General features: G+C 39.8%; 1 protein-coding gene across 2 annotated transcripts; it reads left to right on the top strand.

Moving 5' to 3' along the window:
- On the top strand, positions 7,351–59,702 carry AGPAT5 (1-acylglycerol-3-phosphate O-acyltransferase 5). Of its 2 annotated transcripts, none has more exons than XM_013983990.2 (8): positions 7,351–7,581; positions 20,294–20,363; positions 26,599–26,714; positions 29,528–29,617; positions 39,500–39,590; positions 49,488–49,649; positions 55,806–55,929; positions 57,134–59,702. In XM_013983990.2, the coding sequence occupies exons 1-8, from the start codon at positions 7,534–7,536 to the stop codon at positions 57,357–57,359; spliced, it is 927 nt and encodes a 308-aa protein (XP_013839444.1). In that variant the 5' UTR covers positions 7,351–7,533; the 3' UTR covers positions 57,360–59,702. The 2 variants fall into 2 exon arrangements, with proteins under 2 accessions (XP_013839444.1, NP_001137173.1); NM_001143701.1 differs by lacking the exon at positions 7,351–7,581 and adding an exon at positions 7,725–7,947 and having other exon boundaries at positions 57,134–57,429.

Genomic DNA, 60,948 nt, shown 5'->3' on the forward strand with positions numbered 1-60,948 from the left:
TATGATGATGTGTTCCCAGAGGTCAGAATTTAATAGAATTAATGTTTATTGCTTCATCAAGAAAGCTATGTAAAACGAGTGTTTTCTGCCACGAGTCTGTGATAATGAACACGTAGCCACCAGGCACTCTGGTATACTACTACCTTGATGTTAAGGTGCTAGCAGGCTTACCCACCATGGTCATGGCAAAAGCGGGATTTAACAGAATTAATTTTTTTTATTGCTTTGTTAAGGATTCTAAGTGAAACAAGTGTTTTTCACCTTGAGTCCATGATGATGGGCATATGGCTACCATGTGCTGTCGTTTCACTGCCTTGATGCAAAGGCGCTGGCAGGCTTACCCACCATCGTCACGGCAAATTTAAAGCAAATAACATTTGAAATGAAACTATTTTTGACTTCAGACCACTCCAAAATGGTCTTGGGGAGCTTCAAAGGTCAAAGTCCACACTTTAAGCCACTGCCTTGAAAGGATCACAGCCTGACTGGGGAGAGCAGAGAATCAACTTCCCCCAGAGCACATGAACTATGTTGGGGAGGAAAGGCTATCAGGTGTAAATGGAAATCTTAGGGATGGGGGAGCGGCGGATGAAAAAATATCCACTAACACAAGCACACTAACTAGAAAGTTATTACAACCATAACCCCCAATTCAGATTTGAGACAGATATGAGGAAGAATTCCATATTTAGTTCAGTATTTAAAAGTGTTGTTTAAATCTCTTAGAACAAGACTACCTTCTTGGTTAAGTTTGACTAATAAACATTAAATAAAAAAATCCAAGCTTGAATGGGGGCTGACCAAACAGAGGTAAAGTACTGGGCCACAGTTCTAAGTTGTCAGTGAAGAGAAGGTATTCCTGTTCCAGATTCTTCCATTCTTTCACACCCAGTTTCCCTTGGCTTCTAGGGGCACTACGTTCAGATAGCACCATCCTGTTACCATATAGGGTAGTCAGTTTACACAGCAGCTGATTAGATTACAGCATTAATTACACGCCACACCCGAGTTCATGTGGGATCAACTAGGATGGCCTAGGGGCCTCAGACACCGTCAGACCTCAAAGCATTCAGCAGGCATGTTCTGCAGTTAACAAAATTTTAAGTTTGACACAATTAATGTTACTCAACTCTGCTCTGTTAGATTGCTCTGTGGAAATTCCAAAACCTCTTGAGAATTAATACTTTATTTTAGCATCATGCCAAGTAAAATTTAATGTGAAGATTATAAAATGGTTATCCTGTATTTTTTCTAGTATGCTCATTTTTACTTTTTTAGATTAACTTGTATGCTTCAATCCTCCTTTCTGGTTTTTTTGGTGTAAGTGGTCATGTTTGTTTACAACATTTTCCCCTAATACCCAGGTGTACCAACACTTTTTTTTTTTTTTTTAGATAAATTCCCTCTTTCCCCTCAGATTTTAAATGCCACTTTCATGAGACACAATACAAAATACACATACACAGTACCTGGGTTTCTGGACTCACTGAGCCATCTGCTTCCTTACTGGCAACACACTTTTACTATAGCTTTACCGTGTGTTGTGGTACCTTGGAAAAATCCCTCAGTGTTTTAGTTTCCTATTGTTGCCATACAAATTACCACATACTTAGGAACTTAAAAAATCAATATAGCTTACGGTTCAGAGGTCAGAAGTCCACAACGGGTCTCACTGGAGGAGCTAAGGTACCAAAAGCAGGGCTGTGTCTTTCTCCTGGGGCACTGGGGACAGTTGCACCCTCAACTTTGCTGGGCTCTCCTGCCTGCCCTGCTTCCTTGGCCCTGGCCCCTTCCTCCAGCTTGGAAGCAGGAGGGTGAGAGGAGCCTTCTTCAGGCACCACACTGTCCTCCTTCCCTGCTGCCTCTTCCACTTTTAAGGGCCCTGGCGACTACACTAGGCCTACCAGGACAAGCCAGGCTCTTGCTTTAAGGTGATCTGATTAGCAATCCCAATTCCACCTGTGCCCTGTATGCACCCTTGCCATGCAAATTAGTAATCATAGGTTCTAGAAATTATACGGAGGTCTTTGGATGACAGCATTCCATCTGCCATACTCAGGATTCCACCTTCTCAAACATTTTTTGAGTAGTTTTGCTACATGAATTTTAGAAGGTATTGGATGAGGTCCCACTGTACTCTCCCTCACTTCTCCCCCATCAAAAAACAAACATATTTAACGTTTGAGTATGTGTTAAAGTCAGCATGTGATGCTGAATATTTTATTCATCCTAATCATCAAGGATAAAGTTTCCATTTACTATTTGAGAGGAAGGACAATTACTTTCCTACAGAAAATATAAAATGGTTTTCATATCAAAAGAAAGGTATACTTTTATCACCAATCTACAATTGTTACCTGAGAATATTTTACTTTTGTGGTTAGGTCAGCTTGCATTTATATAGTCAACAAAAATTTTTTCTCATTATAAATAAATATTCATGTTCAAATCCCATTTTCTGCTTGTAACCATGTGTTCTTAAAGGGCTTTCCATCGGAGTTCCCGTCGTGGCGCAGTGGTTAACGAATCCGACTAGGAATCATGAGGTTGTGGGTTCGGTCCCTGCCCTTGCTCAGTGGGTTAATGATCCGGCGTTGCCGTGAGCTGTGGTGTAGGTTGCAGACGCGGCTCGGATCCCGAGTTGCTGTGGCTCTGGTGTAGGCCGGTGGCTACAGCTCCGATTAGACCCCTAGCCTGGGAACCTCCATATGCCACGGGAGCGGCCCAAAGAAATAGCAAAAAGACAAAAAAAAAAAGGGCTTTCCACTGCACCAGCTGAGGCAGGTCTATGCCCCACAGCACCTGTTTCCACCCCACCTTAGATTAAACCAAATTCTACCTGGTTACCCAAGCCTGAAGCTGGGAGGCATTCTTCACCCTGCCCTCCCCCACATTATCACCAAGGTCAAGTGACTCCCATGGATCTCACCTTCCAGCTATCTCCTGCCAAAGTCACCTCTTTTGCTTATTTTTCTCCTTTATTTATGTTCGTCTGTGTGTAAGTAAATCCCACTGCCCACCCCAGGCAGCAAAGGTCATGACCTCAGGGCCTTTACCTGTTCTTTATCTCTGACACCCAGCGTGAAGCAGATGGGATCTGTAACACTGGATACATATTTGCTGAATCCATACTTCTTTATAAAAACTTGCAACAATACAGGAAGTCCAGCTGACTTTTATCTGATTATACTTCCCCTTCCCTGAGAAAACCACTTATCAGTAGTTTCTAGATACTTACATTTAGAAATATACTGCCATGAGCTGTGGTGTAGGCCAGCAGCTGTAGCTCTGATTCAAGCCCTAGCCTGGGAACCTCCATGTGCTGCAGGTGCGGCCCTAAAAAGCAAAAAACAAAACAAACAAAAAAGAGAAATATATTGTCTTATTTACAGAAATGGGAAAATAGGGTATCTATTATCCAGCAACTTGCCTTTTCACGTAACGTGGAGATCTATGACAATACACATGGGTTTACGTGTTCCATTTTAACTGCCGCAAAGCACTTCACGTCTCAGCTTTGGGTACTTACGTATCCACTGTGCTACTGACATTCATTTAAGGAGATTTATTGATTCAAGGTACTGTCCATTTTTAGTCAATACTGCCCAATTCCCCCCCAAAAAGGCTGTCCATGCTAAGTCATTTCTTGTCCCAATATGATACATAGTCACTACCAAAGTCTAAACCACCACTATCTCTAGCTGGGGGTTTAGCAACAATCTCTAAAGTGCCTCCAACACACTCTTCACATTGCCTGAAATAATCTTTTTTTTTTTTTAAATCAAATTTAATCATGTCACTTCCCTCTGTAAAATATTTCAGTGGCTTATCAGGATCTTTGAGATAAAGTCTTCCCTTTCCTGACTCAACCCCCATTATCCCTGGCTCCTCCCTCAACCACTTACTTTCTCTACCAGTAACATTCAAGTTGGGCCATGGGTATCCCTGATAATAGGAATGAGATTTAAGGGACTCAATTGTCAGATGCTCAGCTTTCCTAAGTTTCTCAGGTCTGCCTGAGAAGACTCCTGGAGTCCAGACCTACCTTGCATTTCACAATGGCCCCGCCCACTGGCCCTCCCCAGTCTTACTAGCCATCTGCACAGAGGTGAGAAGGTGTGATAAACTCAGGGCACCAAAGGATAATCTGACAATTCCTCTTAATTAAAGAACCCATAAGACAGGTGTTTCCAATAAAACTTTACCTTTATTTACATCAATTATCAGCTTATGTGATATACATTCATTAAATTGTATATTGCTCACAATAGTCATAGCTCATTCCAGAAGAAATTTAACTCTTAGGACCTTGATGACAAAGTGTGATCAATATAAGACTTGGAAATATAAAATATATTCCATTAAGATAAACTATGTGGTGGAAAGGAATGAAAACATGTTTTCAAGGAGACAAAGGATCAATGTAAAATCCTAATTGATAAAAATCTTAAGTATTGTTTTTTTGGCTGTGCCCTGGCCAGGAAGTTCCTGGGCCAGGAATCAAACCCAAGCCACAACAGCAACCCAAGCCACTGCAGTGACAACGTTGGATCCTCAAATCACCGGACCAGAGGGGAACTCCAAATCCTAAGTATTTTTTTTAAATGGAGGATGGTGGTATTAAATTACTATGGTATAACCCGTAGAGACCATTTAAAAGACTTCTGTGAACACTTCATTTTAAAATTTTATCTACAACTATCAGAACTTATTTCTTTAGTAACTAATTAAACTTAGGATAAAAATAATTTAGGAATTCCTCTCCTGGCACAGTGGAAATGAATACAACTAGGAACCATGAGGTTGCGGATTCGGTCCCTGGCCTCGTTCAGTGGGTTAAGGATCCGGCATTGCCGTGAGCTGTGGTGTAGGTCGCAGATGCAGCTGGGATCTGGCATTGCTGTGACTGTGGCGTAGGCTGGCAGCAATAGCTCCCATTAGACCCCTAGCCTGGGAACCTCCATATGCTACAGGTGCAGTCCTCAAAGGATAATAATAATAATAATAACAATAATTTTAGGCATTAGCTTAAAAATGTGTGAAGGAACTCCCATATGTGGCCCTAAAAAGAAAAAAAAACAATTAAAATGTGTGAGGAAAATACACAACATACTTTTAGGAGGCATACGAGTAACAAAGACCATTGTGGCTCCTTACCTTGCTCCACACAGGTCTCTTAGCCCTGAGAGCCTGTGGGCTCCTAGCTTCCGTCTTTCAGATGCACTTGGAAGGCTTGTCCTTACCACCTCCAGCTCTAGCATACCTAATTCCACCCTCAAGTTTCATTTCAAATATCACCCTACCTTAGAAGCCTTCTATGTGCCCAGGCTAGATGAGCTCTCCTTAGTAGGTATGGAGTAACACCATGCAGTTCCCCTTTTCTTAAATCTCATCCCACAGCTAACTGTTGGCTGAATGCAATTGTCTTTTTACTGCTACATTCTGGTGCTACTGTTTGCAGACTAGGTTACGTGTGCACTTTGAAAGGAACTGTTTCAGTAGAGTGGTGGAAAAGGAAATAAGATGACAAGGGGCTCAAAATGTATGAGGTAAGGAAGTAGAGGCAGAGAGTGTGGGCTGATTATAGTTAAGAGGAGGGCAGGCAGAAAGGGTAAATCTGTGATTGCAGGTAGGGACAGAGCAAAGGGGTAACTTGTAGGTAGGGGCTGGGTTTGGATGTAAGCAGGAAACAAGAGTGGCTCAAGTTCTCAGTGTCTGCATGCCAGAACATGGCACAAAACTTCACAACCTTCAGTAACTCACAGAAGGCAACATATTACACATATCACACATTCACCAGCTTCATGTGTACAGGTCAAAACCGGAACACTCAATCAACTTTCTCTTCAAACATTTTTCTAACCATAGAGATGTCTGGTCTCAATGAAAGGAAGTGTGAGCAGCATGGGCTGTACATTCTGTCCACACCCAGGACTTTTCCCCTCCCAAATGAAATCAGTTCTCACAGCACAGGCATTCATTACTTTCTGCAGAAAGAGAGGAATCCCTGTTGAAAACCTTTCAATATGTGTCCAGTTGGCAATTTATCTGTTCAAATACTTGTTCCTTGAGCAATCTCTATTCGCTTGGTTTTGTTCCTCAAGGTCACCATTTACCAATCACATGACATCATGTCAATTATGTACAGATAGTCAAAAAAAGTAGCCACCATCCTAGCCCTGATTAGAATGTTCCACTAATATATATGCCTTCCTGCATAAAATTACACCACGGGCTTGCATTCAAAAAATTTTTTTTTTTTTTTTTTTTTTTTTTTTTTACTTAAACCATACTCACTGTAGCCAAAGTGCAGTAGGATTAAGAAGGCCTCTGGGTCTGCTGTTTTTGTTTGTTTTGTTTAATTAGAGTATAGTGGATTTTAAAAGTTTCTTCAATTTCTGTTGTGGATCTGTTTTTACATCAACAAAACAACTGCCCTGACTCCCTAGATTTTTGTTAAGGTCACAAAAGTAGGTCAGTTCTTTATGCCACATGTCCACACAAGCACTTTCAAGGACTACACAAAAAAATAAAGTTCCTCATAAACTATCAAAAAGAAGTCAAAGAGCCAGGCCCTGAGGACGTCAAGCAAGAGTGAACTTGGTAAGTTCTGATAAAACTGTGTAGAGTACCTTGTAAAAAGGATGCCCAGCTATGCGTAAACTTAGAGTGATGGAAGAATGGGGCCTGATTCGGAAGCACCCTAAGGGTGAGTGCAGGGATGGAGCGGGAGTCCTGTGCACCTGCTGCAGAGGAGGAAGCCTGGAAGGAGGTGTGGGGTGGAGTGAGGTAGAGAGGAAGACACCTTTAAAGAGAAGGTAAGCCTGGTCTGATGACCCAAGGCTGGCGCTCGGACAGCGCTTATGTCACTACTGAAAGGGCCCGGATCATGTCCCGTCAGCCTTCCCACAGCAGGCCTGACAGGAGACCTCTTAGCGCGGAAGTCAAGGTCTGCAGCACCGCGTGTCACCTATGTCGCTTTGAGGGCGCATTCCGGGGCCCAGGGACCCTCAGGTACGGAAGCAGGAGGTGGAGCGTTCCCTCAGGCCAACCAGCACCCAGAATTCGACCGGGGTAGGGGAGGGGGGCGCAGAGCCGCCCACTCCCCTCAACCAGCACCCACCTTCACCCTGCTCCGCCGGGCAGTTGCCACCTCCCATCCTGCCTCCGCAGCTAGGCCCTGCTTTCGGGGCATGCGCAGTAGCCAGAGCCGGGCAGTCCACGCTTTCGGGCGGCAGTTGCGCTTCAACCGTCAGCCACAATCGACCAATCCAGAGACGAGTTCTTGCCGCAGAGCCCTCCCCGCCCACGACAGGGGACTATGGTAACGGACAGCCAATCAGAAGGAACTTTGTTGGCGCGAAGCCCCGCCCCCGGCAGGGGCAGAGGGTGACGGGCGAGGGTCATGGGGTGTAAGTGATCCTGAGCAACCCTGTGCCCTAGGGCCGCGACATCCCCTTGTCCCGCGGCCGCTACCAACGCGCCGGGACCCTCACTCGCCCGCCCGTTCACCCTCTGGCGGCGGCACGGCCCATGCGGCTGGGGGCGGAGGCCGGATCCGGCGCGGGCTGGGTGTTTCAGGTGCGGCCGGCGGCCTGGGGAGGTGAGGGGGCGGTGGCTGGGCCGGGCCCGGCCCGGTGATTGGCCGCCGGCTGAGGGCAGCGGGGCGACCCGAGGCTGCCCGGCTGGGAGGAGCCCGCAGAGCATTCCGCACGCGGAGCTGGGAAGATGCTGCTGTCCCTGGTGCTCCACATGTACTCGATGCGCTGCGTGCTACCGGGCGCCGTGCTCCTGGGCACAGCCCCCACCTATGTGCTGGCCTGGGGGGCCTGGCGGCTGCTCTCCGCCTTCCTGCCTTCCCGCTTCTACCAGGCGGTGGACGACCGGCTCTACTGCATCTATCAGAGCATGGTGCTCTTCTTCTTCGAGAACTACACTGGGGTGCAGGTGAGGCACTGCCTGCCCTATGCGCCCTCCTTCCACACCTGCCGCCCCCTCCCTTGGTCTTGATTCCTTCGGGGGCTCAGGCGTATCTTCCAGCTTGGAACCACCCAGCGCTCCCAGTTCGTGTAGGATTGTTCCGCCTTGTCGGACAGGTCGGCCCCCGGAACACGTGCTATGACCCATCCTCCCTCCGTGGGGGAAATTTGATGTTCTTTCGCGTTTGGCCGGATGCTTCCTTGCAGGTACTCAGTAGGTAGTCTCAGTAGCTTTGTTTTGAGGCTACAATTGGAATGAGCCGTCCGCTCTTCCCCTCTTTTAACTATCTGTCTTGGTGCTTAGCGAAGTAGCTGCAGATGAACATTTAAGTAGGGCGAGCAGTAGTTGACAGTTTCTGGCATTTGGTCTAAGGCGTTTATGTTGGAACTCAAAAGTGCGCTTTTAAAAATTGGAGACCATCTCTTGAAACAGACTGATGTTACTATTTGAACAAGAAGTACAACTTTGTTTTGTATTCTTCCCCAGTGTAAGTGAAAGCTGGGCGAGGAAATTAATACATTTGTTACAGTAGAAGCCCTACGGTAGATAAAGTTCTTGCAAACTTTGACTAGGCTTAAATGTGTGGCTGATCTTTTGTATGATTAGTTTGTTTCTTTCTCTGTAGAGATTGGATTTGTAGACTAACTTTGTAAAACAAACAAAAGTAGAAGGCCCTTTTAACTTTAATTATTTGAAGTCTTTTACACAAAAATGTCAGTTGTGAATTTTCCTTTTATTTCTCAATTTGGAAAAAAAAAAAAGAGCTTGATTCTTGGTTATTCCTTATATCCAGTTAGTACTTATTTTTCCCTTTTCTTGGTGGGGGTGGGGTCGAGTGACTGGGATGGCATTGTTTTGTCTTTTTGTCACCCCCACCCCCACCCCGCCGGCCGCACCCCAGCAGCTGCTTTCACCCTGTTGTCCTCCAGCTCCTATTTTGAATTTGCAGTTGCTTTGCAGAATTAGATCCTGGATAACTCTGAATTTGCCCCAGTTGGAGGTTTGGGGGAAGAGAACTAGGGGAAGGCAGGGCCTCCATTTAAATCAGTATCTGTGTTTCCTAGGAAAGAAAGACCTCTCTTCCAGATAATGCTTTCCTGGTAAATTGACTTTTACAAAGAGCCTCCTTTAAAACTTTAATCAATTCAGACCAGTCATTTGCACACTCTGTTCTTACTTCATCCCTTTTGTCTAAATGTGGGTTTTTATCATACTAAGTATTTAATTTCACATCATACAACAGCTGACCTGGGCTAAGATACAGATTCAGAACATATGACACAGTCATTTACTTCTTAGAAAAATAATTCTACTTTTGGTGGGTCATTTTATTTTAGTTGAAAGCATATAACATGTCCCATGCAATAAAACACATATACCATTGGACAGATTTGTGTTTAGCAAATTTCTTATCTTAAAATAACTATTATAAAATATAGGTGTTTCTGAAATTGTATATCCTACCTTACAGTACAGTATAGACTTCCAGGTTATGATCTGAGCTCTCGGCACAAGGTTTTTAAAAAGTTTAATCTCTTGATCACTGGGCACTCAGTTCTAGGATTCCTAACAAACTTCATCAAGGGACCTGAATTAAATAAAACTTTGAATTATGCTTGAGAACCATCAGACATCCTTTTATAAATACATGAAGAACCAGTATCCAGTAATAATGAGGATTTGTTTTCCTTTGTTTATTAAAAAAAAAAAAATTTTTTTTTTGGTTGCTCTTCCCCTCCTACTGTAATATAACAAAATTGATCATTGATCTTTGCAGGCCACAATGTCTGGTGATATGAAACATGTCTGCTCATTAATACCTTCTGTTTTGTCACCACCTTCTCCCTGCCTAGTAACAACCGATTTACTTTAAAATATATTTTACACTAAGAGCTCTGCTGTTATCCCCTCTTCCCCAAATGCTAACACAATACATTGTAGCAATCAAAAATGAAATGTCATATAAAATAAATTTAGTTTTATTTAGTTTTTCAGTTGAGCTGCTCTAAGTATAAAATAGTTCAGATAACACTAGGAGCAAGATAGAATTTAAGTCAACTATTTAATGTTTATATAATGTGTTCAGTTAGAATACTCTTAACCTCTCTAATCATACATTTACTTGAAAGATTGTTTCAAGTTCCTCAGAAACCCTCTAGACCTTTGTATCTAGAGGCCATTTATAACTGATTCTTTCTTTTGGTAGCACTGTTTCCTCAAAAATATTCCTAAACTCTTAATTAGTTAAATTTGTATTCTGTATCTTGCTGTAAAAGCAAACATGTTTATTTAGAATCAGAGAAGGGACCACATAAGGCCAACCCCCTTCCCTTTTTTAATCACATCTGGATTCTTTCTGCATTTCTGCTACAATGTCAGGAGTCTTCTCAAATATCAGTAGTCCTAAATAGAATATAAACTGTTGCTGTATTCTTTATTTTTTTCCTTCTTATTATTCATGTGAAGACCTTTAAAGACAGATTGCTTCCTTCAGTTTAGCTGGGAGTAACAGAGCCAGGCAGATTTGGATGTGCCTCTGCCTTTGCTTAAGTAGAATGACACAAAACAAACCTTTGATAGAGGAAGTTAAACATTTCTCAATCAAGTATGATTCTAGTTTAATGCAATTTTAGTCTGGAATAGACCTAAGAAAATCTTAGAGAAGTGTAATTAGTTTTTAGTACTTTCTATCAAAATAAATCTTGGACTGTGAGCAAGACAGTTATTTTTGGATGCATCTGAGTAAGATTTTTTAAAGTATTTTTCTGTTATAAGTTACAGGTGCAATAAAATATCCAAACAGTGCCAAAATATTTTGATAAAGTTAAGTTTTCCCTTCCCTCCATACACCTTTCCCAGGCATACAACATTTTGGTGTGTATGACTTTAGATTTCTGCCAAGAGCTTTTACATAAATGTATGAATTGTGGGAAGACTGTCTTCATTAAATTAACTTTTGGATGTGTTTAATAGTAGCACTAAATATACCCATAACCTCTGTGCCATTATGATGAAAAGCAAAAGGAAATATGACTCTATACACAACTTACTTTCCCTTTTTCAGTTATTCTAATTTTGTAGAAGTCAGTGCACTGAGAAATGGCTCTTCTTAATGGAATTATAAGTTAATTTTTCCTTTGACATTTTTCTCATTTTAGTATGGTTTCTAAAACAGAGTATTAACATTCAGAGTCAGGCAACCCAAAACTAAGTAGTGACATCTTAGAACCCTCTCTTAATTCATTCATCTGATACTGGAGTGTGCCCCACACTCCAGGTCTTGCGCTGGACTCTGTGGGATAGAGAGGAATAAAAAAACACGGACAAGGTCCCTGCCCTTATGGAGCTCACATTCTAGTGGGACACACACCTACACACATAATAAGACAGTTAAAATGTACTTTACTCTGTGACTTTGTTAAGTTGGTTGGGGGTTTGGGGAAACTTCCCTTATGTGTTGAGCTCTGCAGAAGGCCAGTTTGGGAAGTATATTAGTAGTGTAGGTGAGAGTAGACAGACAGGGTAGTGAAAAGAGTGGGCATGCAGAGAACAGAAGGCATCCCAGATGTGTTTTAGAGGTAGCTGCTAGGGCTTTGCAATTGGATATGGTGTGAAAAGGAGGGGTGGGGTTTGCAGTGGACTTGGCATTTAGTGAGTGCCGCCTTGTGCCAGGTCCTGCCATGTCTTCCCATTTTGCAAGAGAGAACTAGGGCATGTGGAGTTCACAGTGGTAGTAGACAAGCCAGGATTTAGTCCAAGGCAGTCTTGCTATAGGGTCCATTTTCCAAAGACACTACTAGGTGGCATGGTTATGTTGGTTGAAATAATATGCCCCTCTCTCAAGTTATTCATATTATTCATATCAGGAAAAACACTGGCAAACAATCACACTAGAGGATAATGCTGAAAGTGGAGTGTTTGTATTTATTAGCTTTGTAACACAAAGATAATGTGACTTTTCTGGGTTATTCCAGAAGACTGTCTCAATTGTTAGGAACCACTCTGAGTGTTTACTTCAAGCAGGAGTAACGTGTGTCTAGGGAAAAGAGATTCTCAATTGATAAGTGAATAAAAATGAAGACTCCTAGGCATGGCATTCGAGGATGTCCGAATTCTGCTCTGGCCATCTTTTCCATTAACTAATTTCACTGTAGTCCAAATACTCCTTCCTCCCCAGTGTCACCCCCCAAATTACCAGCACATTCTCAACAATGTGCCTTTGCACTGCTCTTCTTTGTATACTTTATTCCCACTTGGGCCTCTGCTTTTCCTCATCTGTCATGATCTCACCCCATCTCAATGTCAGGATCACATATATAACATCAACATGTAATATTAACATAGCATTGGCATATTTTAATGCATGTAATGACCCTTGACAAAACTGTAGCCCCTTGGAGGTAGCAGTAAAGGGGAGAGTGACTTGATTGTTCCCTTTTGACGTTAGAGAATAGCACTCTGCAGAGGGTACTGATCTGTGTTCCAGCGGAAGTGTGGTTGCTCTCTCTTTTTTTTTTTGGTCTTTTTAAGGCCGCACCCATGACATATGGAGGTTCCCAGGCTAGGGGTGGAATCAGAGCTGTAGCTGCTGGCCTACAGCACAGCCACAGCAATGTGAGATCCGAGCCTCATCTTTGACCTAGGCCACAGCTCATGACAACACCTAATCCTTAACCCACTGAATGAATCCAGGAATTGAACCCACGTATTCATGGATGCTAGTCAGATTCATTTCTGCTGAGCCACGACGGGAACTCCGGATGCTCTCATTTTTAAGGGTGGCCCTTGAATGGCCTCAGTAGGAAACACGTTTTGATCTAACAGGGTCAACAGATGTGGTGCGTCAGTTTGTTTTATTTCTTTTTTGCTTTTTAGGCCTGCACCCACGCATATGGAGGTTCTCAGGCTAGGGGTGGAATCAGAGCTATAGCTGCCAGCCACAGCCACTCGGGATCCTTAACCCATTGATCGAGGCCAGGGATCAAACCTGCGATCTCACAGATACTAGTTGGATTCATTTCCATTTGGCCACAACGGAACTCTAGTTCCTTTTCTTTATTTTATTTATTTATTTATTTTTTTGTCTTTTTTTGTCTTTTTGTTGTTGTTGTTGCTATTTCTTGGGCCGCTCCCGCAGCATATGGAGGTTCCCAGGCTAGGGGTTGAATCGGAGCTGTAGCCACCAGCCTACGCCAGAGCCACAGCAACGCGGGATCCGAGCCGCGTCTGCAACTTACACCACAGCTCAGGGCAATGTCGGATCGTCAACCCACTGAGCAAGGGCAGGGACCGAACCCGCAACCTCATGGTTCCTAGTCGGATTCGTTAACCACTGCGCCACGACGGGAACTCCTAGGTCCTTTTCTTAATAGATAAAGGAGCTTGAAGAAACATGTGCTCCATCTCAGAGACCCTGTTAAAGAGGGAACACTGGCACAGCCAGCAGAAGCACAGAGGAACCTTTGTTTACTTGTCAATAAAAACCTGTACTTTTTTCAATTTTTAAAGATAAACTGTTCTGCTAGTTTATTTTGTTTCTTCTGCTTCTTTGTATGAACTAGCAGTGAAAACTCCACATAAGCAAGTTATGAGAGGATTTAGAAGGTTGTATGTATGTGTAAGTGATGGTTGGAAGCGGGAAGAAGTCACGGGAGTGGTACCTGGAAAGGAGAATCATGGTAAGTGCTGACCACATGCTAGGCACAGTGTTTCCATTGATAAGATAGCCTATCCTCTCTACACACAATTTGACAGTTAGAAATAAGTCAGTTTTCTTTTTAAAAAACTGAATTATAACGAGATATTATGAAATAACAAAATGAACAGAGTTGAGGAAATACAGGAGTACCGCAACTGAACACTGTGGTGACTTAACTGGGGGAAGTATGCATCTATGAGGGGGTCATTTGTCCACGTTAGCTGCATCTTCGTGTACTTAATTACTGCTTTGCTCCCATTCTTTTTTAAAAAAAATATTTTATTTTTTCTGGTGGCGCCAATGGCATGTAGAAGTTCCCAGGCCAGGGATGGAACCTGAGCCATAGCAGTGATCCTGTCTGCTGCAGTGACAATGCTGGGTCCTTATCCTGCTGCACCACCAGGGAATTACTCTTTGCTCCCATTCTTAATTTGTGTTTCTGTAAGAAAATGTATTGTGTCAGTTTAAATTTTTTCTCACGAGTTTCTTATCTCCTTGTGGTTAATGCTCAAAGTGAAAAAAAATTACATAAACTTCTAATGTATGGGAAGCCTTTTCACTTGATTTTTTTTTTTTATCTTGAATCTTTGCAGATAATAGTTTTGTTACAGTCAAAAGATGTTTGGATCTTGGGTGAGAAACCTGGATGTAATTCCTAGTTCTTTGCCACACTCTGTCAACTTGAATAAGTCATTTTCTCAACTCAGTAGTCTCATTTTTAAACAAAACACTATTGTCACATTATTTGGAGGACTAGATGAGATACTATGTGAAGCTGCTTGGGTCAATAACTGGTACATCATAAATACTCAGGAAAGGCACACTTGTAAATAAGGACAGTACCCAGGGACATACATGACAAACTATAATAAGAGCTTTGTGATTTGTAAGGCTCTATTTAAATGTTGCATGATAATTATTTTTGCATACTGATTATTAGACAAATGACTATGGTTATATTTTAACCTTATTCCAGAGGGGCATCATAATTTTCCTACTCAGTGAGATGTTTCAAATTGGGCAGAAAAAGGCATAGTTTTTGTGTGGATTACAGTAGAAATCTTGTACTTGATCTCGAAATGATGTATTTCATTGGCATAGAAATACATTTACAAATTAATTTCAAATGATTTTAAATATAGAATGTAATTATATATGTCATCTTATTTATGCTGATATTCTTTATAGGTGCATTTGTACATAGAGACCTTTTTTAGGGAAGATAAACTAGATAGCTCTTTCTCTTACCCATTAATCATTTAACACAGTTTAGAATAAATGATTTCACTTCGTTGGATAATAATAACAACACAACAGTTACCTTTTGGGGGGATAGTTACTATGATCTAGGAATTGTGTGAAGTACTTTACATAGTCTCATGTATTTCACCACAATCTGGGGGGAGTAGTTACTATTTTACAGGTGAAAAAAAAAATGGCATGGAGAGGTTAGGTACTTTTCTTCAAGCTCACATATAAGGTGATGGGATAGGATTCAAATCCAAGTCTTAATTTAAATTGTCTACTTCTGCCTGTCTTTAGTCTTCTTAGTGACTATTATGTTGTGCTGTGAAGGAGGTAAAACTTTCTGTAGCTGGGCCTGCAAATTAACAAAAGCCAGATTCACAGGAGAGAAGGCCTACAGATTTCAGTGATGTCAATATTGTAAAAATATGTTAATATTTTACATGTTAATACTTTTACTGAGGCCTCCAACTACCTTTAACAGAGGTAGTTGGACTCAGCCTGGGGCTTATATATGACTTTAACAAAGGGCAGTGAACATGGAGATAGGTCTAGAGAAAGGAAAGGTGGGTTTGGGCCCCTGGGGCTGGTAAATTTTGGGAAGGTCACTAGGAAGTGTATGGCAGATAAGAGCTGTTTAGGAAGGTTTGCTGACTCATCTCAGTGCTGTCTGTGATCTTCCTGGCACTCTTGAAATGAATACCTTTATGAGTGGAGTTTAGGCCTCCTTTAGGGGCAGAGAGCTTGTGTGTGTGCTGTTTCTCAGTTGTCTTTAGCTAAAAATATTCCTCATGCCCAAGTGGCATGTTTGGGTGTGGCATGTTCTGGTCCCCTTCAACAGCATCACCTGTATCTAAGGACAGTGGGAGAAATTTTTTTAAAAATTGTATTTCATTTCACATGCAGAAAGAAAATGGGTATTCCTGAGATAAATGAAGAATTTTTTTTCCAGAGAAAGAATTCTGTACTTCATTATGTCCCCTTGGTATTGTTGGTTGGATATTCTACTGTGTTAGACATGAGATTACTTTAGATTCCATCTTACCACCTCTTTTCAGGATCCAAAAGAACGAATCTTCAAGTAATTTACATATCATGGGAGCAAATTAGAAAGCAAGTGGAGAAGCCATCCATGCAAGATGACAGTAGGACATCTAAATCCAGGTCTTCTGAGAGCCGGTTTGTGCAAGAAAAACAAACTTGTTTGACTAAAGCGAATTGTAACTAGTGTGTTAGTTGCAACAAAGATAATCATTCAAAGAGCATTTTTATTGTCTGTGTCTAAATGAATAAAATGAAAAGAGAACATTGCTATTTTTCTCTAAAGAGATTTAACATGAGTTTTTTTAAAAATGGATGAACCCTAAATTGGACAATAATGATGACCCTAAAATTACCCACAGAACTAGGAAAAAAACCAAAAAAGCCATGTTTTTTATGTGCCTTGTTTGAAGGAACAGATTACCTGCCCCAAAAGTGATTATAATTTGAAATACACACACTGAAAGATTCACAGAATGATGCCTTTAAAAAGTCACAGATGCATTTATTTAATTTAATTTAATTTTATAAATTATTTTTAACCAAAATTAGGAGGTGTAGGCCAGGGAGTTGAAGGGAAAATGTGAAAATAAGTTTGCTTTATTATTATACATAGTAAAAAGATATTGTCTCTAAAGAAATAAAGGGCTAAGGGTATTATATATCTACAATTATTCAAGTAACCACAAAACAAAACATTAAATTTCCTAAGATCAGATGAATCATCAACAATATAAAATAAGGATCACAGACTGAAATACTTTTTTGTTGTTGTTGTCTTTTTAGGGCTGCACCCATGGTGGCATATGGAGGTTCCCAGGCTAGGGGTTGAATCAGATGCATTTAAAGTATTTATTCCCACACTCTTTACTGCCGAAACTGAAGTACAGCTTTATCCTCTTATGAAAAATAAAAGTCCAACTTACTGATTCAGTGAACATCTGTTGAAAAGCATCTGGGTGCTGGGCTCTGGGTAAAACAAGGATAAGGCCCCTACCTCTGAAGAGCTTATGGGCCTTGAGGGGGATGTAATGTGACTTGTAAATAAGGATGCATGGGGGACTAGATTTGTTGTGTTGCAAGGGCATTGCTTAATCCTGGGTCTGAGTTAGAAGGCTGGGGCTTCTATGAGGAGGTAAATAGATGGTGCCAGAAAGCTGATTTAAGATGGCTACAATGAGCAGGTGTAGGTGGCTTTTAAGTAATCGAGTCATTTAATTAGTCCTATGTATAGGTATTTTGTAAGTTCTTAGAAATTTTTTGAAATTTGGAGAACATTGCAGTTATCTTAAATGCTTGTTAGTAAGATAGTAATGATTGTCTTATTAAGTATTTTGAGACTCTGCACACTTAAAGGAGAACTTTTACTTCCCTTCCATGTTAGGAAATTTACACACAGATAACCTTTCTACTTCAATGAACAGAAGACATTTGATAATTTTAAGTTGTAGTGAAATGCTTTTTCTTTGAAGCCTGGTAAATCAAATGGAAGATCTTAGAAATTGCACTATATTTGGTACATAAACATTGTAATCATGCATTCCTTTCTTTGGCTAATCAGTGTTTATTTGAAGATCTTAGTGGTTCACATCGATTGGAATAAGATTTGCAGTTCATTTCACTTATTTTGCTTTTAGAGCTTTTAGATTTGCAGTTCATTTCACTTATTTTGCTTTTAGAGCTTTTAAAGTTTTAAATATGAATGGCTATTCTTTTTAATATTTCTATTTCTGTTGAATGCCAAACAATTTAGAGTGACACAAATCTTAAGAAGCAGTCAATCCAGATATCTACTTTGAGATCCTAACTTATGTTTTGTCAGTGGCTTACCATCTTCTTTTGAAGTGAAATAGCTTTTATTTCAGTGAGATGCATGGTGAAGAAGAATCTTTAAAAGTATGAACTATATATTTATTTCCCTGCCAGTGGCTGTGAATTAAGATTTTGTTCCTTTCCTGTTTCCCCCATCTGTTTGCCCACCTGAATTCATTACTTATTTTCCTTTCTCTAGATCCCACTAGATATCTTTTTTTAAATACTGAGTACGTTTAACTTTTTATTGAGATAATCAGGATAAATATTGAAAAAGTCAGTTGCTGTGAAGCCATTTAGGGGTGGGGAAAGTTAGTCTTGTAGGGTGGCAGGGATGGCTTTCCAGCCAAGCTTTTCTGTTTATGTTTGTGTCTATAAGCAAAAGTAGAAAGCTGGCGTTTTAAGGCCAGTATGGTCTAGAGTATGTGCACTAAGCCCAAATAGCTGAGGTTTGGGGTCTTCCTAAGCCGGTGGTGCTGTTACCGGCTCTTGGGTTCTTGAACATGGCAACTGGGTTGTTAACACGTCTCCTCCTCAAAAAGTGCGAAACCAGGGAGCTGGCCCAGATAGTGGGTGATGGTTGTCCTAGCACCAGCACATGTATTGATTATGTTCACTATTGGGAATAGTTTATCATGACATTATGATTGGGCTTGTTTTTGTGATCTCCTTTTCACCTTCAGCATGCTTGTTTTATTTAAAATGGGATATAGTTTAGTTTTATAGAAATAAAATTTGCAGTGCTGTTTTCTGTATGATTGATGCCATAATCCTGTGAAAATGCCTATTATTTAAATCTTGTATTTATTTTTGACAAAAATTATACATATTTAAGGTGTAGTGTGATGTTTTGGGGTAGGTGAAATGATGACCACAATCAAACTGAAAAATGCCTTTAATCGCTTGTTTGCCACCTACTTTCAAAGGCTGTAGTCTTCTAATCAAGCTTACAGCAAGAAAGATGAGTCTTTTGGGTGGTTCAAGTACCACTTTGGGGGCAGGTAGGTCTCCAAAGAGTGGTATTCAGATTGAATCAGTTAAACCACAATCTGTCTTTGTGAATATCCTATCCAAGGAAGTTAAGCCAGAAGCACTGTGTCTGTAGCTGCAGTATGTTGAACCCAGCATGTCAAACCAATGGTCTCAAAGCAATTCTGGCTCCTCGGTAAGAATGGGAATTGCTCACCAACCAGGATCCTACTTTTCAACCCTGTATAGATCTGTTTACTGGTTTTGGGTTTTTGTTTTGGCACTGATAAACTTGGATTAATACAAAAATTATTGGGCAGATATTTAAACACCTATTACCTGCGTAGCACTGTGCTGTTTTCTGAGGAAGATAAAAGAAATTTCAGTTGGGTCCCTGGCTTCCAGAATTTAGTCCATTTATGTACAGAGATAGTTCCATTTATGTACAGGGATACTGGCTTAATGTCCTTCTCTTTGTTCTGTTAACATATGAATGAGTAGGGTCGTGATCAAAATATAATCTCTGTGGATATCTGAAAAGATAGATCTAAAAAGCCATAGCTAATTCATAATCATGAATAAGCTGTGATGACAACAAAAACAAAAATGCTCTGAATAAAAACATACCACTGTTAGCAGTCATTTCCTTTGAAGTCTTTAAAAATACACTCCCAATTTCTTAAATCTATTATGAACTCTTTCAGACCTAGAAAACTTCAGAAAGACTCATGGAAGGAGCACCTGTGTACCCACCACCGGTTAAAGGAATACAACATGACTGCTAGAGTCGAAACCTACTGTGTATCCCCCCACCCCACCTTGCAGCTTGCCCTATCCTAGAAATCATTTACCCGAACTCCCTTTGTTCTGTATAGAGATACAAAGGGTCCTAATCATGGAACAATCTTTCCCCATTACTTACAGAATCAGGATTTAATCTTTGGCATAGTGTTCAGAAGACTTCATATTCTGGGTCAGAGTTCCCTCTGCTCTGCCTGCATTAGCTCCCCAACTCTGCAGGCAGCCTGCGGTTGGCCTTGACACTGCCAGGTGCACCCTTAGCAGGACTCAGATGTTACCACTTCCATAACTTTGTTCATCTCATCTGCTGATATCACACCTAACAAATCTACTGCTCTGCAGCTGATAGTTCTTTAAAGTGAGATATACTGTATTTTTGTAGTATTTGCATTATGCCTCATAACAGCTATTGTATACACTCCTGTTTCTTCCACTGCACTGTATGTAGGCTCTTTGAAGGACAGTGTATCTTATGAAAGGTGTTTCAGATATTGTTAGCAGTCAGGAAGATCTCATGAGGATATTGATCATTCTGCTTTACTCTTAGGACCATTAACCTGCCCTATACTCAACTGCTTTATAAACATGTGGTTTCTGAGGCTCCTAAGTTTAGTACTTGTCAGTCATGGAGGGCATATTCATGACATTATGTATTTGTCAATTTCTTGACTTTGTCATATTTTGTATGTCACAGTAGTACATGTTTTAAAATATCAAAATAATGTTTCTTTTTGTTTTATCTTTTAGATATTGCTATACGGAGATTTGCCAAAAAATAAGGAAAATATAATATATTTAGCAAATCATCAAAGCACAGGTTTGTATTTCATTTGCATGAAACTTAGGTTTCTTTGCCCAAAGTAGAGAAATTATTTATCTATTTATTTACTGTCTTTTTAGGGCCGCACCACGACATATGGAGGTTCCCAGACTGGGGGTCTAATTGGAGCTGTAGCCACTGGCTACCACAGCCACAGCAATGCTAGATCCAAGCCTTGTCTGCAACCTACACCACAGCTCACTGAAATGCCAGATCCTTAACCCACTGAGCGAGCCCAGGGATTGAACCTGCATCCTCATGGATCCTCGTCAGATTTGTTTCCCATGAGCCACAACAGGAACTCCATAGAGAAGTAATTTAAAGTAATGTTCTGATATATTTTAATGGATTGTTTTTGTTGTTAAAACATGAATTTTCGGTGATGATATTATATGTGACCTTGTATTTTTGTGATTTTATTTTTTTTGAAAGTCAGTAATGTGAAAGCTATGAGTTGTCCTAAACTCACCTTTTCTCTCTGCTGGGTGTGTATAAGGTATAGTTCTTTCCCTTTTCCTCTTTCTTTGACTGTCTCTTTAAATGGTCTATGTATTCTTCCTTTGTAAGTTATGTTTTCTGGAATTGGAATTTGTGGATCATATTGTACAAGCATTTTATGGTTTTGATTGTTGAGCTGCAGAAAGGTCGTAATGATCTGTGAGTATTCATTTCCTAAACACAGTATTAATTTCTAATGTCTACAGGTTCTTTTACTTCGTCAAATGTTTTGGTTTAGTTATAGCATGCTGTTCTGTCAGAGGCATCACAGAAGACTTTGGTCTGCAATATAGGGCAGTATATACTTAAACTAGGTCAAGGTACTTTTAAAAATTGTTTGATATTGAAATAATTATAGATTCTCAGGGATGTGCAAAAATAGTACATAGAATCCCATGACCCCTTCAAGATTCTCCCAGCATCTTATATAACCTGGGGGGGGTAGGGGGAGGGGTTGGAGTGCTGCCCTCCCCACAGGGGATGCACCTGTCAGGCCTAGGCCCCCTGCAGCTGGCTAGAAAGGTGCACCTACCAAGACTGGGGGTGGAGAGTGGGGGGTGGTCAACCCCTTTCTGCCTGTAGCCCACAGCCAGCAGCCAAGTGTGATGAGCCAGCTCGAATGTGACAATGCATCAGGGTTAGCAAAAGTCAACCACATCTGTGGTGGACATGGCAGTCCAGTCTCCAAGTCTGCCTGCCACTGCCCCGCCCCTGTAGTACAGATGAGTAAACTGAGACCGGCAGAGGGGTAGGGCTGCTGGGTGGTATGACCCCCCACCCCAGGCACACCTAAGGTACTGTCAAAACTAAGACTTAACAGTGGTTATAAGGTACCTTTTAGTTCTCCAAAAGACATCCCACTTCATGTTTTTTCGAAGCTGTAACTGCTTTTGAAACACTTTTGCCCACCTCCTAAATTCCATTTGTATTACTTTAAAAAAATGTAGTACCCAGAAAGAAGTTCAAAGCTAAAAGCGAGCTGACCAATGATCACACCTGATTGGGAAACCGATAATGCCTGTGACCATCCTTTATCTTCCTCCCTCAGCTGTGTTTCTTCATGGTTACTTTTATGCCTGCCTATGCCTTAGGGAAGGTAAAGAAGTTGAAGTGCGTCTTTCTCAACTCAGTTTGTTAATGATTACTCTCAGTTTTCTAGGTCAAGAGTTGATGCTGCAGAGGGTGAATAGGAATTTGATGTATCTTTGTATTTGCCTAACTATATTGTTGTGACTGCTAGGACTGATTTAATTACATTTGACTTCAGCAAGACTTTAGTGAGGGTTTGCTTCTAACTCTGGCTTAGAAAGCAGTCTGACTTCTGCCTTTATTTTGACTGTTTCTTCAGTCTTACTGGACTTTTTACCACTAACACAAGCTTATTGTTCTTGTCTTGTTGATGGTGTTTTTTCTTCCAGGGTCCAGTATCCAGATAACAAGGATTTGTGGTTCTAGGGCAGGGAGTGGCTCATGATAGTCCAATTTCCTTTATGGTGAGCTCCTGGTTAATTTCATTTAGAATTTTCTTTCTGTTTAAAAGGATTCTCTGTCAAAATTTCTGTTCAGGTTCCCTGCCAACCTCTCTTTTTTCCAGGTTTCAATGGAAATAGTGTTCTTTTAACAGAGCTTTGGTACAAGCACAAACATGTAGAATAAGTACTCTGAACATTCCTGGAGGTGCTAATAAAGAAATCACAGCCACTGCTGTCATTTGTGTGCTTCCTATATGTTGGCCTTTATATGAATTACTTTATTTTTTTTATTTTATTTTTTTATTACTCAGATGAATTTATCACATCTGTAGTTGTATAATGATCATAACAATCTGATTTCACAAGGTTTCCATCCCACAGCCCAAGCACATCCCCCCACACCCCATATGCATTACTTTAGAGTGAAGTCTTCTAGGAAGACATTTTGAAAAAGACAGATTTTTAAAAATTCTGTGTTTGGGAGTTCCCGTCGTGGCTCAGTGGTTAACGAATCTGACTAGGAACCATGAGGTTGCGGGTTCGGTCCCTGCCCTTGCTCAGTGGGTTAACAATCCGGCGTTGCTGTGAGCTGTGGTGTAGGTTGCAGACGAGGCTCGGGTCTAGCGTTGCTGTGGCTCTGGTGTAGGCCAGTGGCTACAGCTCCGATTCGACCCCTAGCCTGGGAACCTCCATATGCCGCGGGAGCGGCCCAAAGAAATAGCAAAAAAGACAAAAAAAAAAAAAAAAAAAAAAAAAAAAAATTCTGTGTTTGGAACTGCAAGGGTAAGTGGGAAGTTTGAGCCACATAGTCATCCTGCAGCTGACCTGAAAAGGTTTCCTTTCTCCTCACCCATCCCCCCCAATCACCTGACCAGTCTGTCTCTAGGATTTGAGACGACAACTTTTGAATGCCTTTTAAAAATCCATAATTTAGGAACATAACTAGACAGTGATTTTCACTTACCTTAGAACTGTAGACTCCAGTGAGAATATGGTAGAAGATATGTAGCCTTTTTCCAGAAAAAAAATGGGCACATAAAAATTTGCCTGTAGTTTGAGGTTCCAGAGGCCCAAAAGCTTATCCAGGTTGTTGGCCTCTTATGTCTAGGTGCCTTTTTAAAAACCCTTTCGAGATTAAAGATCACAACTGAGTAATCTAGAAATGCCAGTAGCAGAGAGAATATTTCAAGGAGAATATTTCAGCTTAGACTCTCAGCCTCAAGGTGGCCTGCCAGCATACAAGTCTTTTCTTGACCTGGCATTCCAAAGAACTGGCATTTTAATTAGTCCCTCTCCTCTGTTGTTTTCACTTGATGTGCCCTGCTGTCTCTACATTTTTGGTCTCTTGTTAACTTATTTCTGTCCAGAGGCAGCAAGGCTGTGTTGGCCATTATTCCTCTCAGCCTTCATTAACTATTTGCTTTGGACACTGTGTACTTTTTATTTATTTTATTTTTGTCCTTCTTTTAGGGCTGCACCTGTGGCATATGGAGGTTCCCAGGCTAGGGGTCCAATCGGAGGTGCAGCTGCCGGCCTACACCACAGCCACAGAAATGCCAGATCCGACCTGCGTCTGCGACCTACACCACAGCTCATGGCAACACCAGATCCTTGACCCACTGAGCGAGGCCAGGGATTGAACCCGCAACCTCATGGTTCCTAGTTGGATTCATTTCTACTGTGCCACAACGGGAACTCCTGTGTACTTTTTAATATCATGGAATTTTCCCTTTTCTTGGTTTATTTTTTTCTGGGCTAACGTGTGTGGTAAGCAGACTTCCATAAACAGGCCTAGGCTGTAGAGTCAGACCCTGGTTCATATGCTCTTCTGCAGTGAGCTCTGTAACTATAGGCCAATCACTTAGCTTCTCTGGGCTAAGGTATGAGTAATGTCTACTGATTAGGGTGTTTAAGCATTTTAGGTAGCCTAGGTCATAATCTCCTGGAGATCCTGGCTCCAAGGGGCATGTGGGAGTGGGAGTGGAGGTGGTAACAGCTAGTCACAGGGGAGGGCTGGATCCGAGTTAGGCAAGTGCATCACATGCAGCATCTTCAGTTGTACATACCCTGATGAAGTGGGGAGTGCTGCTTCATAATCACATAGGTGAGAAAGCCTTGCTTTTCTTGAGGCCTGTCTTCACAGCCCTTCCGTCTTCTCTTCTCAATTAATGGGAACAATGACACTGGATCACCGTGGAGGAATTCTAATACAACCATGTTTCTTGAAAACTTAATTTAAGTTGTTCATGCCCCAACACGAAATATGTATAATTACTATAAAGGTAACATGTTAGTGTCTCAGCCTTTATCTAGTGTCTCCCATCTGCAACCTAGCTGAAAATTTTAAAAAGTGGAAAAGATAATTGAGGAGCAAAAATTGATGGCACAAAGCTTGTCTTTTGACTGCTTAAGTTAGTTCTTCACATTGTTCCACTAAAATTTTCAAAAGTTTAAGGGCATAGCCCAGGACAGTTCATTACAAACATGACATATTTTGTAAATTTTACACTTTCTCTTGAAAGTTCTTAGAAGATGTACCCCAGGTACATGGTTAACACACATAATTAACCATGTGTGTTTTCATATAAAAATGCGTTTTCAAATTCTTCCAATTAAAAATGATTATCCGGGAAAAGATACCAAAATCTTGTTTTTAGCCTTGGACCCCAAATATGTTCCAGGATGTACTTTAGCCTGGGAACAAAATACTTAGTTCTCAGAATTTATTCTGAGTTGATTTACTTTTACATTATGTGTACTTAGAACAATTGTGCTTGATTTTTTGGTTTCCAAGACATGGTTAGAAAGAGCTGTTTATCAGAAAATCTTTGCATCTTTCTGTTTGAAGGGAGCCATGATAGAATTTATATATATAATAATTGTAACTCTTAAATCATCAAGAAAGAGTTAATTTTTGAATGGTAAAACATTAAAAAGAGAGATTTATAGTAATTAATAAAATATTTTTCCAAAAGGATAATTTTTAGTGTTTAAGTTCGCTAAATCTTCTTTGGTATATTCTATCCAGTATGATGTCTTGCCTAAAGGGTTTCACACAGCTGAGAGTTATTCTGTAATCCTGTGGAAAACTGTCTCCTTTGGTTAAAACTTTACTGTAACTCCTTTATTTTCTTGGCTTTTATTTCCTAGGGTTTTGTTTGTTTGTTTTGTTTTTATAGCATTTTCCTCCTCAAATGTACTCCTTTTGTTTTCATTTTCCTTGCCCTGAATACACTTCTCATCCTAGGTCTCTACTCCTTTCACAGATTCTTACCAATTTTTTTTTCAAGTATTCCATCTTCCAGTTCATCTGTAGTTATTAGAAAGCTCTTGCTCCCATTTCGTGTTTATCATTTTCATTCATAGGAAGAAACAGGGTAGTTTGCAGCCACTGATTTTCAAGTCTGGCTCTCTGGTCTTCAAGACCCTTTACCATTTGCCTTCTGAATTTCATTTTATTTCCTCTTCATCTCCCTAAACCATCTCTTTTGTTTACCATCTTGAACACAGTTTGCTGATTCCTGTCTCTTTGCTTTGCCAAGGAAGGGCTGGTCGCTCTGTTTGAAGTTTGTTCTGCTTGAGAGATCAATTAACAGCCTATTCTATTTCTTCCTATAGGTTTTTTGTTCTTGTGTTCAACTCATTTGTGCCTTCTTAGTTTTGTTTTTGACCCTTTGGTAATAACATATCTACGTAATTAGAGTTATTAGAAGCCTGGCTCTATATCCTTGGGTATGTAAAGAACACGTGTGCCTGGCATAGTTGTAAGCTTGGAGAGATCTTTGTTTTTCATTCCATTATAACCTATTATTGTGTCCTGAAACTCACCATTAAAGATAAGCATCCTTGCCTTTGGTCGAATGTATGAGTTTATATAGAATATTTAGTTGATAGTTTCATTTAGCCATTTTTTGCTTATTATTTCTTCATGTTTTCTAGACTTGGAGAATTAGAGAAGCTTATTTTGTTCTTTGTTCATGCTGCTGGTTTACTTGGATGGTTTGTGACTTTTGCATTTTATCCCTAAAATAAGAGGCTTTTCAAGAAATGCAAAAACAAACAAAAAACAGCAAAAAACAAATTAAAAACCCACATAATTTATATTTTTCAAATACCTGGGGTTGATTTTAAAAAGTCTAATCCTAATATTTTCAATGCATATTCTGCATCCAGTCTTGTGAAGAAGCCTTTTCTGTTTCTGTGAAGGGAATGCCGAGTTCACATAGGGGTCACTTAGGCACTAATTGGTTCTGTCTTTGCAGTTGACTGGATTATTGCTGATATTCTGGCCATCAGGCAGAATGCTCTTGGACACGTGCGCTATGTGCTGAAAGATGGGCTAAAATGGCTTCCGTTGTATGGGTGTTATTTTTCTCAGGTAACTTTTTCCCATACTTCTTTCTTTATATATGCATATGAAAAATTTAGTTTTAAAATTTAACTTTATGTAAATTACTTTTTAAAATTTATATTTATGAGTTTAACAGCCAATTCTAAATTGAAGTAATTCTATTTAGCACTTTTAATGATGTGTATTTATATATGTGTCTGATTACCCAAATCATTAAATTAAGTAGCAAAAACACAAATGCTCAAAAATCAAATAGAAAAATTTAAAGGGGAGGTCCCATCATCGCTTAGCGGTTAATGAACCCGACTAGCATCCATGAGGACGCCGGTTCCATCCTTGGCGTCACTCAGTGGGTTAAAGATCATCATTGCTGTGAGCTGTGTCATAGACTGGTGGCTATAACTCCGATTGGACCCCTAGCCTGGGAACCTCCATATGCCACAGGTGCAGCCCTAAAAAAGACAAAAGAAAAATTTAAAGGTGTAGAATTTGATAGACAGTTACTTTAAAAACTAATAAAAGTAATTATAATCTGTAGGATATAAAAAACAGTGAGCTACATTTGTAAAATGCTTAGCATGAATGTCAGATATGTAATAAATAGTCAATATATGTTATTTTACAAAACATACTTTAAAATTACATAACCATCAGGTCATGAAACTATATAACAGGCTCTCTTAATATTCAGAAGGGAATTAGTAGCATTTTTTAAATGCCTTTTCTGGGTAAATTATCTGATACGTAATTTTCTAAATATTGAGAATGAAACTTGTATGGAAGACATGCTTATTAGAAAGACTTTAGTAGTCGTTGAAAGAGGAGGGGCTCAAGTTACTATAAGCTCTGAGCATAGGTGAATCAAAAAGTCATCTCCTGGACCAAAGTTGGCAGCACCAGTGGCCGTGCAGCCCTAATCCAGCAATCAGTATTCCTCTGGTTTTAGAAGTGCTAGGGCTTCCTGCCCACTTCCTCCTTCCTCTTTCCCCAAGTCTTTGAAAGGAGACTAAAATTCACTTTGTACTTTGATGAAAAGTATTTTAAACTACTTAGGTACAAACATAAGTGAATAAATTAATAAGTAGTGGACTTTATACCAGGAAGTAAATTTTTCTTTTAAAAGGACTTGTTTTTCAGAATTTATATGAAGCAGGAATTATGCTATTCAAAACGTTATTTACAATTAAAATATGAGTAAAGAGACATTCAAGTTTTGTATTTTTATAATTATTCATAAAATATTAAATATTTTATATGCATGGAAAATATATATTAATATATAGATATCAGAAAACTAAACATTTGCACTCTGCTAGCTTGTGAACATTGTAAGGTGTGGTTTAACTTTAGAATTGATCATGGAGTTCTGCTTGCTCACTTTTGCAAGCAAAAGTAGGTGTCTTGGGAACCTTACCGTTGTGTTAAGTTTAAAAAAAAAAAAAAAAAAAGTGCAATAAAGAGCTTTTGCTCACTAAAGCCCTGTGTGTATAACTAGAGATGGGTATGACAGCTGTGCCTGACCTGGCATTTAATCACTATTTATGACTGTGTATCTTTATATATTCTTGGGTGATATTTTAAGTAGGTCAGAATAGCTAGGTATTAATGTATGAATCAAAAATGTCACTTTTGTGTTCATTGAAAGAGGTGCTTTTCTCCTAGTGGTTATATTTTTACGTTTTTGCTTATATTTATTACTTCTTCCTTTATTGTTTTAAACACAAAAGTCACTATTATATACTTCGGTAACATTTAAAACAGAGTATTTTGGAATTAAATTAGTCCTTCCCATGAAATGATGAACGTACTGTTAAAGCTTAAATGATTTTAAAAGTGATTATCAAGCACATCTAATTGCTTGATAATTAAGGCAAGTTACAGGAGTCTTGAAATTCAGAAGTCACAGAGGAAAGAAATATGGTTTGTCTGAGGTGTTTGTTGTTTATTCCATGACCAGGATTCCCAGTGGGGTAGAGTTTTTTTTTTATGTGGAAAGAAGAATATTTATGAATAGATTCTATAATGTTTTGGAATTCTAAAAGAATAGGAGGTCAAGGCACCTCTTGAATAAAAAGACAATTTATACCCCAGATTCCCGATGAGGAGCTCTGTGTCTCAATTTCCGTTTTTCTTTCATTTCCATTTTGCTAGGATCCTTTGTCTCTCTTCCTCTCCTTGACTGGTTTTTAAAAAAGATCCTAGAAGACAGCATTTATTAAAATTTTAAGGTCATTTTTTAGTTGTTCCATAATAAGTCAGTGAGGGAGTTCCTGTTGTGGTGCAGTGGTTAACGAATCCTACTAGGAACCATGAGGTTGTGGGTTCGATCCCTGGCCTTTCTCAGTGGATTAAGGATCCAGCGTTGCTGTGAGCTGTGGTGTGGGTTGCAGACGCGGTTCAGATCCCACATTGCTATGGATCTGGCATAGGCCGGTGGCTACAGCTCTGATTAGATCCCTAGCCTGAGAACCACCATATGCCTTGGGAGCAGCCCAAGCAATGGCAAAAAGACAAAAAAAAAAAAAAAAAAAAAAAAGTCAGTGAGAAAATTGAAAGCTAAGATCCATTTGATTGAGTTTTTGATTTAAAAAAAAAGTATTTTTAAGAAAGAAAGCATTTTTACCAACAAAACTAAAGGTCTATATATTTTTCTTAAAATGTGGCACACGGTTTTATTTGAATTTTATTGAAGCAGGAGAATTTTCAGCTGATGTTCTTTAGATGCTAATATTTGAATCTATTAAAAATTTACTCTTTGGGAGTAAAGTCACCCTTTTGATGACCAGCCATGGCTCTGTTACTGATAAATACTTTTTCCTCTTGTTTCTTTTACATGGCAGCATGGAGGGATCTATGTGAAGAGAAGTGCCAAATTCAATGAAAAGGAAATGAGGAAAAAGCTGCAGAGCTACGTGAATGCAGGGACTCCGGTAAGATTATGCTCCTTTTTATTTTATTTTTTTTCCCTAGCCATTCTCATATTGTAATTTAAGAATTAACTTAGAAAGTAAGAACTGTTTTGTGAAGATATTATTATCCCATGTGTCATAAATAATTCAGAGTTTTGTTGAGGCCATGAGAACCTTCTAAATATAGGGAAGCAATTCTTTTTGGCTGTCAGAGAGGTTGCTGCAGATGATTTGATCCTCTGCTGGTGGTTGTCAATATTGATCTTAAAGAGGAGTAATGGAAACACTTGGTGTCTTTAGTCTATAAATAACAAACAGAAGTGTGCTTGAAACCTTACACTTCAGCCACTTAGAGTTCCTCTGAGCACCTCTTTAGTATCAGATGGGGTTTTAGAAGGAACAACTGTTTTCTGTCAGTATAAATTTGGATTTCTTGTACATATTGAGCTATTGGAAAAGTCATAAGAAGTAATTATAGACAAAGTGGAATATATTTATCTATCGAGTCAACTTACATATAGCTTAATAGTCCTCACAGGCATATATGATTAATGATTAAATCAGCTCCTGTCATTCACTCTTAGTGTAATATGAAAGACTGCAGAATTTTTTTTCCAAAAAATATATCTGGGAGTTCCTGTCATGGCTCAGTGGTTAACAAACCTGACAGTATCCATGAGGACGTGGGTTTGACCCCTAGCCTCACTCAGTGGGTTGAGGATCCGGTGTTGCCTTGAGCTGTGGTGTTGGTTACAGACTCAGCTCGGATCCCATGTTGCTGTGCCTGTGGTATAGGCCAGTAGCTGTAGCTCCAATTCAACCCCTAGCCTGGGAACTTCCATATGTTGCAGCCCTAAAAACAAACAAACAAATAAACCTGAATTATTAATTACTAAAATACACCTTTTTTTTTTTTTTTTTTTTTGTCTTTTGTCCTTTTAGGGCCATACCTGCGGCATATTGATGTTCCCAAGCTAGGGATCTAATTGGAGCTGTAGCCACCAGCCTGCTCCAGAGCCACAGCAATGCCAGATCCGAGCTGAGTCTGCGACCTACACCACAGCTTATGGCAACACTGGATCCCTAACCCATTGAGCGAGGCCAGGGATGGAACCCACAACCTCATCGTTCCTAGTCGGATTTGTTTCTGCTGCGCCATGACGGGAACTCCAAGATATACGTCTTCTCAGTAACTATTGCTGATATAATATTTTCATAAGTTAACTTAATCAGTTGTGGGTACGAATGAACATGTATGATAAAAATATTTCCTCTATAGAGGTCATTTAGTTAGCATTGGAGATGCACAATTTATAGCACAAATATGAAATCTTGTGCTTTGTTTTTTACCAAATTTAACTCAAATTCCTTCCCAAATGGAAGGCAACCTAGTGGATATTTGAGTATTGACTTTGAAATCAGATTTAGGTTTTAAATCCTAGATCTGCCTTGTAAACTTTGTTACTTCTCTAAGCTTTAGTTTCCTTATATATTAAATCTGCTAATAATTACTTAATTTGGTAGGTAGGATTAAGTAACATGTTTGAAATTTATACTTACTGTAACAGATTACCACAACCTTACTGGCTTAAAATAACGTAAATTTGGGATATAACAGCAAAGCACAGGTAACAAAAGCAAAGATAAACAAATGGGACATCATCAAACTTAAAATTTTCTGTACTGCAAAGGAAATAATCAATAGCATGTAAGAGCAGCCTCCAGAATGAGAGAGAGTATTCGCAAACCACATGTCCTATCCAATAAAGTGTTAATTTCCAAAATATATGAGTAACTCATGCAACTCACTAGCAAAAAACCAAATAACTCAATTAAAAATGGGCAAGGGATTTGAAAAGACAATTCTCCAAAGAAGACATACAGATGGCCAGTAGGTAGGTGAGAGGTGCTCAGCATCATTAATTGTCAGGGGAATGCCAGTCACAGCCACAGGGAGCTAGCACCCCACATCTGTTAGAACAGCTGTTATCAAAAAGTCAGAAGAGAGAAGTGTTTGTGAGGATATAGGGAAGTTAACCCTTATTGGTGGGAATATAAATTGGTACAATTATTATGGAAGACAGAATGGAGTTGCCTCAAATACCATATGAACCAGCAGTTCCACTCCTGGGTATATTTCCCCAAAAATAAACTTACTGTCTTGAAGGGATATCTGCATTCCCATGTTCATTCATAGTAGCCAAGGTATGGAAACAACTGAAGTGTTCTTTGACAGATGAGTGGATAAATGTATGTACACACACACACACACACACAGACACACAATGGAATTTTTTTCAGCCTTAAAGAAGGAACTCCTATCATTTGACATACGTGGCTGAACCTTCAGGGCACTGTACTAAGTGAAATAAGCTTGACACAGAAGGAAATAGTGCACAGTGTCACTTATATGTGGCAACTATAAAAGTTGAGCTCATAGAACCAGAGTGTAGAATGGTGATCTCCAGGGCTGGGAGTTGGGGGAAATGGGGAGGTATTGGTCAAAGGGTACAAAACTTCAGTTTTAAGATGAATAAATATAATAAGTATGGTGACTATACTTAGTATACTATAGACTTGAAATTTGCTGAAAGAGTATGTTTCAAGTTTCCGTACCATAATAAAAACATGGTAACTATGTGAGGTTATGGCCATATAAATTAATTTGATTGTAATAATCATTTCAGTTTATATGTTTATTAAAACATCATGTTATATACCTTACATATACATATTTTATACGTCAATCATACCTCAATAAAGCTGGAAAACATAGTAACACTAAATTATTATCTAAATCCTTTTGGAGGCCAGCAATGAAAACTAGGTGTCACTGGATAAAATCCACATGTCAGTCACTAAGGTCCTTTCTGGAGATTCTAAGAGAATCCATTTTCTTGCCTTTTCCACCTTCTGGAGATTGTCTGCCCTCCTTAGCTGATGCCTTCTTTCCATCTTCAAAGCCAGCAATGGGAGTTCCTGTCATGGCACAGCGGAAATGAATCCAACTAGAAACCAGAGGTTGTAGGTTCAATCCTTGGCCTCACTCAGTGGATTAAGGATCTGGCGTTGGTGTGAGTTGTGGTGTAGGTCGCAGACATGGCTTGGATCTGGTGTTGCTGTGGCTCTGGTATGGGCTGGTGGCCACAGCTGCAATTGGACTCCTAGCCTGGGGTCTTCCATATGCCGCAGGTGCAGCCCTAAAAAGCCCCCCTCAAAAAAAGGCCAGCAATGGTTGGTCTTTTTTTTTTTTTTTTTTTTTTTTCTGGCTGCCATCTCTTTGGTTTTGACTCTTCTACTTCCGTTCCTGATTAAGAACAGTGTGGTTACACTGGTGCCACACGACATTCTAAGATAATCTCATCACCCTGAGGCCCAGTGGCCAGCAGTCTTAAGCCCCCCTTGCCATAACCAAACCTACTCACAGGTTAAGATCTGGACCTCTGCGGGAGGGACCACCATTCTTCCTGCCACACTCTGTGCATTTTCAGAGCACTTTCATAATTAAATCATACACTCTTTGAGGAAAGAAATGGTTACTTTGTATCCTCCACATTTTTGCATTCTTTCCTCTATAAATGTATAATGGAACTTTTAATGAGTGGAATGTTTCTGATTATAATTGTAGAAAAAATTTTAAAGAAGTTGTGCTTTGCTAAATTAGATTATTTTGGGGAGTTGAAGGAAGAGACGAACTATCTTGTTTATATTCTGGCATCTCATTATGAAATAGCTTGTTATTTAAAGAGAAAGCAGTAATTAAAAGATGTCTAGCTAATCAAAATTTATTACATTCTGAGATATTATTTCTATATAAATGTTCCTTCCATGGAACTGGTTAGTAAACTAGGTAAATTTTTTAAAAACCAGCGGGAAAGGAAACTTAATAAGATTTAAGAGCCTGCCTCATAGTCCTTGCTATTTTCACATACTTCCTTTAATCCTCACAGCAACCCTGAGTCTTCATTTGGGAATGAGAAACCAAGACCCAGTTAAAAAGTAAATTAACTTTTCCAGTGCATGGAGAAAAGTCTATTTTTAATAGAAAGTCATCAGTTCAATAGTTGGTTGCTTTGAATATATTTAAAACTCTTAAACAGCTCTTTTCTTTTTGAATAGACCGTTAATGTAAACTAGCCTGCTAATTTGCCATTAGCGGGTGAAGTACATGTGTTTAAAAAATGGTATATCACATCTTGAATATAGATTTTCTTACGTGGAAGATTGTCACTAAAGAAAACAGAATCTCTGGTTTCTTCCAAGTGAAAACTTAGCAGAATAAAAGATTTATATGAACAGTCACAGAAATCTTGTTCATAATTGGATTTGTTTGTGACAGCTTGTCCGTTTTTTCTTGTCATTTTTATTGCTGCCCTGCCCTTGAGCAGGTATTCCACTTATGTTTTCCATTATGGAGAAGCAGGCCCAGAAATGTCTGATGCCCTGTGGAAATTCTTCTCTTTCCTCTACACTCCATTTGTGGTCTTTCCCTTCCTCTCTTGCCACCTCCTCTATTTCCCGTGGAACTACAGAAGGTATCAGCCTTTTTGTCAGCAGTTTGAGAACAACAGCAAGGAGGTTGAGAAGCCCCCATGGTGTAGGTTCTTGTGGTGTGGATTCTCGCTCCAGAAGGGCCTAGAACTGCTTGGTTCTCGTGGCCTAAGGAGGCAGCTGCTCTTAAGACACATCATCTCCAATTTCTAAAGCAGGTCTCTTTTAACTGGAAGAGCACAGTGCAACATTGTTGGGCACCATGCGCTGTAGTAAGTAGATTATATGAATTATCACCTTTCATCGTTATCAGCTTTCATCGTTAGCTCAGTGAGGCATTAGTACCAGGTTATTTTGTTTTACAGATGAGGGAGCTTAAGGGGCAGAGAGTTCAGGAAGGTTATCCCGGGACTTGAGGGCCTCCAGGGGAGAGTCTGGTATGCTGTTCCTCTCGTTATAGTCCTTGTAAATATGCTCTCCTGGAGAAGACCACCTCCTTTGTGCAGTAATGGCCATAAAATAACTTCATTTAGTGTTTGCCAATGACTTTAATAATTTAATAATCATTCATTATATGATTGCCAAATTGTATTTTACTTTTTTTTTTTTTTTTTTTTTTTTTTTCCTTTTTAGGGCCACGACACCTACAGCATATGGAGGTTCCCAGGATAGGAGTCAAACTGCAGCTGCAGCTGCTGGTCTACACCATAGCCACAACCACAACAACATGGGATCCAATCCTCATCTGCTACTACACCACAGCTCATGGCAACACCAATCTTTTAACCCACTGAGCGAGGCCAGGGATCGGACCCACATCCTCAGTTGGGTTCGTAATGCGCTAAGCCACAAGAAGAACGCCCTATATTTTACTTTTTCAATGTAACTTCTATTCTGTGTAGTAATTAGTTTCTTTTAAAATTTGAAACCTATACATTGACTTGTAGGGGATAGCTTTGGGTTATTTATTCATTGAGTTATAATCTCATGCTATATAATTCACTATCCTAAAGCATATACTTCTGTGGTTTTCCATATATTTGCCAAGTTGTGCAGCCATTATCATTATCTAATTCCAGAACATATCTATTACCCCAAAAGGGAAGTCTGTACCCTTCCCTGTTCACATCCTGTGCCTAGAAAATCTGTAAATCTGTAAAATTTCTTGTTTTATCTTGCTAATTTTTTTTATGCGCTGGCTTCTTAGTCCTGCAGCGCCCCAAGCACTTACCCACTGGAGAGCCTTGCACACAGTGATCTTCTGTCTGGGGACTCCTGCTCTCTGTTTCATTGAAGTATCTTAGTGAGTGTGATTGCCGTGCAGTGAACAGCAGGTGGTTACTGTGTGGAATTTGATGTGTTGCAGTATACCCATGAAACCAAGGCCACAGTCGAGGGACTGAACATACCCATAACCTCCAGAAGTTTTCCTTGTGCCTCTTCTGTCCCAAGGCTACCACTGCTTTGCTCTCTATCACTGTGGGTCAGTTCGTGTTCTCTAGAATTTTATAGAAACGTAATTGTACAGTTTGTATTCTTTTGGGGGGAATGAGTTTGACTTCTTCGACTTAACACAGTTATTTTGAGATTCCTCCAAATTATTGTGTTTATCAATACTTCATTTCTTCTTACTGCTGAGTAGAATGTCACTGTGTGGATTTACCACAACCTGTTCCAGTTGAGGGCTATTAAAAATAGAACTCCTAAGAATATTCCTGTGCAAATCATTGCATATGTGACTTGCCTTTTCATATTCATAACAGTGTCTTGAAGAACAAAAGTTTTTAATTTTGCTTAAGTCCAATTTATTGATTTTTTTTTTCCTCTCATAATTTCTGCTGTGTTTTATTTTAGAAGTCTTTACCAAATTAAAAGGTTACTAAGATCTTCTCCTATGTTTTCTTCTGGAAGTTTTTTTTGTTTTTGTTTTGTCTTTTTGTCTTTTCCAGGTCCACATCTGTGGCATATGGAGGTTCCCAGGCTAGGACTCCAATCAGAGCTGCAGCTGCCGGCCTATGCTAGAGCCACAGCAATTTGGGATCTGAGCCACGTCTGTGACCTACACCACAGCTCACGGCAATGCCAGGTCCTTAACCCACTGAGCAAGGCCAGAGATCGAACCTGCAACCTCATGGTTCCTAGTGCCATGATGGGAATTCCTGGAAGTTTTATAGTTTTAGTTCTACATTTAGGTCTGTGATCCGTTTTGAATAGTGTAAGGCCAAGGCTCATATTTATTTTGTTTTGTTTTGCTTTCTTTAGGCCAGCACGTGTGGCATATGGAAGTTCTCTGGCCAGGGGTCGAATCACACTTGCAGCTGTCAACAATGCCAGATCCGAGCCTTGTCTTCGACCTACACCACGGATCACGACAATCCAGATCCTTAACCCAGTGAGCGAGGCCAGGGGTCGAACCCACATCCTCAAGGATACTAGTTGGATTCCTTTCTGCTGAGCCATACTGAGAATTTTGAGCTTTGTAGTAAGTTTTGAAATCAGGAATGACTTAAGTCTTGCAAGCTTGTTCTTTTGTTTTGTTTTGTTTCTGGCTGCACCTGTGGCATGTGGAAGTTCCCAGGCCAGGGATCAAACCTGTGCTATAGCAGCAACCTGGGCTGCTGCAGCAACAACACCAGATACTCAACCTATTGCACCTCAAGGGAAATTCCTACATTTTTTGACTACTCTGGAAAGATAACCAAACACAGTCTACTAACTTCTAAATTAGGCAAAGATAGTAGGTTCTAAAAATTATATACATGGATGGATAAAAAGCTTATGTATTTGCTTGGAGGCTGAAAATGCAAAATTGCAGAGCCACCATTACATCAACTTTTCAGATGGAACTTTGGACGAGATTGATCATATGTTTGTCTGCTAAAAAGATTCAGATTCGCACATGGTTCATTTCGTAGGGATTCTGCACTCATTGATCATTCAGGTAAAGGGAATCTTCTGTACTAGATGTCTAGGTGGATGGTATTACCTGGGATCTGGTAAGGATGGATAAAATGAACACACTCTTCTCCTATTAGCTTCTTCTGTCTTCTTATTTTCTGTATTCTGCTTATATTTGAAAAAATTTGATACGAATGTCTTATTTTTATCTTTTTTTCCATGAAAGTAACTATATTCTTCAAACAAGGGTGGCATTGTTTTATATTTCTGCAATTCAGTTCTCCTTAATATATGCCTTAATACAAGGCAGCTGGATTTTTATCTTCTGCATTCAAAGTTGGCTATGTTACTTATAATTTTTTGTAATTTTATGATGATTTTCTGGAAAATACTGGTGAGTCAGTTGTATAAATCTGCCAAATTTTGGCCCAGATCATTATACATTATCTAAAGTCATACTCATGCTAATATTCTCACTTATTTAAACAAAAACAACACCAAGGATAGTACTGATAGCCTCTTGCTAGTAGATAGATGTTTCCCCAGAATTCTATATTTTCACTTCCAAGTTTGAATTTTATCATTGACAACAACTGTTGTCAGTTGTTTTCCTTGAAAGTCTCACTTCCTTCATATTTGAAAAAATGTCTGCCAAATAGCCAAATGTGACAATCAAAATTTGACAATGTTTCAAGTAAAATTAGTGTTGCAAGAAAATAGGAGCTAAATCAGCTTGCAACTCAACTGTCTTGAGTGTTTTTTCCTGAGACAACCATTATACTTTAGCATGTAAAATACCACACACAAACTTTCCATTTCATCACGCATATGTGTATTATGTACTCAGGGCCCAGAGTTAATCAAATAATCTGTTTTCACAAGGCCATTCTTAAGTGAAACTCTCACCCCCTATACTGCAAATGGATGGCAGAAAATGACTGCTGGTTTGCTGCCATTGTCTTTCTTTCTGTCAAGTCCTGGCAGTTTTACCCACCTTTGCGTTTCACCATTAGTGAATTATTTTTATCTTTTGGTTGTCAGTTGAACATGTTGGTGTCACAGTTTCCTCATGGTGCAGTGGGCTAAGGATCCAGTGCTGTCACTGCAGTGGTTCGTGTTGCTGCTGTGGCACGGGTTTGATCCCTAGCCTGGGAACTTCCACATACCAAAAAAGAAAACAACAGCAACAGAAAGAAAACATGTTGGTGTCATTTTTTTTTTAAACTCAGTTCTGAAGTTAGGAGTTTTTCACTGTAGAGTAAGAATACCGTATGAATCTTTTGAAATAGGAACACTTGTTACCTTTTACATTGTGGAAATTTGTGAATTTATATATGGTTTTCCTCAAATGAGATACTTTTAGTATTGATATTAGGGACCCTGATGTCTAAACTTTAAACCTTTTAAAAGTCATTTGGCCTGGGAGTTCCTGTCGTGGCACGGCAGAAACAAATCCCAGTAGGAACCGTGAGGTGACAGGTTCGATCCCTGGCCTCGCTGAGTGGGTTAATGATCTGGTGTTGCCATGAGCTGTGGTATACGTTGCATACTCAGCTCGGTTCTGGCATAGGCCAGCAGCTGTAGCTCCAATCAATTAGACACCTAGCCTGGGAACCTCCATATGCTGTGGGTGTGGCCCTAAAAAGCCAAAAAAAAAAAAAGGTAATTTTGCAGAACCTTAGGGGGGAAAAAACTCTTTCATTAATGAATTGAGGCTTTGCATCAGTCAGTTTTTTTTAAGCTACTTTTATTTTTATGATTTTTATTTTTTCCATTACAGTTGATTTACAGTGTTCTGTCAATTTCTACTATAGAGCAAAGTGACCCAGTCATATGTACATATTTATTATTTTTCTCACATTATCCTCCATTATGTTCCATTACAAGCGACTAGATATGGTTCTCTCTGCTGGCCACCTTTTAAAATTAGTGAATGTGGAGTTCCCGTCATGGCGCAGTGGTTAACGAATCCGACTAGGAACCATGAGGTTGCGGGTTCGGTCCCTGCCCTTTCTCAGTGGGTTAACGATCCGGCGTTGCCGTGAGCTGTGGTGCAGGTTGCAGACGCGGCTCGGGTCTGGGGGTCTGGCGTTGCTGTGGCTCTGGCGTAGGCCAGTGGCTACAGCTCCGATTTGACCCCTAGCCTGGGAACCTCCATATGCCGTGAGAGCGACCCAAAGAAATAGCAAAAAAAAAAAGACAAAATAAATAAATAAATAAATAAAATAAAATTAGTGAATGTTAGCATGTAATTAGAAATATTGTTAGATTCTTAATGCCTCACCTACCAGTGAAGGTAGGACTCCTTTTTAAATATAGTCTGTGTTATGTTCAGACTTAATTGAATTTGTGCATCTTGGTTGTTTTGCTTGAAATGGAGGTCATAGATAATTGAATATACATTTTTTTCCCACCATAGAAAATACTCTCAGCATTAATAGGATTAGCGCTGGTAAGTTAATAGCAACAGCAGAAACACACAAAACAAACCAAATTTTCTTTATGGCTTCACAGATGTATCTTGTGATTTTTCCAGAGGGAACAAGGTATAATCCAGAACTAACAAAAGTCCTTTCAGCTAGTCAAGCATTTGCTGCTCAAAAAGGTAAGCAAAAAATGAACTATATTTGAAAAAATAATTTTTAAAATAACCTTATAAATTTTTGTTCCTAGAGAAGATTTTTATGTCTTACAAGAGTTGAATGCATGTTTTTATTCCTTGAATTAATGTATTATCTCTCAGGAAATGAAGTTTCTTCTCATTAATTCATATGTATGTTATTTCAGATATCTGAGGTGTTAAATTCAAGTGCTTGCTACAATCCATGTTCTAGTACCATGGATTTAGGTAAAATCTATCTAGGTGTGTGATTATGTATGTGGAACCTTTTTCTGCATGTAAGTTCTGTGTGATGGGCAGAGTTTCTGTTCTGTAGGTTGACAGACCAAGATTGGAATCCAAATTCTGACCTTTTTTTCAGCCATAAGGTTACTGAGCATCAGTCTTCTCATCTCTTAAAAAAAACATAGTCACTCCCCCCCCCCAAATCTATGGATTCTGCCTCCATGGATTTAGTCAACCACTGACGGAAAGTTTTTTTTTTTTTTTTAATTTTGAGATGTGTCAAAAAGCAAAACTTGAAGTTACTGTGCTGGCAACTATTTTCATAGCGTTTACATTGTATTTACAACCATTTACAAAGCACTTGCATTGTGCTAGTATTTTTTGAGGCTTTAAAATAAAACTTTTGCAAACAAACAACAGCAAGCATTTATTGTCTCACTGTCTGTGTGGGTCTGATGTGGTTTAGCTGGCAGCTCCTCGCTCAGGGTCGGCCACAGGCTGCAGTCAAGGTGTCTGCTATAGTCAGATCCTGGTCCCCCCAGGAAAATCCACTTCCCTTCACTCACACAGCTGTCGACTGGCCTGGGGTCCTCGCTGGCTGTTGGCCGCAGGGTCAGTTTCTTGGCACTTGAGCCTCACAGCATGATGACTTGGTTCCCTGGAGCTATGACCAGAAAGGGGCCGAGGAGAGAAAAAGGGGAAGGTCATGACAACGAGGAAAAAGGGGAAGGTCATGACAGTGAGAGCGTAGCATAGTGGTGAGCAGGGCAGAAGTCAGTCTTCTCATAGCTTTGCCACATTCTGTTTGTTAGAAACAATTCACTGGGTCAAGCCCACAATCAAGGGCACAAGGGTGTGAACACTAGCAGGTGCAATTATTAAGGGCCATTTTGGAGGCTACCTACCTCAATGATATTTACACAAGCTGTTCCATCAAGCTAGAATATGCTAAGAATGAGCAAAGTTCCCTTTAGGTGATACCATTCCCGGATGCAGGTTCAGCAAGGAGGAAGCACTTTGGGTGGGCTGTAAAGTTTCACTGGAAGAGGTGTTGGTTGTGGGGGTGGGGGTGGGGGCTGCCTTCCAGTGGGAAAAGATGGCAGAGCATGGACATGGGGAAGGAACCTGTATCAAGGTATTGACTAGTGAGAGCCTCTCTCTTCTCTCAAAAGAACAGTCACTATAAGGGGGAGGCAGACACTAAGGGTGTCCCTGGTTACCAGCAGGGCCTGAGCAAGACTCACCAAGAGCGGCCATTTGAGATACACCTTCTGCTTCACAGCAGTGATCAGATTTCCAAAAATTGTAGAACACTGTTTTTCAACAACTTTGCTTCTTACAGCCCGTTTATAATGTGTGATGGACTAATTCATTAATTTAAATATATTAAGCAAGACAAAATTAGCCATGGACATTCTGGCCAAATCACTAGTTATTTGTTGTTTTTAGTAAGTTTGCATGATGGAATGAGTATAACCCCAGAGTATTGTTTCTGTGAAGAGTCATAGAAATATTGTGTTCTAGCTTTGAAGGACTTCTGATTTCTTTTGTAAAATTTACGTGTGTATGTGTGTGTGTATGTTCCTATTTAAGTATTGGCATACTTCTTTCCATTGGGTCAAACAAATGTTAATCTGCAAATAGGTTTATTTACTATGTTATATTTATTCAATAATTTCATTCCAGGTTTTAGGGTCTGTGTTAGTCACCTCAGGCTGCCAGAACAAGATACCACAGACTGTGGGGCTTAGGCAGCAGACATTTATCCTCTCACAGCTGGGGAGGCTGGAGGTCCAAGGTCAAGGTGCTGTCAGGGCTGGTTTCTCTGGAGGCCTCCTTCTCTCTGTGTCTTCATGTGGCCTTTCCTCTGTGTGCTCACAGAGAGAGGTCTTGGGTGCCTCTTCCTCTTTTTATGAGAATATCAATCCTATTGGCTTAGACCCCACACTTATGACCTCATTTAACTTGAATTACCTCCCTAAAGGCCCTCTGAGGTTAGGGCTTCAAATAAATTAGTGGGGACTGGCACTTCAGTCCCTTACAGGGCCTTAAATTATTTCTATGTGTAATTACACTTAATACCAATATTTCTTAATTTCTTTTTAAAAACAATTTAGGATGATTATTTACCTTATATGAATATTAACATTATATAAATATTTACTTATATAAATTTAGTAGCATATTTATAGCTACTAAAATATACATATTTTTAAAAATCCACACTAATTCTGTGATACTAAACAAGTACTTTTTAAGTAATTCTTAAAATAGTGTAATAATGATATATTCTAGCTTTTTAAATCTGATAATACCCTAGTTACCCGTAATTGACCATTATTAGTCTGTCATTTTTCTGTGAGTTGTAATTCTTTCTCAAAGTTACCAAAAGTGGGGAAAAATGCATAATTTGTCTTAATGGATATAATTTTTAACTGCTAACTGTTCTTTCTTTAAATTCTATAACTGGGAAAACTTGCTATCTATTAGAACTGTATTTTCTTGTGACTATAAAGGTAATTATTTCCCACCAGACACAAAGGAAATTGATTTGTGAACAGTATAGCTAGAAAAAGAGTTTCCTGTTTTCTTTCCTCTTAGGTCACAACTAAATGAGATTACTTGAAAATAAAAACAAATGAACTCATTTTTCCATCTGTTAAGCTAATTTTTCTTCAAGAAAATTGAAACCTAATAGCACTTATTAGTCTGAGATATGTTTTGCCTCAAAACATTATTAATTTTGTTCCTAAAGTACACCTTCATTTGAATCTGACCTAATAAACAAATAGAAAAACAAACCAATACCAAGCTTTTAAATTTAGATTTTAAAAATTTGATCTTGTTTACATGTTCAAGTCATTATGATGCTATATATCACTGATAGTGGCATGGCCTGGTTTAAGAGGTAGGAGTGGGTATGGGTGTGTCTGTTTGTCCTAATCTTAAATGTTTCAAGGCCCTGGTTGTCATTATGTCATAGAAGTGTTTGACTTCAAAAAATATTAGCCACAAAATATGTACATTCATCTTTAGAGGAGTTCCTGTTGTGGCACAGCAGAAACAAATCTGACTAGTATCCATGAGGATGCAGGTTCAATCCCTGGCCTTGTTCAGTGGCTTAAGGATCCAGCGTTGCTGTGAACTGTGGTGTAGGTCACAGAAGAGGCTCAGATCCGAGTTGCTGTAGTTGTGGTGTAGGGCAGCAGCTACAGCTCCGATTTGACTCCAGTGCAGCCCTAAAAAGCAAAAAAACAAAAGAAAACAAAACGAAACAAAAAAAGCTTTTGGGGTTGTTATTGAAGGTATATGTCTGTGTTAGTGTGTCATGAATTCTTAATACTGTCTACCTCAAAGGTTGTCATATTAATGATCTCTGAATTACCTTCTCATTTGAAACTGTTAGTCATTACTTTTAAAAAGACAATTCATATTTCCAAATAAATCAGTCAAGATTTTGTCTAACTAAAACCTCTCCAGGACAAAAATTAAGATTTCAAGAGGTCTGAGATATAGGTAAATTCTTCAAGCAACTATTAAGCAAGTTATATATTGAAGACTGCTCAATTTTATGATACATTTAGGGAAAAGAGAAGTGTATTTTCAGAGATGCTAACATGAAAGTTACCATTTAAGAAAATGATGGTTACATTCAGTAAGGAAAGCTTCAACATAGTATGTAAATACAATAGAATTATATGGTATAGTGGTAATATATAAATGTAAATAAAATAGTATACATATATAAATACAATAGTACTATACAATATAATAATATTAAATAAATATAAAGAAAATAGTATGGTAGGTAAAAATGATCCTTTTCTAAGTTGTGTTCCTAAAATACTTGTTTTTTTTAAGCAGCCAGTTAGATTATTTTGTATCCAACAAACCTATCTCAGAGTGACTTTCCCTTCTGACTTCCCAGGGCAGTTCATTTGTGGCCAGTTGTTGAGTAATTATTGCTGTGTTGTGTTGTCAGGTGTCTCTTAATCTTTGTAGTGATTTGTGGAGTGGTGCAGAATGCTACGTGTTCCTAGTAAGGCCACGAATCTCATGGGTCTCGATTACTATTGAGTCAAAGTTCCTAGGTGGTTCAGGATATAAAAAGAGAAGAGAATTATATTGGATAGGTCTACTCAAACCTTATATTCCTAGTCTAGGTTGTTTTATTCTTATATGCCATATCTGAAAATGAACAGAAATGAATAAAGGGATAGAGGAAGCTTTTGAGTTATATTTATAGTGATATTCAAGACCTGTTTTTTTCACTTTGTGTATCAACTTCTCCATCAGCATCCAAATTGCAGCTGTCTTTCGTTTCTCAATCCTTTGGCCTCTTCCTTCCTTTTTCTGTTGTGGCTCCAGCTGGCACTCTGGCCAGGTCACAGCTTTAGGGATGGCACAGCCAGGAGAGCACTCGTAGATCTGGAGGAGCCGAGGGGAAGCCCAGACTCCTGTCACAACACTACTGTTCAGAGGTTCTGAGGGCTTTGTTTGATCTCTTCGAGGTCATTTCTATACCATTAAAATTTTTTACCAGAAGAAATATTACTGTTTCTTCCTCCTGCCTTTTCACACTCCTTTCAGCTCCCCTTTGTGAATTCCTGATCCGCTCAAGCCTGGTCTAAACTCTGAATCAGTGGTTCTCTAATTGGTGCCTGAAGCAGCAGCAGCAGCACTGTCCTGTAAACATTCAGGTACCACTTTCATAATTTAAATTATAATTTCTCATCAGTTATGTGAAGTGTTTCATTTTAACTCATTTTCCGTAGATGCATTTTAGATGTTTTGCTTTCCAGCAGTTACTAGAAAATTGGAACCTCATGTATCTTAATTTTCTTTCTCCATAGTGGTTTTTTACCACAGCAGCCAGCAGGATGATAGACTTAAACTTTTATAACTCCAGTAGTGGAAGGCAGGAATTTTAGTGACAAACCTAGAGTGGCAAACCACAGACCTAGAATTTTCATGTTATTCAAGCGAGTTATATTATAGAGCATGATTTTTGTAGTTTTAAAACTCTTTAGGATTTGTGGGATTTAGCTTTCATCCTTTAAATAACACTGGCTATTGTATAAGTTTAAGTGTCCTTTCAAAACATAAAGACAGAGAGTTCTTGTCCTGACCCAGTGGAAACAAATCTGATTAATATCCATGAGGATGTGGTTTCCATCCCCGGCTTCGGTCATTTGGTTGGGGATCTGAAGTTGCTGTGAGCTGTGGTGTAGGTTGCAGATGCGGCTTGGATCCTGAGTTGCTGTGGCTGTGGTGTAGTTGGGCAGCTACAACCCCAATTTGGCCCCTAGCCTGGGAACTTCCATATGCCATAGGTGTGAACCTAAAAAGCCAAAACAAACAAAAAACATAAAAACAGAAGGATTGTTTTTTCTTTGCACACTTCCCTGAATAAAAGTTATTATATCTGAAACATGTAAACAGATTTAAGTAGCAAATGGCAAGCTAATAATATTTGCAATGTATGACGTTTTAATAAATTCATTATAGAAGGAATTCCTGCTGCTTAGTAAGAAAAAGCCATAAATAAGAAAAATGGCAGAAAGGACATGAATAGGAAATGCATTCGATATAAATGAGCCATGCCTGTGAACAAATGTCCTTTGTCCCTGGTAATCAGAGAAATACAAATTCATTGAGCACTCTGAAACCAGCTTTTGAAAGTCAACCTGGCAAACATTGCTAAAGAAAGTTACTACCCAGTATTGGCCCAGGTTTAGTGGACAAGACAAACTTATCTTTCTCCTGGGAGCTAAAATGTCCTCTTTGTTCCCCATGGGCTGTAACCCATGATTATAGACTTGGTATCTTGAAAGGGGAGATGTGTCCTCTTACAGTTCAGGAAGCCTGAAGGCTGAATGGTCTGAGATCAAGGTGCAAGCATAGCCTGGTTCCATTTGTAGGCTCTCAGGGAAAATCCCTTTTCTTGCACTGGCTCCTGGTGCTGGCTTAATGCTCTGCTTTTACAGTCTTAAAATCGCACTGGGTCCTGCAGAATCTGTAGCCGGTTCTGCCTCTCCCTCCTCCTTGCCCTTCCTTCCTCTGACCCTGTCTATTTAGCTTCACTTGGACCCCTCTTTCCTCAGCCCTCCCCACTGTCGAGGCCTTACCACTCTCCTGTGCCTCCCATCTCCAGGTCCCTGCCCATTCCTGGCCTCGACATGACATTCCTTAGCCCTCTGTAACCTGAGTAATCTGGTTGTTTTCTCCCTTCTGTAGCAATTGGAACATGATAAAAATCTATGCTGATTGCTTTCTGCAGCCAATCCGCACTGTGTGATTTCAGCTGAACCAATAATGCTGTGTTTAGCAATTCTTTATTTTTCTCTTTTTCTCTTTCTGTTCTGTTTTTCAGATTTTTCCCTTCACATCTCATAGTTTCTTTGCCTTGAAGAAGTTATGTTTCTCTGTCAGGATTGTATCATACAGTCATACTTTATTTCAAAATCTTAATCCTGTTGCTTCAGTAATTTCTTTTTGCTTCCGTCACCTCCACACACTTCTCTGCTAGGTTTTTCCCCAGTTTACAAATACAGTCTAATTCTCACGCAGGGTGTGTGTGTGTGTGTGTGTGTGTGTGTCTACCCCCTTAAGGATTGCCTGTTTTCTCTCTTTCTCTTTGGTGCTGAAGAAGAAGTCTGGGCCCTTCTCGTTCTCACATGTTCTCCATCCACTCTCACAGGTTAATCCCAGTGACACCCAATTTACCAAAGTACCGCATCACCTCTCTTGGTTCTCAGAGTCGTTAGTCGTGATTGCCTTTTCATCTCTGCCCTTCAGTATTCTCAGTCACTGCCATTGCTTCAATGATGGTGTCCATATGCAAATGACCCCCAAATGTTAGTACTAGGTAGAAGCTCAGGAGATCTGGAGGTGGAAACAAAGCAAAGCAGTTTCTAAAACAGAGATTGGTCACTGACCAGGAAGGATTCCTCTACTGTTAGGGCTCAGGGGTTTTCCATAGTTCTCTAGAGGCAGGGGCGCAGTGTGATGTCAGTGTGACGGGCACAAGCTGAGCAGGTGATTGTGGATTCCTGTTATCTGACTGTCCCTGTAATGAAATTCTAATTGGTCTCTATAGTATTATTAGGAGATTGGTTTTACAATAATGACCCAAGGTTTGAGGAGACTGAGAGTCCTCTTCTCTGCTGAGAGTTGAAGACAACCTGCTCAGAGATGTAAATTGTCCCCCTCTGTGGACTGGATTTAGGATTGTCTAGTGGCTGATGACCCTCTGAGAAAGCCCAGATACTATTTGTTGTAATGGTAAGGGAATCTTGTATTATTCTAAGCCTTGGAAAATTGATAGACTCTGTCTTACTAAGTACATGCGGGAAAGAAGGAGCTGTTTTTGTCATGTCCTGCATTCATATCTCACTTCACCTGCTTTCTGTACCTCCATTCCAACCACCCTTGAAAACACTGGTCCAGGTAACACTCCATTGGGCCAGGTGGTTATGTCTCAGTTCTGGACCTTTCAGTGTTTCCCAGTGAGCATTGTCTTCTTGCTTCTCCTTGAGACATTTTCTTCTCCGTGCATCTCTGTCACCCCAGTCGCCTTGTGTTTGCTCTTCCTCGTCGACTCTTTCTTTCCAAGAGCCAGAACATTAAAAAAGAATTAAAAAAGAATGTTTATAACTGAGTCGCTTTGCTGTACAGAAGAAATTGGCACAACATTGTATATCAACTAAAATTTCTTTTAAAAAGCTAAGTGATAAAAGCTGGAACGTGCCAGATAGGAACTGGATCTAGACAATGTGCTGTAGTACAGTTCCTGGCGAGAGGACTTTCTCTTTGTTTGGTTTACATACTAGTAACGGCCATTTCTTACTCATCCGCCACAAAGTTGATTTTTCTAAACCTTCACTGTAACTCATTTCTAGGAAAATACTACTTTTCTGTCTTCTTACTAACTTACTTCGATTCTAATAATTCATTGTTCTTACCAAACATCATAGAGTGATTCTGTGGAGCTATCGATTTAATAAAATTGAATCCAATAGCAAAGAAGGAAGTGTTAACTAATTTAATTGACAAATAAATGTTTCCCAGCCTGATATACTATGTAGATTTTTGTTATAAGTTTGTGAATAAATTAAACTGCTTCTGCCCTAGGGATTTAAGTCAGATCCGTGGTTGTGGGAATCTCTTTCTTTCCCACACGACTCTACATTTTAAAAATTCTTCAGCAGGAAGATCCCAACATACTATAGCTGTTCTTTCTTATGCGGCTAATTTTCCCTCGAGAGAGGCAGTAGAAAATCCAAGTCAGTTTTTTTCCTAGTCTGTTTCCATGTCACTTCTTCAGGGCTACCCTTCTCTGTTAAATTGTCAGGAAATATTCTAATCCAGGAAAGGGGGGCAGTAGGAGGTAGAAAGTAGAAAGAACAAATTCTTAGTACTAGTAGGAGCACAAATAAATATGTGATTAATTATTCTCTATACATTGCAATATTTTCTCACTTAAAGAGGCTTTTGAAAGTGTGTGGGGATGTGTGTGTGTGTGTGTGTGTGTGTGTGTGTGTGTGTGTATACCCAAGAGAATTGAAACTGTATGTTTACACCAAAACTTGTTCATATGCAGCATCGATACACAGTTTGTATGAATGTTCATAGCAGCACTGTTCATAAGAACCAGAGGGAGGAGAGAACCAGTGTCTGTCAGCTAGTCGGCCAGTTAACAAAATGTGGTATAGCCATACAGAAGACCATTACTCAGCCATAAAAGCTGAGGAAGTACTGATGTGTGCTGCCACATGGAAGAACCTCGAAAACATGATGCTAAATGAAAGAAGCCAAACACAAAAGTCCATGTGCTGTGATTTCATTTATGTGAAATGTCTATAATTGGGCAATCTGTAGAGACTGAAAGTAGACCCATGGTCGCAGGGACAGGGGTGTGCAGTGTCTGCAAAGGGTGAGGGTGTCTTTGGAGTGATGAAAATGGTCTGGAGTTTGATAGTGGTCATGAGTGAATAAACTAAAACTCATTGAATTGTCTGCTCTCCAGGGTGAATTCTATGGTATATGAACTAGATTCCAAATTTTTAAAAAGTTTACCAAGAAACTAGATTCTTCGGTTACCCTAGAAGTTTCAGGCCAGAATTTTGTGTTACATGGACCACCTCAGTCATGAGTTCAGGTGTTGAACACAGTGGGGGTCATTTAAGTCATCCCACCCTATCAATCTTTGGACAGAAGTAGAACAGAAAGAATCACAGACTTGGAGTCAGAAATAGGAATTGTGCTCCTGAATCTTTAGTGACCACAGGTAAGATGCTACCACCTTTATTCTGTTGCCAGAAAGGAGGATCATATGTTTGCTCTTGTCAAAGTTTTCCAAATCAAAGTGTTTCTGAGAGGCCATGAGCTTCTTGAGGGTGGATTCTCTAACCGGTTTTCATTGGTGTCTTGTATGTGTAGATGTTTCATATATGTGTATTGAATGTTGATTTAAATTGAGAAAGTCACATAAGTGCAGTTTAAACTTTCTTAATGTCCTATAGATATGAGATTATTGCATCAGTGCATTCTGGTCTGTCTATTAGTGGAAACTTAAAGTCAATTTAGAAGTTATGTTCTATTGCAGAGGTGTTCTCCAACTAATTTATGACCGCACTGAATCAATTTCTTTTCTAGGCCTTCCAGTATTAAAACACGTGCTAACACCAAGAATAAAGGCAACCCATGTTGCTTTTGATTCTATGAAGAGTTATTTAGATGCAATTTACGATGTTACAGTGGCTTTCGAAGGGACCATGGATGATAAAGGGCAGAGGAAAGAAGCACCATCCATGGTTGGTAAGTTTGTTTTCAAGTAATTCATAGATATTTACCAACGTCTGATTTATTTTAAAAAATAGTTTAATGTACTCTATTGCATTTACTTGATGTGTCTTCCAAGTATATATACTTCATGCATTTTTCATGTATGTTTTTATAAATCTATAACAGATTAACTCTCATTAGTCCTGCTAAGTTTGGTACTGGTTAGCTGTCACAGTCCTGACTTTCCCATTATCATTAACTCGGCCTCTTTCAACCTAAGGTTCACACATAAAAATGGGAAGCTACACGGATCACATTTAGGAGTGAGGAGAGAGAGTGCTGACCAAGCAAAACCAAGGTGTGCACGCTGGTCAGTGTTCATCTTTGTGTGTATTTTTCATATAGTGTTTGTGAAATCTGGTATCATTGCGAGAAAGAAGTTAAGGGTGACTTTCCTTTTTTAAACGTGCTGGGTATCAGGGACCTTTGAGCAGTTATTTATGTGTATGTCAGAGTAATAAGACAAAACAATTGTAAATGAGCAGAATATTCTAGTTATACATAGCCAAGGACACTCTGGATTGTCAGAGGAGCTTGGACATGGGAGTGGCCACAGGGCAGCGTGTGGAGGTGCCACCCCCTTTCAGAGAACCCATTGTCCTGGACTCTGTATTTCACCTTATCCCCTGTTGGATGTGGAACAAACATGCTTGTCAGAGTGCTTCTGTCAGCGGATCTCGAAGGCCACTGTTCAGAACATGCTCAGAGGGCGGGGAGAGCAGCTCCCTCAGCAGGAAGTTTGGGAGGGAGGACAGGTGGCTGAGGCACAAAGGGGTGAATGGTATAAAATTGGTCATGGTGGGAGGAAGTGAGTGCCTGCTCTCTTGATTGCCTCTAACATAGTAAACACAAAGCGAAAGCCTGTTTTTTCATTTTAAAAGTAAATTTTATATATATATATATTTATATATTAAATTAGTATATATATTTTTAGTGTGTGTGTGTATACATATATATATATATCTCAAACAGTTTAAAAATCGAACTATATAAAGTGTACACGTCAGGTGCTAACCTTTATGCAATTTGCGCAAAAGCCAGAGAAGTATATAAAGCTTGCTTTCCACCCTGTCCCCTTCTACCTGGTCCCCTTCCCAGAGTGACCACTTTTCTTCATTTCTTGTGTGTCATGCCTACAAATTTAATTTACTCCACTGTCCCTCCCTCTTGTAGAAGAGGCGGCATAGAATGCTTTTTTTCCATTTTAACCATTGAAAGAGCCATTGACCTCATTTTGCGTTTGAATACAGACATGCATTTAGTTACTCAGCAATATTTATAGTTACTCAAACATTGTTGGAAAAATAAGATTAAATGCTTTTATTGTTTATGAAAACCAGATATAATTCCCATGATGACCTTTTAAAGTGCTGCTCTTGTCGTGTCACTGTCCTGGTCATAAGAACTCATTGGCTTGGCAGTGTCCACAGGATAAACACCTGTGTCTTAGCCATCCAGCCTGGGACTCTGCATTCTGGCCCTGACCTCCTCCCTCACGCTGCTCCTTCCTGCTCTGTGCCACCCGTGGAACTGGTTTACCCATTGTTGCTGAAATCCTCCTGGCCCCATGTGGGTTCTGAAACGAAGGCAGTGTTAGGCCAGGCTGCTTTCCCCTTCCTTGTCCTCTTCCGACTCTGCGGCTATGTCCCCTATGTGCTTTCTAGCTCACAAAACTTCTCTGGCTTTTGCGCAAATTGCATAAAGGTTAGCACCTGACGTGTGGCAACCCTGTCTCCTCCCAGTTAGATTGGAAGGGCTTTGGTGGCAGACCATCATAGGTGGTGTGACCTGACTACCCAGCACTTGTTCCACTGCTAACCAATGGTGACTTTGAGTATTCATTACCAATGTCTGATTCCGAAAATGTTGGCTTTTCGAAGTCACACTCAGAAGCCATATAGAAAACAAAATGTATCATTTCCATCGAGTAAGAATAAATATTTCTTCAAGAAAAAAAGACGCCAGAGTAAAACAAAAAGACTGAAGACAAATGAAACTTAAATCTTCGAAAGAAGGCTGATTTCCTTAATGTACAAAGTGTTCCTATAAATTGATATGATCAGTAACTCAGTAGAAAAATGGTAAAGGGTAAGAACAGACAGTTCATACAAAAAAATTGTTCAACCTCGTTTGTAATTAGAAAAATTCAAATTGAAGCATACAGTGAGATACCATTTTTTACCATTGGGTTGGCAGAAATCACAATTAATAGGATAGATAACAGGCCCTGTACTTGAGACTAAAGTATGACAGGGACTTTATACTTTGCTGTAGGTGTACAGTACAGTCAGTCTCAGGACACGCTGTCAGACAGTATCCATCAAAGTTACAAAAGCATTTACACCTCCACGGCTGAGACTTTATTCTACAACACATTTCTGCATGTACAGGACATCTGCTGTGTGTTGGTTTTAGTTGTGAATTGAGGGCTATATAGCTTGAAAAACTCCTCTCATTATTATATAACTTGATTAATGTTTTGCTCTATTTAGTTCAGTATAGAGATTCCCTTTAAACTTAAATGATAAGTTGGGTTAGGTATAAAATTTCATTGCTTGGAATATTGTAGGTACCTCGTGGTCAAATTTAATTAGTATTAAATATTATCTCCATACTTATTGGGCTGTCAGTTAATATTCACATTTTATAGCCCAATTTAAAAAACACTTCTTTCTATGAAGTTGCTAGATTGTTCCTTTATAGGCCATAGGCAGGTGTTTCTCAGAGCACTGTAGGAGGATTTTCCCATCAGAATTCCTCAGGCTGATGGCTGACCGTGTGGGTCTTAGCCCACTGCAGGCTGCTGGCAGGCCTGCCCCGAGGTGGCAGCTGTGGGCTGAGGGCTCTGTGGGGCCTCTCTTGGTGCAGAATGTTGGAGCTGGGCCTTAGGAGGCCTCACGGGAGAGGCAGCACGTTCTGCCTGAGGCCTTCCCACTGCATGGTTGGTTTCATTGGAAGGTAGGTATGGCTCGAAGCGCCCCCTGGTCCTCTCGTGAGTCATTAGGTCTTTTCAGTGGAGTCGGTGCTTCCAAGGACAGTGGCCATTGGGCAGAGGTGAGACAGGGTGGTTTGACTGTGATTGATGTATAAATCCTGCTTCTGAAGTGGGAGGGATACCATAAGAAATCATGAGCTTCAGGACACAATGATATTCTATCTAAGCATTTCATATGAGTCTAAGTGGCTTTTTCTATTAATATTTTCTTATATGAAAATAACACATACTTGGAATGGAAACTACAGGTAACTCACAAAAGGAAAAAACTCCACAAATTCACCTGTCCAGATCCAACCCCACTTAACAGTTGTGATGTTTTCCTCACAACTTTCTTTTTTATGACGTCTATATGTTGGAGTATGTGCCTTTATGTATTTTAAAAATGCGATTACATATGTGTACCTTCATATCCTGCTTTTTTTGCTTAATGATGTGTCATGAACATCTTTACATGTTAGTATATGTACACATGTAATTTTTGTAAAAGACTACATAGTGTTTGTTCATCAGTGTGAATATAAACCAATATATCTACCCAGTTTTCTGTTGCATTTAGGCCATGTTATTCCTTTTTTTTTTCCAAGGAGAGGGCTCCGGTGTGTGGAGGCTCACTGCTCAGCACACAGATGTCCTGTGCCCTGTCTTTCTTGCCGGGCTTCCCAGGCATAGGGTACCCGGGACTTCCCCAGAGACTAGACCTTGTGACATGTGTGAACGCCTGGAAGACTTTCTCTGTCACCCTAGCAGATCAATATACTCTAGGGACCTGCTGGAAAAGTTACAGTTAGAAGAAAATTACACCTGCATTAGAATACTTGGTGCTAAATATTATGGGATAATTTTTGCTCATGCCATAAGAAATATGCCCCAACTAAAATAGTTTTTACTAATGTGGGTACAAGAACTTTATCAAATGTTGAAGAAGCATTGATGTCATTGCCCTTGTGGGAGAAGATCCTGAATGCCATTTAGAGCTGCTCTGGTGCTTGCATGGTCTGTATGTGGATGCCTGATCACAGCAGTCAGGCTGATCTGGCTGCACTGCAGGCTGCTCTGGGCCTGAGCTCCTTCACCCACACAAGGAGGTGAGAGTACTTGCCTGAGTAGATGCGCAAAGGTCCAATGAAAAGATGGATGTGAAAGTGTGTTGTTAATACTAAAGTACTGTGTAAATTTTAGGTGGAAAAAAACCTAAAAGCACCCATGCGAATTTCAGGGTCCTTTTCTCAGTGCTGCCTCCCTCAGCTGCCTCTTACTAGAGGCCTTGCTGATGTATTCTAAACGCTTTCATTCCCAAGCATTCCAAGTGCTGTTGGTTTCATTTCCTTATAGACTCTGTATCTGCACACCAGGACTTGAAAATATCAAGGATGAATGCAGTGGCAATTAGATGACACCTTAATGAGTGGAAATGTTGAGGGGCAGATGTAGACAATTAAGTGAAGGTGGGAAAGTTGGTATTGGCATCTGTGTTTTTATCTATGAGAAAAAAATAGTCCGTGCAGCTAACACACCTGCCATTGCTAACACACCACGCCGTGTGCAAGGTCCTGCCCTATGTGCTCGAAACATCCTCCCAACAACCTCTCAGAAGGGACAAGTGCTGCCCCTCTCTTGTACAGACTCAGAACAGCACAGAGGCTAACAGATCTGCCCGGGTTGACAAGGGATCAAAAGCCAGGCCTCCTGACTCACTGTCTGTGCTCTTAACTGAAATACAACTCTGCCTCAAAAAGCACTTCTGAAGCAGTTCTTTGATTTAAATGAAAATGGAACTGGAGGAAATTAAGACTAAAATACTTTAAAAGTAAAATCTTCCCTATTGCAGTGTTTTTGCATATTTATCATCAAAGCCAATTCACTCCTCAATGTATATAAAAATTAAGATAATTTTTGATGATGGAAATGCAGCATGCTACTAAGGCTTGACACCCTCTCAGTGGAGAAGAGCAGTGTAGCAAGTACTTAGCAAAATGGGATGTGGGTCCAAAGAGTGGAGACTTCTTTAAGGGTTAGCTTAGTCTTCCTCAGATTGCAGCACACAGTCACTGATTCCTAGAACATGTCTTTGAACACATTTTACCTTAAGATAAAGGTAAAATGCATGGGTATAAAAAGTACCACAGAGGTAAAAGGGTGGGCGCAGGTAGGAGGTCTCAGCCCCCTATTTGCATTCTCCCCACCACCACACACCAAACATGGTCTTCTCTTAAGTCTCTTAGGACTATTTCCTTGTTTTCCAGAAATTTAAATATGTTAATATGCTCATGTCTGCAGAAAGCCGTCTACATAAAAGGGAATTTCCAGGCTCACAGTTCTTTCTTACCTTAGAATAAATCCTGACCTTACCCCTTTGTGCCACCCAGACTGAAAAAAGGACTGTCTGCTTTTCTCAAGTTAGCATGTTTTAGGAATTATACTTATTTAAGGGCTCATGACTGTTCCACAAAAAGAAATTTGGTTCCTGAACCAATTAGAATTTGTTAAAATACGCAAGGATCAGGAAAGCAAGGAGGACCAGTGGGTAGAAACCACCAGCAAGTCATAGAGGAGGAGAGGGGAGCCCTCTGGCTGCAGAGTCATGGCGGGAGGCCCTTGGCCAGCTCAGCACAAAGGATGAAGGGGTTACATGCCTCTGTGCCCATAGCGCTCTGCCAGGCACCCCCCACCCTGTCCTTGAGGGCTCATTGCCCCAGGGGAGCAGTAGTGACAACTCGTGACAAGTACTAGGCTTGGGAACGGGGGACTGATGGTCCCATGAAGGTGACTGGTGGGTCTGATCGGTTGGCATCTGGGAATCCCTTCAGTGCAGGGGGTACGTATTTCTAGTAGAGTCCAGGTTCCCTCCTGGGCTGCCTGAAGAACTCAAGGTTGTTGTATGAAAAGTAACATTTGGTGCTGTGGATTTAACTACTGACCTCGTAATTGTGAGGACTTCAGAATTATACTGCTTTAGCTTGAAATCCTAAACTGCCAGTTTATAATCTTTATTTTCTTCTAATTTTTTTTGACTAAAAAAAAAAAAAACTCTATTTCGTTATCATTTTTAAACTTTTCTTTATCTCCTTTTCATTGTTATGTAACTGTGAGTTTCAAAATAACAAAAATGAAATATTTTTGTTTCTTGTTAGAATTTCTCTGCAAAGAATGTCCAAAAATTCACATTCACCTTGATCGTATAGAGAAAAAAGATGTCCCAGAAGAGCAAGTATATATGAAAAGATGGCTTCATGAACGTTTTGAAATAAAAGATAAGTGAGTGGCAACAGTTCCAGCACTTCAAAAACTTTGGTTTTCAACTAAATCCCTGTACAGTGTAAAATGAACGTAAAGTCTTATTCTCTTAAGAATGCTTTCTGTAAACTCTAGTCAAATTGCATTCAATACCTCAGTGTTCATGTTTTAGACTTGACTGTGGTAAATCACTGTGAAAGGCTTAGTATGGGAGGCTGGCCATTGTTAGTACCACGTTTCAAGAATTTGTATAGGTAGGAAATTTTTTTAAAAAATAGAGACACAGGAGTTCCCGTCATGGCACAGTAGTTAACAAATCCGACTAGAAACCATGAGGTTGAGGGTTCGGTCCCTGGCCTTGCCCAGTGGGTTAAGGATCTGGCGTTGCCATGAGCTGTGGTGTAGGTTGCAGACATGGCTCGGATCCTTTGTTGCTGTGGCTCTGGCGTTGGCCGGCAGCTACAGCTCCAATTAGACCCCTAGCCTGGGAACCTCCATATGCCAAGGGAGCAGCCCTAGAAAAGGCAAAAAGACAAAAAAAGAGAGAGAGACACACACAAAAAGCTTCCTACTTTCTGCTCTCCCCTCGTAGGTGGTGGGGGGTGCACCAGCTGAGGACAGGCTGTTGCAGGGAAGATGGGGCTGCAGGGTGAGGGCTGGGGCCCTCATGTATTGACACTATGTGTTTGTAGGAAGAGGAGGGGGCAGTTGGCATTTTCATGACTAAAATGATTTTTTGCTGTTAGTATTTTGGGGCCCAGACAGTTTCTGAGGTTGACCTTGTGTTTCTCCTGCTAATAACATGACTTTGGAGAAAGTGCCATGTTGACCTATGCCTAGAGTTGCCTGTGAGAAGGTTTGTGGCTGCACCCATGGTGTATGGAAGTTCCCTGGCTACCGACTGAACTGGTGCCACATCAGTGACCCCGGCCACAGCAGCAGCAATGCCAGATCCTTAACCTGGTGAGCCATCAGAAAATCCAAAACCATCTGTTTTTAAACATTACACATAATATAATTCATATCCACTAATCATAGAACATAGTAAAGATATTTTTAAGGCCTAGAGACTCCAATTAAATCAAGTCCCTGGGTGTTTCCATATAAGGACCTATATAACTTCTCCAGCATACAAGAGGCACCCAATAGGTATTTGTTGAATTAAAATAGTAAAATGAGTCAAGCTGAAAGTTAAAACATTTTTTTTCCCCCATTCTGGCCATAGATTGCTTATAGAATTCTATGATTCACCGGATCCAGAAAGAAGAAACAAATTTCCTGGAGAAAGTGTTAATTCTAAACTAAGTCTCAAGAAGACCTTACCATCATTCTTGATCTTAAGTGGTTTGACTGCTGGTATGCTTATGACTGAGGCTGGAAGGAAACTGTATGTAAAAACGTGGGTTTACGGAACCTTAATTGGCTGCTTGTGGGTTAGCATTAAAGCATAAACAAGTAGCCTTCTCCGAAGGCAGTGGGATGTGCTACCTTGTTATTTTTGGTGGCTGCACCTTACATCTGATTGTTCCTGAAATTAATATGAGGTGTAAATAAAGCCTTGTTGATTGAACATTGGATAAAATAGAATTTCTGACTAAAGGCGACATGCAGTTGGTCTTGGGGAAACAAACAGTTTTTCAACTTTAGTACAGAAGCTGCTGGAAAAGGAAAAGATAAACCAAGTTTATGTTATACTTGGCATTTCCTATAAACTGATGTCAACCTCAGAAGATCATTAGGATTGTATAATTTGTTATTGTCTTGTAATTCAGATAGCTGTATTCATAAACATTAATTTGCAGTATATTGCACTGTATTTGTTATTTTCAGTTTTTTTACAACTTGACTGGTCCAAACTCTTTATCACTCAAGTATTTAGTATCTTGCTGTTGTGTAATATTTTGCTTTCTGCTTAATTTCTCCAAGTCAGTGACAGAAATTACAGTTACATATCAAGAAGGACATGAGGGGAGGGCCCAGAAATGTTTGTGGGGAAAAGCTCTTGCTAGCGTGTGCTTTTATTGTATTGTGTTCTTAGCTGATTCCACTTTATATTTGCAAAATAATTAACATTTCTAATATTTATTGAAACGGCTTAATTTGCACACCCTGTACTCTATACAAAAGAATAAATAAGGTATAAAATATGAGAATTAAGTTTAAGTTAAAATTGTGACCCTGGTTCACTGTAGCAGAACTTAAAATTGCTCAGCTTTTTGAAGATTTAAGCTAAGCTTCTAGTACTTCACCATGTTTGTGCCATAAGTACTTCAAAACCTTAAGGTTTCCTATTCTTTTTTATATCAAAATAATCAGTGTGAACCTTTGTCAGAACAGAGTCCACAGATATTTGAGATGATGGAAGCTTCTCAAACATCTGATTTGATTTACTAGCATGTGCCTTTTGCCTGTTACTTTTGGGTTTGACAAAATATTTAACCCCAAAATCCTCTTTCCTGTCATCATGGTCAATTTCCATTGTTTTTGAGTTCTTTTCCTTCAAATCGCTGGCAGTGGTGCCTTGGGGGCTGGCCTGATGGCTCCACTGTGTAGCTGGCCAGCCTCTGCCTGGTCGCAGCCTTGAACCATCCATGCTCTTAGGAGCCAGCTCACCATCTTCGGCAAAGGCACTTTGCATTCGTATTAGGTCAGGAAATCAGCTTACTTGAGCCAGTGAAATACAGACTTTATCCATCCGGACGGAGTGATTTCACTTAGTTCCCATGAGTATGAACAAGGCCACACAATCTGTTTCACCTCAAAAGAAGAGCTGTGTTTTAGGAACCAAATCCCACACTTTCAGTCCTAGAGCAATAGAGGCCCTGGAAAAGGACCTTTTAAAAGTGTTGTGATCCTGCTCTATTTTTATGTTACAATTCAAACTTACATAACATTTCTGCTTATCGGTAATGGATTTTTGCTGCAGAATTGTATCAGTGTCCCAGATGAAACACACCAATTAAATCATCATAACAAGATGGAAATAATAATTAAGGGAAATTTTACCTGATTTTCCAGAACCAGAGTAAACCATTTCAAGTAATCCCTCTGAAGAGCTGGGTAATATCAGTTGGGGGGGTGTGTGTGTGTGTGTGTGTGTGTGTGTGCACATGCACACACATTCCCACAGGATACAATTGGCCTAATTTTCAATGGGGTGCAGGTAAAACTTTTGAGACATGTTCTCATGCCAAATTGCTGTTTTCTTCTACTTATTAAAGTGCAATTTAGATCAGTTCCATGTCTTATTAGTTTTTTTAACAGTCCTAAAGTTGGAGCCTACTTCTAATTAGATCAAAATAATGTAAGTTGTATAACTTACTTTGAATGTCATGGGTATGTTCTACATTTAAGTTTTAAGAAGCAGTAGTACCGTGGGAATTATGTTGATTATATGTGATTTGAAGAAGTCAAAATGAACTGCGTTAAGATCATTTGAACATCATGTTTCTTATAACTATCCTTGTATTCTTTTCACAAGAGGTCTATAAAATATTTGTTTAAAAGTGTTTTTTTGTATCAAAATACTCGGACAATTAGAAGCTTCTTTTTAACATGTATTGATATGACTTGAATTATTATTTTCTAGAATTAAGAGCCCTATATCTACCTGTAAATCTTTTTGCATAATATCAGTTTAAGCTTTTGTTTCTGTTATTCTTGATTTACAGCTTAGTTATCCCTTGGTTTTTCTTTCAAAGGAAGCAATCAATGTGCATGCTTTTATGTTTTTCACAAGAGGGTGTGTTTGGATGAAAGTAAAAGAAAAAAATAAAATCTTTCATTGTCTCTAATGTCTGCTATTTAACATTTCACGACCCCAAAATTTACCAACAGTCTCCTATTACATAGAATAGGCTTCATGGTTCACCCTGCATTCCAAGTATATAAAACTACAATAGTTTTTCTTCAATATTGAGCAAGTGTTTTAAGAAGTACATGAAAATCTTCAAAAGTGTGAAGCAATGTATTAGTTTTTCTATTTAAACTCATCTCCGTGTCAGATGCCTCTAATTATCCCCAGTGGTGAGTAAAATGTGACTGAATAATCTTCACCTCGCACATACTAGTGATTTCTTGTATATGTTTCATTTCCATGTGATTTTTTTTTTTTTCATTTAAAGCGGTATCGATTTTCCTTTATATCCAGATTACATAAACCTCTTGTTTTGTAATATTACATGGTTTATACTTACATTCACCGAATAGATTTATGTCAGTAAGTTGATTTAAATAAATTGACCATTGCCCCTTTCTTCTAACCTGTCTCCCAGCTAAAGTGGGGGCCACCACCCAGCTCTCGGAGGGCGAGGATCCCAGACCATTGAGTGGGCGCCATCTAGTGGTGAACGGAGAAATGACTGGCTGCTAGAGGCTGAGGCTGAGGCTGTGCCTGGACAGAAGGACTGGGCCCGAATCCAGATATTTAATGTGATGAATTTAAATAGGAAGATTCCGCAAGGAAAAACCACAGCAGTAACAGCAAGACATCCCGTAACACGAAGGGAAGGGATGCTGTAGCTGCCCTGCGGCCAGGCCCAGGTCTTAGGTTCTCTCCTAGGCCCCGGCTTGTTCGGTTATGCACCTTGCTTCCCACCTGCTTCCCAACTTTAAGAGGACAGGCCTGAACTTCTCCATCCACTCTGCCTTCTGTAGGAGAATAGCTCCCCAGAGCTTACAGCTGGTATTAGTCACCCCTGTGTGAAATAAAATTCAGATTTTATGGCAATGCAAGAAAAACAACAAAGTCTTCTCTGCCCTTTGGCCTCCTCGCAGTGTGGTGTATCTGCATTGTGCATCCACCAAACCTCCCCATCGGCAGAAATGCTGAAACTGAGCAGGGACCTGTGGGGCTCCTGGGCACACAAGCATTTCTGTGTCCCCCATTTCTTGTTTGGGGGCAATGGGCTTCAGAATTCCATGAATTTATCTGAGTTCCAAAAAAGTTCAAACAGTTGCTAATCAGGGAAGGGAGGGGATGCAGAGACCAGGGAGGAGAAGTCGAGAGACAATAGTGCAGCCTGGGGGCAGGGTCCTGGT

The sequence above is a fragment of the Sus scrofa genome, chromosome 15, assembly GCF_000003025.6.
Source record: "Sus scrofa isolate TJ Tabasco breed Duroc chromosome 15, Sscrofa11.1, whole genome shotgun sequence".
Lineage (NCBI taxonomy): Eukaryota > Metazoa > Chordata > Mammalia > Artiodactyla > Suidae > Sus > Sus scrofa.

Bases quoted from the DNA above. Each gene is read 5' to 3' on its own strand.
- AGPAT5 (NM_001143701.1), top strand. From the start codon at position 7,729: ATGCTGCTGTCCCTGGTGCTCCACATGTACTCGATGCGCTGCGTGCTA. The intron at 29,618-39,499 runs GTAAGATTATGC...ATGGCTTCACAG, and splicing joins ACGTGAATGCAGGGACTCCG to ATGTATCTTGTGATTTTTCC. The intron at 49,650-55,805 runs GTAAGTTTGTTT...GTTTCTTGTTAG, and splicing joins AGAAGCACCATCCATGGTTG to AATTTCTCTGCAAAGAATGT.